The following is a 72,089-nucleotide window of genomic DNA, read 5'->3' on the forward strand; positions in this document are numbered from 1 at the left end:
GCAATTCCTATTTAGCAAGTCACAATTTATTTGCGACTCGCCTAATAGGAATTGAGACTCGATATTATGAAGGGACGTTTCAAGGGCGTCCCTTTCTAATAGCGACTCTCTACCCCATGTATGAATGTTTTGCGACTGCAATTGTGGTCACAAAACACTTGCAATTTACCACCCTCTTCAAGAGGGTCGTAATGCACTCCTGGGGACCCCTTCCACTTTGCAGATGCAGGGGGAAATATTTTATAGTGGCAGGCAGTGGTCCCAGGGACCACTACCTGCCATTAAAAAATGAAACGAAACTTTTTCATTTTAAAGGAAAACAAGCTGCATTTTACAAACAACTGCTTTATTTAAAAGCAGTCCCAGACATGGAGGTCTGCTGAGCCCAGCAGGCCACCATCCCTGGGAAAGCCTGCCATTCCCAATGGGCTCACAAATTGCAAGTGCCTCATGAATATTCAGACACTGTTGTATATGGCATTTTGTGCCTCGCATTCGAGCGCGATTTGCGACTCGCAAATTGTCATGGTCCTACATCTGGCCCTTGGAGAGATATACTAATGCGTGCCAGGAAGGAGAACAATGAGGGATTGCAAGCCAGGTGTCACCTCACTCCTGTAGGGAGGCACTTGGGTGTTAGCCCCAAAAAGAAGGCTTCAAAGGTGAAGCTGCCTTTTCGAATGGCTGATGTGCAACACCAAGGTGGGGTGCAGCCCCATTGTGGAGCTAGACAGGCTGGCATGAGAGGCAGAGAAGGGAAACCAGTTGTCAAAGTAGTTTACCTAGGGTTGAGTAGCCCTGAGGTAGCCACACCCTGGCATAGGCTAGTGAGGTTTGGACACTGAGAGAGGGGTCTCAGCATCCTGTGAGTGGGCAGAAGTGTGCATCCTGGGATAGCCAGATGCCACACTCCTCAGGAAGGGGTCACCAGGCAGGAGGCAATCTGGTAGCCCATTGGCTTCCAACTGCATCCCGCCCTGAGGGCACGTTCAGATCATAAAGGGGCACCCCTGGCACCCAAACCTCAGATCTTGTTCGACTTGGAAATATGACTGATGGAGGACTGCCCAGCTGCACAGAGGGACTGTGCCTGCTGAGTCCTGCTTAAGGAAAAGCTGTCTCCAGAGCCAAGAGAACTCCAGGGGCCAGCTGGCTGGCCTTCTGTTCACAGCACAGGGGCACAACAGCTAAAGAAGCTTGCTGGGGCAAGTTAGTAGCCCAAAGTCTTTAAGCCGCTGCCACTGTGCAGCACTGAGGACCAAGACCTGACGCATCCGAGTACGCTAAGCCGGGGAGTGCTGTTAGAGAGTTGCTGGGACCCTCAGAAGGTAAGTGATCATCACAGGGAGGATTGGCCTGTGACTGAGACAATGGGTGACTGGTAGTCCAGTGACAACTGGACTCCGGCCAGACCAGATAGGACTTTGTGGGATGTCAACCCTGCAACCAGGATCCCCTCACCATTTTCTTGGACCAAGGAATCCCTGCTAGATGACCCCCATGGACTGCATCTCATGCACAGCATCCTTAGAGCATCTTCATCATCCTTCATCCCTATCATCAGGACTACTCCATAGGAATCCACTGCAATGCAGATAAAGTGCATTCAACTGCCAAAGAAGTACGTCTCTTCTAAAGATAACTGTGCTTGAGGACCTTGGCCCCCGACTAGCTCCCTGCCAGAGAGGGCCACCCCAAGCACTTGTGACTGACTGCATTGACACCAATGTTTTCTTTCAAAACGTTTCTAAGAGCCTGATTACAATCTCGGTGGACCGGTTACTCCGTCAGAATGGTTACGGATATCCCATCCACCGAAACCTAAATCCTATAGGATATAATAGCATTGTTCAAACGCTCCGTCCATCATCCCCTTTTGTATCGCTTTGTTCACCCTAAGTGTGGCAGGGTATGCTCAGACGTGAGTCCCTTGCTCACTTGGCCACTGGATTCAAGATAGCCTGGCTGGTAAGGATTATGAATCCGAAACCGGTCCCAGGATGCTTGTTTCCGGTCCAGGGAAGACATGGCTTGGCAGTTCAGGCTGGACTGTTCCCATGAGGCACAGGGTCCGACTGATTTGCATATGGCCATGTCTGAACTGGGGTGGCTCAGTGGGCTAAAGAATGGTGATGGATTAAACCCAGATCAGTTGACTGGGGGTGAGTGTTTGATTTGCTCAAACGCTCCGTCCATCATCCCCTTTTGTATCGCTTTGTTCGCCCTAAGTGTGGCAGGGTATGCTCAGGTGTGAGTCCCTTGCTCACTTGGCCACTGGATTCAAGATAGCCTGGCTGATGAGGATTATGAATCCGAAACAGGTCCCACAATGCTTGTTTCCGGTCCAGGGAAAACATGGCTTGGCAGTTCGGGCTGGACTGTTCCCATGAGGCACAGGGTCAGACTGATTTGCATATGGCCATGTCTGAACTGGGGTGGCTGAGTGGGCTAAAGAATGGTGATGGATTAAACCCAGATCAGTTGACTGGGGGTGAGTGTTTGATTTGCTCAAACGCTCCGTCCATCATCCCCTTTTGTATCGCTTTGTTCGCCCTAAGTGTGGCAGGGTATGCTCAGACGTGAGTCCCTTGCTCACTTGGCCACTGGATTCAAGATAGCCTGGCTGATGAGGATTATGAATCCGAAACCGGTCCCAGGATGCTTGTTTCCGGTCCAGGGAAGACATGGCTTGGCAGTTCGGGCTGGACTGTTCCCATGAGGCACAGGGTCAGACTGATTTGCATATGGCCATGTCTGAACTGGGGTGGCTGAGTGGGCTAAAGAATGGTGATGGATTAAACCCAGATCAGTTGACTGGGGGTGAGTGTTTGATTTGCTCAAACGCTCCGTCCATCATCCCCTTTTGTATCGCTTTGTTCGCCCTAAGTGTGGCAGGGTATGCTCAGACATGAGTCCCTTGCTCACTTGGCCACTGGATTCAAGATAGCCTGGCTGATGAGGATTATGAATCCGAAACCGGTCCCAGGATGCTTGTTTCCGGTCCAGGGAAGACATGGCTTGGCAGTTCGGGCTGGACTGTTCCCATGAGGCACAGGGTCAGACTGATTTGCATATGGCCATGTCTGAACTGGGGTGGCTGAGTGGGCTAAATAATGGTGATGGATTAAACCCAGATCAGTTGACTGGGGGTGAGTGTTTGATTTGCTCAACCGCTCCATCCATCATCCCCTTTTGTATCGCTTTGTTCGCCCTAAGTGTGGCTGGGTATGCTCAGACGTGAGTCCCTTGCTCACTTGGCCACTGGATTCAAGATAGCCTGGCTGATGAGGATTATGAATCCGAAACCGGTCCCAGGATGCTTGTTTCCGGTCCAGGGAAGACATGGCTTGGCAGTTCGGGCTGGACTGTTCCCATAAGGCACAGGGTCAGACTGGTTTGCATATGGCCATGTCTCAACTGGGGTGGCTGAGTGGGCTAAAGAATGGTGATGGATTAAACCCAGATCAGTTGACTGGGGGTGAGTGTTTGATTTGCTCAAACGCTCCGTCCATCATCCCCTTTTGTATCGCTTTGTTCGCCCTAAGTGTGGCAGGGTATGCTCAGACGTGAGTCCCTTGCTCACTTGCCCACTGGATTCAAGATAGCCTGGCTGATGAGGATTATGAGTCCGAAACCGGTCCCAGGATGCTTGTTTCTGGTCCAGGGAAGACATGGCTTGGCAGTTCAGGCTGACTGTTCACATGAGGCACAGGGTCAGACTGATTTGCATATGGCCATGTCTGAACTGGGGTGGCTGAGTGGGCTAAAGAATGGTGATGGATTAAATCCAGATCAGTTGACTGGGGGTGAGTGTTTGATTTGCTCAAACGCTCCGTCCATCATCCCCTTTTGTATCCCCTTTTGTATCGCATTGAGATTTCGACAGACAGAATATTTGCCACCGTTTTGACGGAGTAACCCACTGGCCGAGATTGTAATCAGATCCTAAGTGTCCAATTTGTTGACTTTGCCATATCTTGTTCATGGTTGAATGAAATTACTTTGATTTATTATTGCTTACAAAATCTTTATTTCTGGAACCGTATGACCTATCTTTTTCATTCTGGTGTCTAAATTCTTACAAAAATACAGTCTATTATTATAAATTGGTGTCAGGTTTATTGAGCGTAGTGTTGATACCTCCATCAATTGTTTTGGTGCTGTTTAAATGGTTGCCACTTGTTCCTCTATGCAAGCCCTGCTGCTCAGTGCAACAGCTACCCTGCATATAATACACTGAATTTCCTCACAATCATCGTATGAGAGCATCATTAAATACATCAGTTTGGGGTGTGCACTGCACAAAAGCAAAAGAATATAATGTTACTCCATTTAAAGTAACAACCTGGACCACAGATAGGGGACAAAAGACAGATTTCCTTGTGGTTCACTAATACCATCGTCATCAGGGCAGAGGTGGTAGGCTCGCGGAATTGAAGGAATTTGGCAAGTCTGCGTTGCTTTTTAATGCAGAGTTCTGGCCAAATTCGGCAAATCATTACATGGCGGAATGTTTTTCTCATAAGAGCAACAGGATGACAATAGGAACAATGCCATGCTCCAACAAGCGAGATTTAGAGTCCTCTGGCATGATTCCCATTTGCTAGTAAGCCGTCCGGCTCATTTTGATCGCAAGCAGTCACCATCAGAAGGCTAGATTTTCCACTTGAGAAGCAGCAAAATCAACTCAAAATTGTTTTTCAAGTAGGTATTCTACCAGAATAGATGGTTCATGTCATTTTTTAGCACAAAGCACATTTTTTTATTTATTTTTTCAACAGGAATTAAGTGCCACTGAGACTCCAACTTCTTCCTAACCAGAATGCTCCTCCCACTGCTTTGTCCTTCCCTTGATAACTTTTTATTTGGATTTTAGGGGAAAGACTCACTCTCTTTGTCTTCAATTACTGTTGCATATACCATTGGATTTTAAGATTTTTTTTGTGAGAAATCAAGAGGCTTAGCGGTGTAAATAAGGCCCCCTTTCATGCTATGCTTAGCTTGAAAATGGTGGGCACTGGATGTATCGGTAGGCGTTCCATTGCAACACCCATTGATTTTGATGCTGCTCCCCATGTACAAGGGCAGCATACATAGGAGGCAGCCCCAAAATTCAAACCAGGGAAACCTGGCATTAAGTTAGTGAAACGAGGAGAAATGCATTATTTCTCTTCATTTTTGCTTTTTCAATGTGTGCTGCTTTGTGGAGCACACATGGAAAAAGCAAACTGCCATGGATTGTTTATGTACAGGAAGACACCCCTTCCTGTACATAAACAATCCATGTTGTGACTTTCATGTCTGCTGCATGAAGCAGCACACATAAAAGTTTAAAAATTGCATTTTAGAATTGTTTATGTGCAGAAAGGGGGACCTTCCTACACATAAACAATCCTCCCCTGCACACAGACACCCTTTCACTATGGTGTAAGGGTGCCTGTGATAGCGCTACACTGCGAAGTGTAGCGCCAGCACAGGGGGAAATGCAAGGCTGCACCATATCCTTGTAAATATGGTGCAGCCTTGCATTTCTGAAGTGGCGGAGTGAGCGGTTAATGCCTCACTCCACCAGTTCCTCATACATATGCCCTCAAGTCTTACATTTTTTTATTTGAAGTGTGGGTGCCCTGGCTGAAGTTGCATTAGGGACCTTATTTGTAAAAAAAAATAGTTTTTTTCTTAGGGAATAAGTTTGCACATTTTTCGGAGGGCTGGGTGCTTGTTTTAAAGTACCTTTTCTTTATTTTCGTGTGTGTTTGTGAATGTTGCCCTACTTTCTTATTTCATTGTCTGTAGCCCAGTCTGCCCATGGGCCACAGCCAGCCAGCAATAGGCATTAGGTGTATATTAAAAAAACTTTCTCTGTGCTTTATGTTTTTTTAAACATCTATTGATTTATGGACGGCCTTGGATTAAATACTATTTTTTTGTAAAGTATGTAAGTGTATTTTTATGGGATAGTTTTTGATGCCTTGAAGTTTGTGGTTGGTGAATTAAAAAAATTACTTTATTTTTGTTTTTTGGCATTGCTGAATTAGTGTTAGTGTTTTCTTCCTTTTTTTATGATGCCTTCTTCCTTTGGTGGTCAAATGGACATTTTTGGGTAGCCAGTGTGTGTGTGTGTGCTTGCCATAGGCTACCATTTTTTCTTTGTTCTAGGCCTACTTTCTTCTCCATACCATGTGGAAAGTTGGCCATTGGGTGTAGCTAGTGTGCTTTTGCCATGGGCTGCTAAGTGTTCTTTGAAGTCCATGCCTTATTCCTTGATGGCCATGTGGCAGGGCGGCCATTTTGTGTAGCTAGTGTGCTTTCCTTTAGCCATAAGCCTGCATGTGTGCTTTGCTGTCCATGACTTTGCCCTTTGTGGCCATGGAGCAGGGCGTTTCTTTTTGTGTGTAGCCAGTGTGATTTTGCCATATGCTTCTAATGTGTCCTTTGTTGTCCATGCCTTCTTGATTGTTGTTCTGAACATGAGGCCGGTGGCCATTTTGTGTAGCCTGTGTGTAAATCCTTTTCTTCTACTTTTGAAAAACATTATCTTGGGACATTAGGAGGAAAGCTCCCTGCCTTTTTTGTTTTTGTCAATATTTATTTTTTCCTTAATATGAGTTTAATGAGCATGAGGATGACTGAGTACAGTGTTTAATTTTTTTATTCATTTTTTCCATTTTCTCATGTGCCTCACTGCCTCCCAAAGGATTTCTCATAGTCCCTAGGGAGATACCAGCAATTCTTTTTTTCAATTATTTAATTTTTTCCTGCACCCCCTGCTTGCCATATGTGTATCATATGCCATAGGCATAGACCAGCAATATTTTTACAAGAATTATTCCTTTTTCTCCTGCCTCCCATAGGTGTCTCATAGGCCATAGAGGCCCACCAGCAAGATTCTTTTAAGGAATATTCCATGTTCCTCTGCACCCCTGGCCTCTCAAAGGTGTCTCATAGGCACACACCAGCAATAATCTTTTAAGGATTATTCAATTTTCCCCTGCACCCCTTGCCTGCCATAAGTGTCTCACAGGCACACACCAGCAATCATTTCTTTAAGGATAATTTCATTTTCACTGAATCCCCTGCCTGCCATAGGTGTGTAATAGGCTATAAACGCACACCAGCAATAATTGTTTTAAGAATCATTACATTTTTCCCTGTCTGCCATATGTGTCTCATAAGCCACAGGGGGACACCAGCAATCCTTTTTTAAGGATTCTTCCTTCTTCCATTTACCTACCTGACTGCCATATGTGTCTAGTCTCATTGGCCCACACCAGCAAAACTTATGCAATACTTATTACATTTTCTCCTTCATAGCCTGCCTGCCAAATGTGTCTCATAGTCCATAAACACACACCAGCAACAATCTTTTAAACAATTATTTAATTTTCTCACCCCCTGCCTACCACAAGCATCTCATAGGCCTTAGAGGCACATAAAATAACCTTTTTAATCTCTGTGTTATTGAAATATTATGTTTATGCATGGTTTGAATGGACGTATAATTGTTAATTATTTGTGATGATCTCAATAAATTATATTGTCCGTAGATCTAAACTGTAAATGCCATGTTTCACAGAATTGTTTTCTTTTTTGTTTGCTTTTAGATGCACAAGAGACTTCACACCCAGTAGTGCCAGACAGAAGACGGGCAGTGATACCTCCTGAGTCCTCCTTTTCTTCTGCTTGTGCAGCTAAGTTGCAACTGCCAGAGCTAAGAAAGAAGTCAGAACATGAAGATGGCCCCAAAAAAGCGTGTTCCTGCCAAAAAAGTGGCCAGTGAAGAGGAGAAGAAGAAGATTGCCATCACTGGTGTGCCGTTCTCCACCTGTCTCAGGTAATATGGTGTACCTCCTGTACCCTCCTCTAGGCAGCAAAAGGCTGGGAGCAGCACTCCTGCATCAATGCCCCACCCCTACCTAAGGCTACAACGCCATGTCTCTCAGCAATGCAGCCACTTCGGTTATGAGAACCAACATTGAATCTATACTGGATTTGTCTCAGCCACAAAGTACCCAATCGTCTCAGTAAAGTGTTCAACAGGATCGCAGCCAGCAACATTTCTTTCTGAAGTATGAGCAGAACAGGAGGTTGAGCTTCCAGCTGAGTACGATGTTGCTCTTCATATAATTAGCTTCACTATCTCCAGCAAAAAAAAGAAAGAGTACACCACCTTCTTTTCCAAGCCCCCCCTTCTGTTGATCTGGACATGAATTGGACCCCAGCCGAGTCCAAGTTCCTCCCCGAGAGACAAGGGAAAAGGAAAGTTCTTGAAAACTGTAGAATTATGGAAAGTGACAGTAATGACTACAAGCCAGCGATTGGCAGTATGGAGGGACATTCGGAGGACATCGACATCACCCTTCCCATTCAACCTGATCAGACGGATTTGGAACCACTACCACCACCGCTGGTTTTCATATTCGTAAGACCCCGGCTGAAACCTGCATCCACCTTAACCACAGTTAAAGCATGTCATGAAAAGAAGCAAACGACACAGCTACCTACCTCAAATTCTCCAAGCATTGGCACATTGCAAAAGTTACCCTCCCCAGTTTGAGACTTCTTTACAATTAGCAAGCCGGAAGATAACTTTGCAATATGCTCCATTTGTGTCAGAACCCAACACAATTCTGATCGTCAGGCTCCTGGTCCTTCCTTCAAGGTCAGAGCATTGCGAACGCTGTCACTCCCTTTATGGAGTTGGAGACAGCGTTTGGCATCAATGTGGTCGAATTGATGCATTTCCTGATTGCGCCATTCTTGCAGTTGGGTTAGCGCTCTAGTTTAATTTTAGGTCGGCCATTTCGTGCGCTCGCGTTCTATACGCGGCGCACTTCAACTGATGTATTCCAGCGTACGGAGGTGTCTTCCCGTTACGCGTTAGTTTTTTTCCTAGTTTATTCTTGTTCTGAGAGGACATTGTCGTCCTCCTTCATAGTTTGCCCTAGTACTTCCCCGCTCAGCATTTAGGGTCCCGTTTTCCCTCCCAACGCCAGAGACGCTTTGCCTGTCAGAGTCCCGTAAGCCGGCACTGAGGTGATATTTCCAGTCAGCTGTTCAGCGCGTATCCCGTCAGCAGTTCAGCGCGCCTTCAGACAGCTGTTCAGCGCGCATTGGGACTGGTATGAACATTACCGTTTGCCTGTGAAGCGGTAAGAGAAACTTTCCTTGTGCCTTACGAACTCCCAGAACTTTGTTTTAAAATTCGAGTTCAAGGTAATTCCGAAGTTCCAGAGACATTACTTACAGGTGTGCTTGAACTGTCTTGGCATCTGAGAGAGAGTCGGACTAAACTCAACTACTGGAGAGACTTAATTCAGAGTTGCCTGTGTCATCACCTTTCTACAGCCAGTTCGAGGATAGAGACAGCCAGCTGCTAGTATACAGGGGTATTGTTATATGCATATAATAGATACGTTTGTTTACCGACTAGTGTCAACATCTACCAGCGATATCTACTGTGAGGACTATCTCAAACTCCTACTATGCTGACGTCTTATCCACGCAGTTAGATCTACAGAGAGAGGCCAAGCTTCACACATGTACAGGTACATAACGTCTGAGAGGGGATTCTTAGTTAGGAGAGTTACATAAGGATCAGAATTAAGTGTGCTCATTATTATTCCAGGTGATCGCAGACCAGCCTAGCTGAGTTGTAAGAAGACACCAGTGTGACAGCCTCTCTATCTCCACTTCCCCTTTCCCCGTCATTCCTGGTCTTGGAGAGATTCGGGTCCAGGGGTGTGGGGGAGTTGGGAATTCAGCATCTGGGTTTTAGCTTCACGTCATCCACTCCCACGGAATCACTGGAGTTCAGGTACGATTCTTGACAGATTGAAGTGCCAGATCTTCCTTCCGTCTGAGTAGGATGGCTGAAGGTTTGGACGTCAAGGCGTTGGCGTCCGTTTTGGAAGGGTTGCAGAAACAACTTAGTGAAACCAGGGAGGAGGTTCGCAAGTCCAATCGGGAGGCTAGTTTTTTAAGACAAAGAATAGATGAGCTCTCTGCCAGTCCTAGTCCAAACTTTGGGGGGCTTAAATCTCCCTCCTCGTCCTCATCTTCTGCCCTTACTACGCAGGTAGTGCATGCTATGTCCCCAACCATTCCTTTGGCCCCACCAGAAAGATTTCATGGGGATCCACATAAGGCTCAGATCTTTTTGACGCAATGTTCTTTGCATTTCCTTTGCAAGCCAATTCTGTTTAAAGAAGACCAGTCCAAGGTGGCGTTCGTGCTGTCTTATCTTAGTGGAGACGCCGCTGCTTGGTCCCTGCCTTTGGTATCCTCTAATGATCCCGTCTTGTATAAGTTTGAAGATTTCAAGGCCGAATTCCTGCGCATCTTTGACCGTCGTACTGTTTCCCAGACCACAGATAATGAGCTGCTGGACTTGAAGCAAGGAAACAGGGATTTAGTGGCATATCTGGCTCAATTTAACAAGTTAATCGTTGAAACCAACTGGCCAGCTGAAAAAAGGGCGGCAATTTTTTATCGTGGACTCAAGGATGAGCTCAAGGATGGTTTGGCTCAAATCCCGAAGAGACCAACCGAAGTATCCGCATTGATTGATCTAGTCCTGCAAATTGATCAAAGACTGTCTGAACGTCGGAGTGAGAGGCGCAGGGACGTAAGACCTATTCCGCCTCGATTTGATCGGGTTCGCTCGGATCCTCCAAAAATCAGTGAGGGAAATTCCAGTGAGGAGCCAATGCAGATCGGAACAGTAAGAGGTCCTCTCTCTCAAGAAGAGAGGGAGAAGAGACGTCAAGGCAAACTTTGTATGTACTGTGGCCAGTCCGGTCACTTTGTGAAGGAATGCCCAAGAAGACCCAAATCCAATCCTTCGGTAAAAGACAGGCTCCACCAGTAGACGGAGTTGCTCTGGTGGAAGCGGTACATGAGTCAACTCCCAAATCTCAACAGTTGGCAAATACGCTGCAATTGGAGGCCCCGCATTTGATTTTGTCTTGTGTCATCAGATTTGGAGGAAGTCGTGAGGAAAGGGTATCAGTAATGTTAGATTCCGGGGCAACGGGGAATTTTTGTGACCTACAGTTTGCCAAGAAGTTGCAGATTAAGTTTGAGAAGAAATTGAAGCCTGAACCTGTGCGCGCAGTTGATGGCACAGAACTATCATCCGGTCCTATTGTCTTTGACACAGAAGTGATGACCGTTGTGGGCCCTGGAGAGCATCGGAGTCATCTGAGTTTCAATTTAATTGATGCTCCACAGTTTCAAATGATATTAGGATTGCCGTGGCTCACGGAACATAACCCACAGATAGATTGGGCCAAGCGATCTGTGGAGATGAATTCCTCGTTTTGTTCTGAACACTGTTTTCATGATCGTTTTGACCTTCCTCAACCAACGGTCTCTGCTAGCTTAGCCGAACAAGTGCAGATGATTTGTACCATAGAAGTTCCTGAAATTCCAGAGGAATATTTGGATTTGAAAGAAGTCTTCGATGAAAAGGAAGCTAGTAAATTACCCCCTCATAGAGATTATGATTGTCGGATAGAGCTTGAATCTGGAGCCTCTCTACCCTGTAGTCGCATTTACGCTCTCTCAGAACCAGAAAATCTACATTTGAAGGAATATATCGAGGAAAATTTGGCTAGAGGTTTCATCCGACCTTCTCAGTCTCCAGTGTCTTCCCCTCTCTTCTTTATTCCAAAGAAGGATGGGTCTTTGAGAACTTGTATTGACTACAGGGCCTTAAATCAGGTCACCAAGAAGAACCGCTATCCATTACCCCTCATCTCAGAGCTACTTGATCAAGTCAAGAATGCAAATATATATACAAAATTGGATTTGAGGGGGGCTTATCATCTGGTGCGGATGGCAGAAGGAGAGGAATGGAAGACGGCTTTCCGAACTCGGCTGGGGCTGTTTGAATATCAAGTAATGCCCTTTGGCCTCTGTAACGCCCCAGCCGCTTTTCAACATTTTGTCAACGATGTACTTCGAGAATGTTTAGATCGTTTTGCAGTTGTTTATATCGACGACATCCTCATTTTTTCTGAGAATCTCGAGGAACATGTTCATCATGTGCGAACCATTCTGGAGCGTCTGCTAAAGTATCAATTGTACGTCAAATTGGAAAAATGTGTTTTTCACACTTCTGAAGTGGAATTTTTGGGGTTCATCCTCTCCCCAAAGGGTGTCTTTATGGATGATACCAAATTACAGGCAATAAAATCTTGGCCAGCTCCAAGATCAGTCAAAGAGATACAAAGTTTTTTGGGATTTGCCAATTTTTATCGGCGGTTCATTCAGAACTTCTCAGAGAAAGTAAGTCCAATCACCCGCTTGTTGAAAAAGAATGAGCGATTCATTTGGAGCAAAGAGTCAGAAGAAGCCTTCCAATTGTTGAAGAATGCGTTTGTTTCGGCACCAGTTTTGCAGCATCCAGACTTGAGTGAGCCATTCTTTGTGGAAGCGGATGCTTCCAATTTGGCAATTGGAGGAATTTTGTCCCAGCGGCAGAAACAGACTGGTCAGTTGCATCCTGTGGCATATCATTCTCGGAAGCTATCCCCTGCGGAAATCAATTACTCCATTGCAGATAAGGAACTATTGGCGGTAAAGGAAGCTTTTAAAGTCTGGAGGCATTACCTGCTGGGAGCAAGACATGTGATCACTGTGTTCACTGATCATCGCAATTTGCAGTTTCTTAAGTCGGCTAGAACTTTGACTCCACGTCAATTAAGGTGGTCCCTTTTCTTTGCAGATTTTGATTTTGTCTTGACTTACAAGCCTGGATCCGCAAATGGGAAAGCAGATGCCCTCTCTCGTCTCAGTCTCGGAGATGATACAGAAAAGTTAGAAGAAAGCTTCATCATCCCACAGGAGAAAATCGTTGCCACAGTTGCGGAGGATGACTTGGAGAATCAGGTCAGAAAAGTATTTCAAGGAAGAGAATTCTCTAATTGGGAAAAAAAAGGCAAAGATCGTGAAGTCAAGGATGGGAAACCTTATTGTCAAGGGAAGTTGTTTATTCCAAGTGGAGAGTTACAGAACAAGATCCTCCAGCAGTTTCATGAACACCCGTTGGCAGGTCATAAAGGTGCAGTGAAGACTTTAGAACTGGTGAAGAGGACCTTTTTCTGGCCTGGGATGGAAGCGCAGGTGAGACAGCACGTCGCCACTTGTGAGCAGTGTCTTAAGGGCAAGAGTTCCAGACAGTCCCCGCAGGGTTTGCTTCAGCCATTGCCCGTAGCCCCATCCCCTTGGCATACTATCTCAATGGATTTTATAGTGGACTTACCTTCGAGTGAAGGATTCTCAGTCATTTGGGTGGTGGTGGATCAGTTCTCTAAGATGAGCCATTTCATTCCATTGAAAGGGTTGCCCACTGCTCCTCAATTAGCTACACTTTTCTTCCAACACATAGTCAGGTTGCATGGGGTTCCAAAGATTGTAATCTCTGATCGAGGTTCACAGTTTGTTTCTCGTTTTTGGAGGTCCTTTTTAAAGGGGCTAGGAGTGGATTCCCGTCTGTCGACCAGTTTTCATCCGGAAACGGATGGACAGACGGAAAGAGTAAACCAGGATCTAGAGCAGTATCTCCGCATGTACTTAATGGAACAGGCAGGAGAGTGGCCTTCTCTATTGAGTACTGCGGAGTTCGCCTACAACAATGCAGTTCATTCGGCCACTGGATATTCTCCTTTCTTCCTCAATTCAGGTAGACATCCAAATATGCTAGTGGGTAAATCGGAGGTTGAGGTCCCCGCAGCTGAGGAGGTGATTCAAGATTTACAGAAAGCCTATCAGTCCGCTTCACTAAATCTCTCCAAGGCAAAAGCAAGTTATAAAAGGCAAGCTGATAAGAAACGCAGGGAGGCTCCTACATATCTGGCTGGGGATTTGGTTTGGGTATCCACCCGTCATATGCGACTGGTAGGAAATAGAAAGTTTCAGCCTAGATTTGTGGGTCCTTATCCAGTGGTGAAGATGGTTAATCCAGTCAGTGTCAGGTTGGCTCTTCCCAAGTCCATGAAGATTCATCCCACCTTTCATGTATCTTTGATAAAACGAAGTCCACCAAATCTTAGGAGAGATCTCCCACCAGCCCCAGTACAGGTCCAATCTGCAGAAGAGTTTGAGGTAAAGAGAATTCTAGATTCTAAATGGAGAAAAGGCAGTTTATTCTATTTGGTGGATTGGAAGGGTTTCGGCCCTGAGGACCGGTCTTGGGAGCCAAGTAAAAATGTTCATGCTCCCATATTGGTTTCTGAGTTTCACAAGACGCACCCACAAAAGCCTAGAGAGGGGACTTTAGTGGGGGGTACTGTCAGAACCCAACACAATTCTGATCGTCAGGCTCCTGGTCCTTCCTTCAAGGTCAGAGCATTGCGAACGCTGTCACTCCCTTTATGGAGTTGGAGACAGCGTTTGGCATCAATCTGGTCGAATTGATGCATTTCCTGATTGCGCCATTCTTGCAGTTGGGTTAGCGCTCTAGTTTAATTTTAGGTCGGCCATTTCGTGCGCTCGCGTTCTATACGCGGCGCACTTCAACTGATGTATTCCAGCGTACGGAGGTGTCTTCCCGTTACGCGTTAGTTTTTTTCCTAGTTTATTCTTGTTCTGAGAGGACATTGTCGTCCTCCTTCATAGTTTGCCCTAGTACTTCCCCGCTCAGCATTTAGGGTCCCGTTTTCCCTCCCAACGCCAGAGACGCTTTGCCTGTCAGAGTCCCGTAAGCCGGCACTGAGGTGATATTTCCAGTCAGCTGTTCAGCGCGTATCCCGTCAGCAGTTCAGCGCGCCTTCAGACAGCTGTTCAGCGCGCATTGGGACTGGTATGAACATTACCGTTTGCCTGTGAAGCGGTAAGAGAAACTTTCCTTGTGCCTTACGAACTCCCAGAACTTTGTTTTAAAATTCGAGGTCAAGGTAATTCCGAAGTTCCAGAGACATTACTTACAGGTGTGCTTGAACTGTCTTGGCATCTGAGAGAGAGTCGGACTAAACTCAACTACTGGAGAGACTTAATTCAGAGTTGCCTGTGTCATCACCTTTCTACAGCCAGTTCGAGGATAGAGACAGCCAGCTGCTAGTATACAGGGGTATTGTTATATGCATATAATAGATACGTTTGTTTACCGACTAGTGTCAACATCTACCAGCGATATCTACTGTGAGGACTATCTCAAACTCCTACTATGCTGACGTCTTATCCACGCAGTTAGATCTACAGAGAGAGGCCAAGCTTCACACATGTACAGGTACATAACGTCTGAGAGGGGATTCTTAGTTAGGAGAGTTACATAAGGATCAGAATTAAGTGTGCTCATTATTATTCCAGGTGATCGCAGACCAGCCTAGCTGAGTTGTAAGAAGACACCAGTGTGACAGCCTCTCTATCTCCACTTCCCCTTTCCCCGTCATTCCTGGTCTTGGAGAGATTCGGGTCCAGGGGTGTGGGGGAGTTGGGAATTCAGCATCTGGGTTTTAGCTTCACGTCATCCACTCCCACGGAATCACTGGAGTTCAGGTACGATTCTTGACAATTTGCCCTGGAAGTGTTAAATGAGGTAAGCCAGGTTTGTACGACAATACTAGAGGCTAAACATCTCATCTGAGAAACAATTATGCCATCTGGTGGAAAGAGCACCTTAAAAAGATAGATGGTGGTAGTAGTAAAGAGAGAGGGGAAGCAGCTCAGTTCACAGCTGAAGAAAAAGTGGATGACGGCATTGCACAGAGCATCTCTATTCCCTTCAATGTGTCAGTACCACCTGGACCAGCAACCTCCAAAGCGCTCTCTCAGGCCAAGTTCTGCTGGCCATGCCTGATGACAGTCAGCTCACATAGGATGCAGTGGTGCAGGTGGTCAGATCATGACAACGAGGAGTGGGGCTTCTGGTGTTCTGGACCGCGTGGCAGTTGCTCCAGCTGCAGGCACTGGCACTGCCTGGTTGGAGGCGGGCCTGTCTGTTGGCCCAAATAAGTGGATGCTTTAGCCTCCTCCAAGACCACCAGCTGGCAGTATTCTGTAGCCACAGTCTGCAACTTGTGGTGCAACCAGGCGGCAATCTCCCACTGGGAGCAGGAGTAGCTATATAAAGAAAAATATATATATGAATTGTTATGCTCAGCGCAACACTTGTTTATACTATAGTGGCACAGTAGCAGAACATTGCTGGTCTCCCTTAACAAGGATAGTGTTGTCAATAAGAAAGCAAGGTGACTTACCACCTGTCCCTGTCACCCCCATGAACTGGCCCTCCTCCATCCCTGGCTGACTGCTGGAGGCAGGCTCACTGTTACATATATATATATATATCAAAGCTCCACTTCTCCCCTTATGGTAAACAGAAGCCAGCACTCACAGTGTAGTTGCAGAAAGTTGTATTCCCTCAAAGAAACAAACAAACGAGTTTTGGCGTAGCGCCTTCAGCGTCAGAGGGTGCGTTTGCAGAGTGGTGGAGAAAGGGTGCATGACCTGCGTCCACCTCTCAGCAATCCCACTGTGTGGGGTTTACTAGAGTTTAGAGGTAGGCTAGTTGGTCCCTAAAGGACCCCAAGCAGTGAAGGGGACTTCAATCCCCATCCAAGAGCGTGCCAGGGAGCACGTTTGTAGAGTGGTGGGAGGAGGGAGCGTGGCCTGCTCTTCCAACTTAGCAATGCTGCTGTGTGGGACTTACTTCAGGTAATAGGAGGGGTAGTTGTCCCCCAATAATGTCCTTGGGTGCCAACTGCCCCTCTTGTTACCTCCAGTAAGCCCTGCACAGTGGGATTGCTAAGACGTCTTCAGAGACCATGCCCCCCTTTCTCCACCATTCTGCAAACGCACCTGCTGTCAGACTACGGGATGGGCAATGAAGTCCAATTTACTCGTGAGGGACATTGGGGGCCAAGAAGCCCTAGGCACCGGAATTCCTGAGCGCTGGTCGGAGGCCTAGCACCCTTTTTCCACCACTCTGCAAACGCGACTACTAGTGAAAAAAGTGTTAGCAATGTAATAGGTTTCGCATTTGTGAGAGTTAGAGCTATTGGCGTTGTAAATGCAAAAGTTGTTTACTAATGTTCTGTGGAGTGGATGTTCGTTCGTTGTGTGTAGTGGAATTATGTGATATGTTGTGTAGTGAAATTATGTGGATAGAAAGTATGCGAAATTTAGTGTATAGGAATTATGTAGAGTGGGATTATGTGTTATGGAGAGTAATTATGTGGTATGGTAGAATGTGTTGTGGAGTGGTAACCTCAGGTTTAATCTTCTTCGTAGCCATAGAAGCTCAACTATGAACTCAGTGAGACAAGAAAATATGGAATCACTGAGGAGCCTCTCTCTCGCGATGTGGACTTCTTCCTAAAACCCCTTGTCCAATCGACCAGTACATACCTAAAGGACACCAAGAGTCTTCTTGCTCTGTTGCATGACATGGAACTAGAGGATGAACCAACTTACCTCGTTACACTGGACATCGAGAGCCTCTATATGTGTATTCCTCAAGATGAGACCATCAGAGTTATAGAGGCTACCCTTGATGAAACATCATGGGATTATGTCACCCCTAAGGAATTCGTCACTGCCTGTGCAACCCTGGCCCTCAAAGAAAACTTCTTTGAGTATAAAGGCAAACTCTATTTACAATCAAAGGGGACGTCTATGGGCAGTGTTTTTGCCCCTAGCGTGGCCGGGCTGTACGTTTTCAATTTCGAGAAACGGCACATCCTCTCGGAACAGAACCCATATCTCCCCTTTTTGAATTTCTGGAGGAGATATATAGACAATGTGATAGTCATCTGGCAGGGACCGGAGTGTGAATTATTGGACTTCTTCACCTGGATCAACACCTGCGACCCACATCTAAAATTCACGTATGCCTATGACAAGACAGAAATGGTCTTCCTGGACGTCGTGATCACGAAAGAAGGGAACACTTTCCAGACCCGGACTCACCATAAGCCGACTGCAAAAAACAACCTGTTGCACTTTTCGAGTTACCACCCTCGTCCTTTACGGGAAAATCTCCCTTTTGGACAGTTTCTGCGGTTGCCAAGAAACTGCAGCGACGTTGGGGTTTTCAAAAAACAGGCCAATGAGTTAACTGGAAAACTCAAGCAGCGTGGTTACCCTGAGAGAATCCTCAAAAAAAGCTACAAGAGGGCACGGAACCAGAACAGAGAAGCCCTCCTAGAAGAAACAACTAAGGCCACAGGAGATGTTCCTCTCACATGTGTAACTACCTACAGCAATGCCTCCTATGCTGTCAGCAAATCGATTCGAAAACATTGGAAGATACTGGTAAGCAATAACCATCAGTGGGAACTGCCTCTTTTTTCGTACAAGAGAGCGAGGAGTCTGAAGGACACCCTGGTACACACCCGTCCCAGGGCACAGAACACAGTTACCACCCAAACGCTCACCAATGCATGGGGTTTGCCACCAGTGACGGGTCATTTCCCATGCGGCACATGCAGCGTGTGTCACCTGACGACTGCTACGAAACAACTGAATTTGGAACCGGATAAGGTTTGGCGTCAGACCTCCCACACCAACTGCAATTCCACCAACGTGGTCTAGCTGATTACCTGCCCCTGTAATCTGAGATATGTGGGCATGACAACTAGGAAGGTGAAGCAGCGTGTATGTGAGCATCGGAGCAACATTAGATGCCGCAAGCTAAGTACGAAACTCACTGACCATTTCCTGGCCGTGAATCACACTCCCAATGATCTCACTTGGACTGTTATTGAGCAGATCAAGCCAGGTCCGAATACACAACGAACATTATTTGAAAAGGAGCAGCGATGGATATATCGACTTTCCACCCACATTGAAGGAATGAATGATAGTATTCCATGAGGGACAGTTCTTAAATAGCCAGTTCCTGATTGAGTGGCTCTGTATTGGTATCTCCTTTACCCCTCTCTAACTGTTATTGCAATGGGCACAAAAACATCTTACATTTAAGGCAACTATAGGGTTAGGTGGATAGGGTCCCTTGCTGACCACGAATGCAAATCACTTTACTCACTACCCCAATCCGAAGTGCTTTTCAAAGAAGCCTGCTTGCTCAAAATGTGATTCTACCTACTGAGTTGAAACATAACAGATGATTGGGACTTGTGAGCATGGGTATCAATCTAGAATTACGTGAGGATGGGGGGCGGAGCTAGCCGGCGTCCATGTAAGACGCTTGAGCGCGGAGCTCCTTGCCGATATCCCGCAAAACTCCTGCAAACGCATCCTGAATCGGCCCTGCCGGCATTAAAACCTGTGGGGGACCTTCGTACGAGCCCTCGGTGAGACGGCGGCCCCTTTGTCCGGCGGAGAACAGACGCGGTGCGACTTGGTGCTGCAGTGCACGGAGCGTCGAAGACCCAGGCCGCGATCCCCGGCCTGACCTAGAGGGCTGCCCGGGTTGCGTCGCAGTGCGTGCGGCGTGAGTGCCCGTGGCGGTCCCGATCATCCGCAGAGACTCCTGGTCGGCGGTCGCGCTCGCGCCCAGCGCTGAGAAGCAGCGGAGGGGACTGTCCCCTGTCTGGTGGCGACGAGCGGAGGAGGCTGCCAGTGGGTGCACTGAGCCCGCATTGCCTGTGGGGAGGCCCTGAGGAGAATTGCTGAGCTGAAGGCGGGAAGCACTGTTCGCTGACTCCCAGCGCCTAACACCACGCAGAGGAAGGCCCTCGGAGGGGCGGTGAGTGCCCTGTTCCCAGACACTGGGGCACTTTGGCTGTCCACCGGGCGTCCAGACAACGTGGGGTACTGCCCAAGGGCACGTTCTGCGGATCGATTGAATCGGCGTTCTGGTGCGGGAGGCCGCCATCTTGGGCAACGGTCCCGCGACGTGCCGCCCTTTGACGAGGGAAGACTACAAACCTGTGCCCTCCGCTAAGCCGGACAGCAAATCGCAAGTGGTGGTTTCCACTCCTCTGTCCCTGTCGCCTGTATGTCCACTAGAACTGCCATGGGGAAAGGGGACAGGTCGCAACCTAAGCTGTCTTTCGACCAGAGGAAGGCAAAGGGGGCCGAGGGGGCACCTCAAACTTCCCCTCCACGCCCTACGACGTCCGAGACCTCCCTATGTTCTGAAATACGGGACATGCTGGGGACGATGGAAAAAGGTCTACAAGTCAGCATGACGGAGATTAGCACCAAAATCGACGCGCTGACGTATCGGATGGACCGCATGTCCGAGAGGGTGGACAAACATGCGGAGAGGCTGGACATGGCAGAGAGACGGCTCACAGAGGCGGAAGAGGCTCAAACGGAGTGGGATAAGGACCGCAGACAGTTTAGTCGACTGCTCCAGGTCATCCAGGATAAGACAGAGGATTTGGAGGCACGCTCCAGGCGCTCCAACCTACGCATTACGGGTGTGGCGGAATCCACTAGCACCGGCAAAATGGAGCTGTTTGTGGAGAAACTCCTTCAGACCCTGTTAGGGGAAGATGTCTTCTCCCCTATGTTTATTGTTGAACGGGCCCACCGCACTCTGGGGCCGAAACCACAACCTGGCCTCCCGCCGCGACCGATCATAGCAAAGCTGCTTAATTATCGGGACAGAGACTTGGCACTGCGACTAGCCAGAGAAAAGGGGAAACTACAGTTCGAGGGCATGAACATCTCCCTATTCCCGGACTTCACGGCGAGAGTACAGGAGGAAAGGAAGCGCTTTGCCCCCTACAAGAAACAGCTGAAAGACCTGGGGCTCGACTACGCCATGCTGTACCCGGCGAGGCTTCGCATCAACAGGCAAGGTCACTCACACTTTTTTACCGACCCAGCGGAACTTAAGAAATCCTTGAGGGCATGGGGGAAGGACAACCGCAACAATCAGGGAAGTGGGCGGGAGGACCTGGACGCCTCCTCCCACTTGAGTGACCAGGAGTAGCCGGACGCATGAGGGACGCTGCTGAACTGTTGGCGCTGGGCGGCGCAAAGACTTACACACGGTCAGTGTGGACCCACCGAGTCATGTCTTTTGGGTGAGATCTACCTGTTAACTCCCGGTTTGGTTGGTTGGCACTGTGGATTGGGCGGGGGGCCGCTCCACTTGCCGGGGGGGGTCAAGGGGTAGGCCCCTCTGCATAAGGGACTGGTATTGAGGACATGTGAAGACTAGAGCCGGCAGGGCTCACTACTTCTGGGCGGGGGGCGGGACGGGAGCACGCGAGAGGTTACTGGCTCTGGTTTCCCAGCTGTGCCGTTTGCTGGCTAGATCCCTCTGCCCCTGCGCTTTTGGCTTCTGGCTCCCTCGGGAGCTATTTGGGGTTCTGTAGAGTTCATAGTTGAGTATGGGGGGGATGCTGGGTGGTGATGATTCCTGTCTGACCGGGTTGGGGATGGTCGGCTGTGGGTGGGTGGGAGACAGTTCTTTGATGGTTTGTGTATTATTGCAGTCATGCTGTCTGGGGTTCGGGGTTTGCCGGGTGGGGGGTTTGTTTTTGCCGACTACCGCACTGTGTCTGTCACACTGTCTGCTCTGCGACATTTTACTTTCTAATCTGCTATGTCGACTGCTGACTCACTAAGTGCGGAGAGCTCTCTGGGCTCTTTGCGATTGCTGTCCTGGAACGTAAGGGGGCTTAACGATTTCCGCAAACTCAGGAAGGTCTTGGCCTATTTGCAACGCCATAATATCGACATTGCTTTATTACAGGAGACACACTTACCGCTTTCCAGCCCTATGTTGCAGGTGAGGGGCCTTGGCCCTGCTTGTGTCGCTGCGGGGTTCACAACGCATGCTAGAGGGGTGCTCATATGGGCTAATCCCAAGTCCCGACTGTCGTTGACCCGGGTGGCGGTGGACCCAGAGGGGAGGTTTGTGGTTGCACGTTGTGTTGGGAAAGATCATGATCTCCTGCTGGTGAATGTGTATGGCCCCAACTACGACTCCCCGGAGTTTTACTCTTCGCTTGCTGACAGCTGTGGGCAGTTTGTGGGCTCTAGAATGCTGTGGGGGGGGGATTTTAATTTGGTGCTGAACCCGGCCCTGGACAGATCTGCGGGCCCCCCTAGGTCCCCTGCAGCCTCCGCGTCCCTCCTTTTGTCGGAATGTGTGAAACTTGATTTACTGGATGTGTGGCGGCATAGACACTCGGGGCGGGGTGGGTTCACTCACTACTCGGCCTACCACAACATCCATACACGCATAGATTATTGGTTTGTTTCCCGCGTTTTGTTGGATATCGTTAAGGGTTGCGCGGTTCTCCCGCGCACGCTGTCTGATCACTCCCCCTTGCTCCTGTTGCTGGTGGCTCCTCCCAGGAGGATTCCCCCCTTCACGTGGCGGTTCCCCCCGTACTCCCTCTTAGATGAAGTCTTCAGAGGGGAACTCGCTGAAGACATAGAGACCTATTTCGCAACCAATGTGGGCTCAGTGGACAGCGTTCAGGTTCTCTGGGACGCATTTAAGGTTTACATCAGAGGGATGACTATGGCGAAGCACTCAGGGGTACTTAAGGCTATTAGGCGACGCCTACAGTTGCTCGAGACGCAGCTAAAGGGCCTGGAAGGTCGGGCGGTGGACTCGGGGGACACAGCTGATGCGATCGCACTCAAATCCTTGCTAGATGAATTTCATGAGGAAGCGGACAGGGAAATTAAACATATGGGCAAATACGCGACGGCGCGTGCGTATGGGGAACGGGAGCGGCCTGGTGCACTCCTAACTAAACTTATGCGCAACAGTAGGCCCCCAATGGTTATCGAGGAGTTGGTGACGGCTACTGGGGCGGTGGTTACGGAGGAGCAGGATATCTTGGCGGAATTTCATGCCTACTACACTGCCCTCTACTCCTCGAGAGACGCACATCTCGAGGAAGAAATCGACGATTATTTGAGCTATCTTCAGATGCCCTTCCTGACCGACTGGCAGAGGGAGTTTCTTATGGCCCCCATCCAGAAGGAGGAGATTACGGAAGCCCTGGTGGGCATGAAGTCCGGTAGCGCTCCTGGTGCGGATGGTCTCACGGTTTCCTTCTACAAAGCCTTTCAGGCGCAACTGGTCCCCTACCTGATGCTCTTGTTCGATGATATTTGCCAGCAGGGCAGCATGTCAAAGTCCATGAGAGAGGCGCTCCTTATCACCATCCCTAAACCTGGCAAACCCCTTAATCACTGTGGCTCCTACCGGCCGCTGTCGCTGATAAATGTGGACGCGAAACTGTATGCTAAAGTTCTTGCGACTCGTCTGTCGCTGCTGGTCCCGGACCTGGTTGCCCCGGAGCAGGCTGGATTTGTTCCCTCACGCAATCTCACTTATAATATCCGCACGGTCTTAGGCACGATCCAGCATGTCAAACAGGACAACAAAGCTGTGGCCATCTTCTTAGATATGGAGAAGGCCTTCGACTCTGTTGAGTGGTCGTTCATGCTGAGGGTCCTTCGTAAATTTGGCCTCGGGGAACCGTTTTTGCAAATGTTGGGAGCCCTATACTACAAACCTACTGCGAGACTGAAGATAGGTAACCTAGTCACTGCTCCCATCGAAATTGGGAGGGGCACGCGTCAAGGCTGCCCCCTCTCTCCGTTGCTGTATGCCATGGTAGCGGAGCCTCTCGCTTGCGCTATACGAGAGTATCATCGGCTTGAGGGGATCAACTTTCCGACGTACCAAATCGGTATCTCCACATATGCGGATGACACTCTGCTATATGTCCGGGACCCGGAGATTAACCTCTCTGCGGTGCTGCGGGAGGTGGTGAGGTTCGGGGCTCTTTCGGGCCTCCGTGTCAACTGGTCTAAATCGGTAGCTTTGCCCCTGACTCCGGTGACGCTCCCTTTTGACTCGGAGTACCCCTTGCAATGGACCACAGACTCTATCCGCTACTTAGGGATACGCATTCATACAGACCCGGAGGTCCTGATCCGCGAGAATTATGGAGTGGCCTACTCCAAACTGGTGGATGATGTCGAGGTGTGGTCTAGGCTCCCGCTTTCACTTATGGGCAGGATTGCGCTCATGAAGATGGTGGTGCTCCCCAGGTTCCTATTTCTATTCGTGAACATACCGGTAGTCCTTTCCCGAGCCTTTTTCCGGCAACTTACCCAGACCCTTGTCCGCCTGGCGTGGGGGGGCAAACAACCGCGGGTGCAGTGGCAAACGCTCACCCTTCCGTACGAACAGGGAGGCCTTGGGGCTCCAGACCTGGAGCGATACTATAGGCTTGCTCAGGGTGCCCACCTCCATACGTGGATTCATGGGGATCCAGGCATCCCTCATGTGAAATTGGAGCGGCTCTTTGCAGACCCCGTCCCGCTTCCGGCGACTGTATGTTATCCGCCCGATAGAAGGGTCGGCAATCTGGACTCCATAGCTGCCACGAATCATGCCTGGCATGCTCTGCTCGGCTCCCGTGAGGGCACGCTGCTGTATTCACCTTTGCTCCGTGTAGAATGGGCGACCTGGTTGGCTCCGCTAACGGAGAAGGGCGTCCTGAAGGCGCTGCGTGACCTAGGCATTGTTACCGTGGGGGACCTCTTTTCAAAGGGCACTCTGAAAACGCTGCAGCACGTCCTTCAATCCTGTCCCGGGGCAACGCTGCTTCATAGTTTTCAATATCACAGGGTCCGTAAGGCGGCTCTTGCCGTTCTAGGCCCGGACCTTGCTGAACCACCGGAAGTGCCGGAACTCACCTATGTCATCAAAACCCCCTCAGCTCGCAAACTGATCACAGCTCTTAGGTCACTGGGTGATAGTCAACGGCGATGTCCCCCCTCCAAGGCCCGTTTGGCCTGGCAGGCTGACCTCCGCTTTCCCATCTCAGACGACATGTGGCGTTATTGTGCTACTAATACTAGGAAAATCTCGCTCAATGGTAGGCACCGTCTGGTGCATTTTAAGTTCCTGCAGCGTGTCTACTACACGCCTGAGAGGTTGCACAGGTATGGCCTTAGAGAATCAGCGGAGTGCGAGCGTTGCCACTTTCACACAGCGGACTTTCTCCATATGGCCTGGTCTTGTCCTGCCATACATAAATACTGGACGGAGGTCTTTGCGGAGCTCAGCGCTATCCTTGGTGAGGTGATCCTGCCCGACCCGGCGCTCGCCTTACTTGGTTTCTCAAAACCCCTTCCTGTTGCTCTGCGACGACTTGCAGACATGGCATTACTTACGGCGAAGCGGCTGTTAGCGGTGTGTTGGATGCGGGGGCCAGTCCCTACTAAAAAACGATGGGAAACAGACCTGCTTTACTGTTGCACGCAGTCGGAGGTGTATAGTGAACTCCTGCCGCCGCAGAGTAGACCCAAAAACTTTTGGGGTCTGTTTCGGGCGTTTCAGAGTGCGAAAGAGGATGGTGAGTCGGATCCGGAGAGTGTGGAACTTGATGTGCTACAGGAGGAGGGGGCTGCATCAGTTGTGGATGAGGAGTGTGTCAGTTGAAGGCCTTCATGTTGTACCAGTGTGGTGTTCCTCGTCTGACTTTTGAGTTGTTTTGAGTTGGGGGTGGCTTGTGACGGCTGTTCTGGTTTGTGGCGTCCGCTGTCCCCTTCCCAGAGCGTTATCCCGCCTTAGTGGGCGTTTGTTTATCTCCCTTAGCTTGGCTGAGAGGTTCATGGTGATGGTGTAGGGTGGGAGGTGGGTGGTGGACACGGGTTTAGGTAGTCTGGCTTGTTCTTTTTTGGGGGTGGGTGGGTTTGTTATGATCTGGGTCTGGGTTTCTGCGCAGTCCTTCCCGGATGGCTATTTCGATCCTGCCAATCTGGCACGCCATGTTGCACCTGAGTCTGACTCTGTTGGCGTTGCGGGGCGTGCATCCTGCTTATATGTTCTGGTCCTCCGATGGTAGCTACTATGTTCCATTGCCTCTGCACGCTTGTCCCATACCGGCAGTCTCGCCACCAGGCCCTCGGGCTGTTGGACTTTACGGCTGTGTAACCTACCTTTACCCAGGGATTGGAGGGTGTTTTTTTTTTTTTTTTTTTTTCTCTTCCTGATGCCGCCGGCCTCCGGGTTGTAGGCGATGTTGGCTGTGTATGTGACATGTTGTTGCAATAAAGTATAAATTTAAAAAAAAAAAAAAAAAAAAAAAAAAAAAAAAAAAAAAAAAAAATTACGTGAGGATAGATTGCTCTCGCAATATTGGGGCATACAATCATTTAAGTCCTTCTTTGAATGCCCCTCACGGACATAGGGACGTTTTCGCTAACGCTCTAGCCTTTTTGGACCTACGCGATGACGACATACGCTATCCGGCGTTGAGTTAGTCATAAGCGCATTACATCCCGGCCGCTCCTCGAGCTGCTCAATACTTCCTCTCCTGTGTGTTTCTTCTTTAGAAATTCCGAGCAGCTCCCCCGCCTTGAACCCATGATGCAAGATGCATCAATTTTAAAAGTAAGCCTTTCTCCTTCATGCCTCTGGGTTTTCTCGTATCTGGCATGATTGTTGCATGCTATTCAATGTGCTGCCGTACTATCTTAGCCATAGTTAACGGGGTTTTAGTTTACGCTGTGCCTGTCACAGCATGGGACTCGTTCGTATTATCGAACATGGCTGGCATTGTTTTACCCTTACTTGTAGGGTGTTTGCAGGGGACAACATTAATACGTTGTGTGCCCTCGATATGTAGGAAAGTCGGACTATGTACTTTCTCCTACACTAAAAGGGTGTTTGTTGAGGGCAACTTTAATATGATGTGTACCCTCGACATTTATGAAGGTCGGATTATGTACTTTCACCCACACTAAATAGCATGGTGTAACTGTTGTAATGTACCGACTCACAATTGCATGTCAGGTGTTGTTTGTTCATTTAAGAGAGTCATAAGGGAACACACTAAGTTATCCTAAAAAAAGTCACAAATTTGGAAAGATGCAACCATAAGAACCAGTTGAAATGTATATACATATGGCTTGTTTTCTATTTTACAGACTATCACGATCTGGAAAAGTCTTGATGATCACAGTGGTAAACCGTGAGTTTTGCCATCACTGAGTGACCAGAGGTTAGGATACGCCTTAGCGTGCGTATACCGCCATGGTCTTCTTTTTATTGGTCCTGATGAAAGCTTTGCAGACAATGCACCTATAAGCAGAAACATGTTGACCGTCTTTTCACGTTCTTATTGAATAGGATCCTCCTGGCTACATTTACTAGCGGGTAAAGATCCGCCACCAGTTTTTAGTAGTAACCAAATCGCCTGGAATAAATAATTTTATAGGTAGTATTTGGTAACTTTTTAAATTCACACACCTTCACCTCCACACAAATTAACCAGCTCCGCTGCAGTCGCAGGCGTCGTAGCACACCAGGGAAGCATTCGGCTTCCGTGGTGGGGACCCCGTGATGAAGCATGTCACCACCAGGTTGGTGAGTGAGGGTCCTTAAAACAACATTTGTGTGTGTCCCTTGTACCCTAGCTGCTACATGTAGCCACTCTTTCGTTGTTTTGCGTAGATATACCTTGGGGGGTTAAGAGTGCTACTTTTCCCTCGTTCTCTTGTTGTTTTGAAGAATACTTGTGGACCTAGTCAGAGGTATTAGCAGGGCCACTGGAATTATGTGACTGTTTGGCTGCACCGACTTCCGCACAATTATACATGCTGCATTTACTACATAATTAATCATCTGCACCCTAATCTGCAGATTTGAACAAAAAAAGCCTTGTTTCTAGCTGAAACAGGTCAAACGTTAACAAAAATGCAGCGACAAGTGTTACAGCATGGTGAAAGGCCCTTGCAAACCTAAAATGGTCACCTGTTACTTTTTGCTAGATGTGGGTGTTAAATTGTTACTAATGGTGTGCAAGCCACTCTTGCTTCCCTCTTGCCTCTCTTGCCTCTTTCTGCATTTCTGTGGCTTCTTTCTACACATTTCTTTCTTTTTCTGCACTTCCCTTGACCTCATTCTGCAATTCTCTTGTACTTTCACACATCTCTTCCCTCTTTCTGCACGTCTGTTGCCTCTTTCTGCACTTCATTTGCTTTTTTCTGCACCTCTGTTGTCTCTTTCTGTACTTGTCTTCCCTCTTTCTGTACCTTTCCTGCCTGTTTTTGCATCACACTTGCCTCTTTCTGCACTTTTCTAGCTTCTTTCTACACCTCTATTGCTTCTTTCAGCAATTCTCTTGCCTCTTTGTGCACTTCTGTTGGCTCTTTCGGCACCTCACTTGCTCCTTTCTATACTTCTCTAGCCACTTTCTGCACCCCTGTAGCTTCATTCTGGACTTTCCATGCTTCTTTCTACCCCTGTCTTGCTTCTTTCTGCACCCTGTTGTCTCTTTATGTACCTCTGTTGCCTCTTTCTTTACTTTTCTTGCCTTTTCTGCACTTCTCTTGTCTGTTTCTGTACTTGTCTTGCATCTTTCTGCACCCCTGTTGCTTCATTCTGCACTTTCCATGCTTCTTTCTACACCTGTCTTCCTTCTTTCTACACCCCTCCTGCCTCTTTCTGTACCTCTCTTGCCTCATTTTGCACCATCCTACCTTTTTCCGCACCCCTCTTGCCTCTCTCTCCACCCCTCTTCCCTCTTTCTGCGCCTCTTTTGGTTCTTTCTGCACTGCTCTTGCTTCTATCTGCACCTTACGTCCTCTTTCTGCACTTTTCTTGTTTCTTTCTACACCTCGGTTGCTTCTTTCAGCAATTCCCTTGCATCTTTCCGCACTTCTCTTGCCTGTTTCTGTACTTCTCTTGCCTCTTTCTGAACCCCTGTTGCTTCATTCTGCACTTTCCATGCTTCTTTCTGCACCTGTCTTGCTCCTTTCTGCACCCGCTCCTGCCTCGTTCTGTACCTCTCTTGCCTCTATGTGCACCCATCCTACCTTTTTTTGCACCCCTCTTGCCTTTCTCTCCATCCCTCTTCCCTCTTTATGTACCTCTGTTGGTTCTTTCTGCACTGCTCTTGCTTCTATCTGCACCTTACTTGCCTCTTTCTGCACTTCTCTTGCTTCTTTTTACGCCTCTGTTGCTTCTTTCAGCAATTCTCTTTCCTCTTTCTGTACTTCTCTTCTTCTTTCTGCACCCCTCCTGCCTCTTTCTGTAGCACTCTTGTCTCTTTGTACACCTCACCTACCTCTTTCTGCATCCCTTTTGCCTCTTTTTACACCCCTGTTGGTTCTTTCTGCACTGCTCTTGCTTCTTTCTGCACCTCGCGTGCCTCTTTCTGCACCTCATTTGCTTTTTTCTGCACCTCTGTTGTCTCTTTCTGCACTTGTCTTCCCTCTTTCTGTACCTTTCCTGCCTGTTCTTGCATCACACTTGCCTCTTTCTGCACTTTTCTAGCTTCTTTCTACACCTCTATTGCTTCTTTCAGCAATTCTCTTCCCTCTTTGTGCACTTCTCTTGCCTGTTTCTGCATCTCTCTTGCCTATTTTTGCACCTCTGTTGGCTCTTTCGGCACCTCACTTGCTCCTTCCTATACTTCTCTTGCCACTTTCTGCACCCCTGTTGCTTCATTCTGCACTTTCCATGCTTCTTTCTACACCTGTCTTGCTTCTTTCTGCACCCTGTTGTCTCTTTCTCTACATCTTTTGCCTCTTTCTGTACTTTTCTTGCCTTTTCTGCACTTCTCTTGCCTGTTTCTGTTCTTGTCTTGCATCTTTCTGTACCCCTGTTACTTCATTCTGCACTTTCCATGCTTCTTTCTACCCCTGTCTTGCTTCTTTCTGCACCCTGTTGTCTCTTGACCTCATTCTGCAAATCTCTTGTACTTTCGCACATCTCTTCCCTCTTTCTGCACGTCTGTTGCCTCTTTCTGCACCTCATTTGCTTTTTTCTGCACCTCTGTTGTCTCTTTCTGTACTTGTCTTCCCTCTTTCTGTACCTTTCCTGCCTGTTTTTGTATCACACTTGCCTCTTTCTGCATTTTTCTAGCTTCTTTCTACACCTCTATTGCTCCTTTCAGCAATTCTCTTGCCTCTTTGTGCACTTCTGTTGGCTCTTTCGGCACCTCACTTGCTCCTTTCTATACTTCTCTAGCCACTTTCTGCACCCCTGTTGCTTCATTCTGGACTTTCCATGCTTCTTTCTACCCCTGTCTTGCTTCTTTCTGCACCCTGTTGTCTCTTTATGTACCTCTGTTGCCTCTTTCTTTACTTTTCTTGCCTTTTCTGCACTTCTCTTGTCTGTTTCTGTACTTGTCTTGCATCTTTCTGCACCCCTGTTGCTTCATTCTGCACTTTCCATGCTTCTTTCTACACCTGTCTTGCTTCTTTCTACACCCCTCCTGCCTCTTTCTGTACCTCTCTTGCCTCATTTTGCACCATCCTACCTTTTTCCGCACCCCTCTTGCCTCTCTCTCCACCCCTCTTCCCTCTTTCTGCGCCTCTTTTGGTTCTTTCTGCACTGCTCTTGCTTCTATCTGCACCTTACGTCCTCTTTCTGCACTTTTCTTGTTTCTTACTACACCTCGGTTGCTTCTTTCAGCAATTCTCTTGCCTCTTTCCGCACTTCTCTTGCCTGTTTCTGTACTTCTCTTGCCTCTTTCTGAACCCCTGTTGCTTCATTCTGCACTTTCCATGCTTCTTTCTGCACCTGTCTTGCTCCTTTCTGCACCCGCTCCTGCCTCGTTCTGTACCTCTCTTGCCTCTATGTGCACCCATCCTACCTTTTTTTGCACCCCTCTTGCCTTTCTCTCCATCCCTCTTCCCTCTTTATGTACCTCTGTTGCTTCTTTCAGCAATTCTCTTTCCTCTTTCTGCACTTCTCTTCTTCTTTCTGCACCCCTCCTGCCTCTTTCTGTAGCACTCTTGTCTCTTTGCACACCTCACCTACCTCTTTCTGCATCCCTTTTGCCTCTTTTTACACCCCTGTTGGTTCTTTCTGCACTGCTCTTGCTTCTTTCTGCACCTCGCGTGCCTCTTTCTGCACCTCATTTGCTTTTTTCTGCACCTCTGTTGTCTCTTTCTGCACTTGTCTTCCCTCTTTCTGTACCTTTCCTGCCTGTTCTTGCATCACACTTGCCTCTTTCTGCACTTTTCTAGCTTCTTTCTACACCTCTATTGCTTCTTTCAGCAATTCTCTTCCCTCTTTGTGCACTTCTCTTGCCTGTTTCTGCATCTCTCTTGCCTATTTTTGCACCTCTGTTGGCTCTTTCGGCACCTCACTTGCTCCTTCCTATACTTCTCTTGCCACTTTCTGCACCCCTGTTGCTTCATTCTGCACTTTCCATGCTTCATTCTACACCTGTCTTGCTTCTTTCTGCACCCTGTTGTCTCTTTCTCTACATCTTTTGCCTCTTTCTGTACTTTTCTTGCCTTTTCTGCACTTCTCTTGCCTGTTTCTGTACTTGTCTTGCATCTTTCTGTACCCCTGTTACTTCATTCTGCACTTTCCATGCTTCTTTCTGCACCTGTCTTGCTTCTTTCTATACCCCTTCTGCCTCTTTATCTACCTCTCTTGCCTCATTTTGCAACATCCTACCTTTTTCCGCACCCCTCTTGCCTCTCTCTCCACCCCTCTTCCCTCTTTCTGCGCCTCTTTTGGTTCTTTTTGCACTTCTCTTGCTTCTATCTGCACCTTACTTCCTCATTCTGCATTTTTCATGTTTCTTTCTACACCTCAGTTGCTTCTTTCAGCAATTATCTTTCTGCACTTTTCTTCTCTGTTTCTGTACTTCTCTTGTCTCTTTCTGAACCCCTGTTGATTCATTCTGCACTTTCCATGCTTCTTTCTGCACCTGTCATGCTTCTTTCTGCACCCGCTCCTGCCTCGTTCTGTACCTCTCTTGCCTCTATGTGCACCCATACTACCTTTTCTGCACCCCTCTTACCTCTCTCTCCACCCCCTTCCCTTTTTATGTACCTCTGTTGTTTCTTTCTGTACTGCTCTTGCTTCTATCTGCACCTTGCCTCTTTCTGCACTTCTCTTGCTTCTTTTTACACCTCTGTTGCTTCTTTCAGCAATTCTCTTTCCTCTTTCTGCACTTCTCTTCTTCTTTCTGTACCCCTCCTGCCTCTTTCTGTAGCACTTGCCTCTTTGTACACCTCTCCTACCCCTTTCTGCACCCCTTTTGCCTCTTTTTACACCTCAGTTGGTTCATTCTGCACTGCTCTTGCTTCTTTCTGCACTTCATGTGCCTCTTTCTGCACTTCACTTGCTTTGTTCTGTACTTCTCTTGCCTCTTTAAGTACATGTGTTGCTTCGTTCTGAACTTCTCTTGCCTCCTTCTACACCTTTTAGTTAGAGGTAGGTTTAACCCCCCTGCCCTATTATGTACTAGGGCCATAGAGGGGAGGTCATGCCAATCACAGGGGTACCCTAACCCATAGTGTACCTAGTGTATGTAAGTGGTTTCACTGTATTCTAACTGGCATATGCATCAACGAAAACACCTCCCGGTAAAATAGCGAATCGGAAAAACAGGCCGATACCGAACGCAAAACCATAAATTGCAATGCATCAAACAAAAAATCGGAAAAAAATAAAGAACCGCTAAATACCCCCGCGGTAAATTACCGATTCGTTAAACAGACAATCGGAAATACCGAACCCCAAAGCATACTTCGGAAATACCGATTAGGCAATAACGAATCGAAATGGTATGCATGAACAGTCGCTAATACCGGAAATCCACAAAATCGCTATTTAGCATGAGCAAAATAAGGGGAATCACAATCAGGAGGTAAAGTTAACAGAAGGACAGAAAAAAAAAATTATCACCATCAGCAGGTGCTGACAATCAGTAACCCTTCATAAATGCCCTGGGAAACCCCACATGTACACCAAAATGGCTGCCCTCTACGTGCTTGCTAGGAGGTGGAGGATCAACGCCCAGGCCCAGAGCAGGAGGATGATACAGGACAGGATCTTCAGGGTGGGCATCACTTTGCTGGGGCAGACCGAGGAACAGGTGTACGCCAAGTACAGACTGAACCGTGCCATGATAATGGACCTAATAGCAGACCTGACACCATTACTGCAGCACGAGACCCGTCGGACCAACGCCATACCTGCCCATGTGCAGGTGCTATGCTGCCTGCACCTGCTTGCATCTGGAAGCTTCCAGGGGGTAATAGCTGAGACAGGAGGCGTGTCGCAAAGTGCCTTATCACGCTTTTTCCACCGGTTCCTAGAGGCCATGCTGACATTTCTCAATCGCCACATCACCTTCCCCAGAACCCCCCAGCAGCTTACCCGCACCAAACGGGAATTCTACCAGGTGGCACAATTCCCCCATGTCATCGGGTGTGTTGACTGCACGCATGTCCCCATCTGTCCTCCATCAGCCACCGAATACATTTACCGCAACCGGAAATCGTATCATTCAATAAATGTTCAGGTGGTGTGCAATGCCAAGTTGATCATAACGGACCTTGTAGCCCAATTCCCCGGGAGCACACACGACGCCTACATTTTCCGTCACTGTGGCCTCCACAGGCGCCTGATCAACGCTGAATTCGGAGAGGGACACCTACTAGGAACATATAGCTGCATCATCGTACTCCCCATCCACTCCTTCCCCACATGTATAATTTCATTAATGCTGATTACCATTCTCTCCCCATCCTGCAGGTGACAGCGCATACGCATTGCGTGAATATCTCCTCACGCCCTATCTCAACCCAGCTACCCCGCAAGAGCAGCGCTACAACAGGGCACACATCAGTACTAGGAATGTGGTTGAGCGAACATTCGGCATCCTGAAGAGCCGCTTCCGGATACTGCACAAGACTGGAGGTGCCTTGCAGTACGACCCAGTGACCTGCTGCCAGATAATTGCTGTGTGTGCCATCCTGCACAACATCGCCACGCGCAGGGGGATACACATAGAGGTGGAGGGAGAGGAAGAACTGCGTGCCCAGCAACCCCCCCCCACAACACCAACAGGCACATGTGCCCAACACAGCTGAAGGGCAAAGGAGACGGGCATACATCACACGGAATCATTTCTGAGACAGGTAAGAGAGTGACTTGACAACAGGAACAGTTTTGCAAGGGTTTAATGGGCATGGACACCTGACTGGTGCAGAAAAACGTAACACAAACAAGCTGCTGCCGCAGCGAAATATAAACTAGCAATGTCCCATCTCAGAACAGGTGGCACGTGAGGCACTTTGGTCTGTCCATGGTTACCTCACCAAGGACAGTGTGACTTTGCCACATGTTCACTTCCGTTTGCCGCGTACCCCCAGTCTCTTGTCCTGTGACTCCTCGGGTTCTACACGATGGGAGTCAGTGGCTGTAGCACTGCGGCCACTGCGCCTCCTCACGCTGGTGTCCGGCAGGGAGACGCTGCTGACACTGGAGGCTGCCTCACTCCCCTCTTCCGCCCCCAGACTGCTGACACTGGCTGACCCTGGCTGCAGTTGCTCCACTGCAGTGGTCACCCTCTCAAGGGCCTTTGCCACATCCCCACAAAAATGACCTAGATCCACTTGCAGGGACACGGACCTGCGTGACAGCACAGCCGTGCTGTTACACAGCTTATTGATGGCCTTGTTTGTAGTATTCACTGCCAGCATGACCTGCCTGTGACGCCGGCGCTCACTCTGTTGGCCTGCGACTATGACACGTGTCAGTTCTTGCAGGCACAGCTTGATGTCTTTGTTGCCGGCAGATACGGCAGTGGTGTGCTCACGCACTGCGTCAGTCATGTTGCCAAGTTTGTTGCAAAGTTTTGTCATGGTGAGTTTCATGGCACCCATGTGTCTCCCCTGCAGGCGCTGGACACGCAGCATCCGGGTCTCCACTACTCCGTACCCTCCGGACAGATCAACCGGTCTTGCAGCAGCCCGACCCGGGGACACAACCCTCTGCCTGATGCGCTGTCGGCCTGCAGTGTGGCTGGTTGGAGTGACGACAGCCTGGCGTGGAACATTTGGGTGTGATGAACATTGATCTGACTCCATCACGGACAGGGCGGCAACATCTGCTCTGTGGCTCTGCGGAGTGGGCCGCACTGGTGGTGGTGGTGTCTTGGTCCGCGAGGATGGTGGTGGTGGTGGTGGTGTCTTGGACTGCGAGGATGGTGGTGGTGGTGGTGGTGTTTGCTTGGTCCGCGAGGATGGTGGTGGTGGTGGTGCTGCCTTGGACCGCGAGGACGGTGGAGGTGTTGTCCGGCGTGGTGGTGAAGGGGAGGACATGACTTCAGCTCCCTGTGAGCACTCCGCATCTGACAACACTGGCGTCTCCGAGATGACAAGGCGGCCACTGTCGTCTGAATCGATGGGGGATGCATCTGTGTGTGAAACAGTGCATAGTTATTATCATGGTATGGTATGTGACAATAGCTGTGGCATCTCACAATAAATTACTTTTGGTGACTGACATTTGACCCTTGGCAGCTGTATTCATCTCTGGGCTCAGGCATGCACCCATTCATGTATTGACTACATCTCCCATGGTGCAACACAGTGGTGAGGGTGTGTGTGTAGGGCAACGCTACATGTGCACTGGGTCTGGCATGGGGGAGTGGGCAGGGACTTAGTACACGCTGCATCGTTACGCTGGCATGCCTCTTACCTTGTCCTCCTTCCGCAGCACCTGAGGTGTCCAGACTTGTGACCCCCACAACAGCTTCCCGTTCTATGGTGGCCTCCACTAGATCCTCCAGGTCAGTGTTAGGCGTCACATTGGATGGGCCCCCTCCTGTGCAAGCAGCATCCCTGACCCTCTGCGCAATCTTCTCCTTGGCCCTCTTACGCAGGTCGTACCACCGTTTTTTGAGGTCGTCGATGCTGCGGTGGGTGACTCCGCAGGCATTCACCTTGTCCTTGATGCGCAGCCACATCTTCCTTTTTTCTGCCTCTGGCACCTTAAGCGACAACTTTCCAAATAGTCGATCATGGTTGCTGCTCACACTCTGTATTAGGATTTCCAGCTCCTTATCTGAAAACTTCCGTTTTCGCTTTCGGGGTGTGTCCTTTCCATGCTGGGGGGCCTCCTTCTCCATCCTGTCCAGCGACCTTTCTCCTGGTTGCTTCTGGTTCAGTGTGGGACCTCAGCTCCTGAGCTCTGCCTCCTCCTCTGTGCAACTCCGGACACTGAATGCAGCGTGGGTGTCCTACTTCCTGGTTGTGATGTCATCGGCCTGCTTCCGAAGCGTCGCGTAATTTTCCCGTTTTCGGTATTACCGAATCAGCAAATACCGGATCCGGTAATACCGACTCGGTATTTCCGATTTCGTTTTTTTTTACTCTCGCTGGCGTATAATCGTTATTTAATAGCGATTATTACCGACTCGGTAATTTTTTCCGATTACTTTGATGCATCGCGGTTTGCATGTTCATATTAGCGGTTCGTTATTTTTCGGTATTACCGACTGGTATTTACGGACGTTGATGCATATGCCCGTAAGTCTTTCAGCATAGCACTGGCTCCAGGCCTGGTTAGTCAGAGTCAGTTACCACCAGTACCCATCAGCAAAAAGTTGGTGGCACAGGATGACTTTGCAACACGGCCTCTTTTTGATCCTCTGTTGGTTCTTTGTGCAGATCTCTTGCTTCTTTCTGCACCTTCTTTGTCTTTCTAGACTTCTGTTGCCTCGTTCTGCATTTCTGTTGCTTCTTTCTGCACCTTTCTTCCTCTTTCTGCGCATGTCCTACCTTTGTAGACATAGTTAGAAATTAGCATTTAAAAAACCTTTGATATTCACTGAAAAAACCACAGGTTGCAGGGACGATATAGTTAGACATTAGCATTTAAAAAACCTTTGAAATTCACTGAAAAAACCACAGGTTTCAGGGACGTTATAGTTAGTTGGACATTTCACTTGTACAAAATCAGAGAAATTCGGCCATTATAGTTAGTTCTGCTAACTATAACTCTCGCCCCCGCAATGCATTGCCGATGACGTCACATATTACATCATTCAAGACATGGTTAGTGACATCACTGATGACATCACTGATGACATCTCAAATGACATCACTGATAACATCATCCACGTGATAATTAGATGCACATCCTCATACCCTAATATAACCTTTGATACACCCACTCTAAAATACAGACTACTATTTTCGAAACCATTGACACACCAATTCCATTTAGTACATACCCACTCACTAATTCATAGGTCTACACACAAATCCACTCATTCACCCACACAGTCACTCATACATGCAGTCAACCATCAATATGGCACTATCATATGCACTCACATATCTATACAGACACTCACACACCACCACTCATCCATAGAGTTACTCACACACCTAGTCAGTCATGCAAAGAATCAATCACACTCCCATTTACTCATCTATACAGTTATACACACTCCACCTCACTTATTCAAACATATCCTAACACATACCTTCTCTCTTATACAATAACTAATACAAGCACACACTCATCCATGTAGCTATTCTCACAATCACTCACTATCACATATAGTCATTTATATAATCCAACACTCACATATACTGCCTCACACATATGCAGTTACACACACATGTACTACTGAGGCATAAATTCACTCACCAACACACCCATACACACACTCAACCACCCATACAGCCCTTCATAGATGCATTCTTGAACCCATATAACCAGTGAATCACCCACTCACACATCTATGCACAGAGTCACAACCCCAGACACTCAGGCACCCATACAGATACTCAGACAACCAATTAATAACCCATATAGACACTCATTTAGCTACTCACCAACCCATTCAACTGCTAACACACCAACTGACAAACTAAACTGTTGTAGTGTAGTTCCTATTATCCCAATAGGCTCTGCGCATTGGAAGAATACCTTCAATAGTATAGACCTAGGACGGAGGTTAACTAGGTCTTCTACTGACGATATTAGACTTAAAGTTTTGGGTTTGCCAGCTAGCTCAGAGTTCACTAGAAACTGTCTCGAATAGGCAAGGAGGAGTTGAACCTCCCTGGATAGACAAGAAGGGATTTAGTTTCTGACAACCATAGAACATGACAACTTTGCTCTCCCCTAATCAAGAGTGTATCTCTAGAGTCGTGTGAAAACAAAAGACAACTTATTTTACTCAGTCAGTTCAGTGCATTCTTAGTTTCACCAGATTGTAGAGAAAAGGAAGAGACGGGCGTGTTCAATAAAAGATGTTATTTATTGATCAGTCTCTTTTCTCGTACAAGAGAAATGAATCAATATTATTGCAATACTTATGGTTAAGTAAAGTGCATACAATAAAAGCAGAAGTATAAAATAATACTGTAAAAACATTGATATGGTTTCTAAGCCATATGGTGGTTTAAAATGGATAAAATAGATACATACATATATACATTTGACTAATCGTACCCAACTGGTGCTTCTAACTACGCCTACCCCAGTGTACCTGACCTAAGCCTAATACGTGGGCGGGAGTAGATAAGTAGCAGTTTAAGTTAAGTTGGTTTTGCCAAGTGACTGACTCAAGAATTCTCTGTAAGGGGTTATTCAGTTCTGTACCTGAGATCTAGAATGGTTGAGGGCTGGTATCTCTCGTCTTTGGTCTCGATATTCCAGGCTGCCTGCAAGGGCTGCTTGGAAGCGCCGGAGCTGGATTTCTCCGCAGGAGAAAGCAGCGTCTCGTTCTCAGCGCGTCAGGAAGGCGGGGCAGCACCAGCGGGGTCCGCTCTGTGCTGGCCTCTTCGGCAAGTCTCGCTGCTCCGATCTCGTCACCACCGCGTGTGTTTGCTTAAGGCAATATCGGTAATATTTATACCTGTAAGGTGCCGAGATTGACGTAAGCATGGACATAGATACGTCAATAAGGATGTCATACGAACTAGTTGTTAGCACATTCTTTACTGAAGTTCTTGGTGAAATCAAAACAATGGCCGCAGGGATTTTCCCAGGTTGTCATAGGTTTGATTTGTTTTGAGAACTCCGTATGCCTTATCAGGGGCTGAAGGAATAGTGCTTGCCTAATTAGATGGCAAGCGTTATGACCTAATCAGATAACGCGTTCCTGTGCCGTGGTGTGGCTTAATCAGATAACGGTTTTTGCATCATCGGATGGCTGCTAGTTAATTGTTAACCAGAACAGGGTCAGGAATAGGGGGATCGATACAGAACCTATAGGAATACATCACACCCACTCCACGCTAACTATGTCCATGTTTACAAATCTAGGCATAGTAAATATACAGTGACGTATGTGTATACCGTACCACCCCAAAATACATCCATATGCATTTCGAAATTATGTAATACACGAGAAAAATATAATCATATGCACTATATGCACATAAGCAGTAGAGGAATGCTAAATTAATCACGCATATTCATATATCATTATTAATAAGATATGAAAATAACACATGAAATGGCTCTTAATACAGAAGAAAAAATTGCGAGACCATTTCATCACAAAATAAAATATCCATGAACATGCCAGAGGGCAGCTAATGTCTCTAAAGTTCCTAAAATAGAAATTTAGTTCTCTAAGAATAGTTTCTACTTTAAGCAGAAGATAAGTGTCCCGAAAAACTATAAAAATATTTTGGGGATTTGTGAAAAAATCTGCTGTCCGTAGACTGGAGAAAAATTGTTCACGTTACTTTATCACTAAAGTTGAAGGCCAAATTCACGGTGGTTGGAACGCCGCGTGCTAGCTTGCTCAAAAGTCATTATTTCTGCTCTGGTGAGAACATCATATCATTTAGACTGTCGAAAAAGCTGTCAACAGCTTCCTGTGAAAGTTCCACTAACTCGGAAAAAGTGGTCACCATGCATTCATGAGCATGATTGCCTCCATTGATGTTTTGATCAGCATAGCTGACAGAAGGTCGTACCTGATCGATGCTGCTTTCATCTTGAACCTCACTACCCCTCAATCGTAGTGGTTAAGTTTCCACGAATGCCGTCATCAGGATTGGTAGCCGCTGGGGACAGCACAATGCATGAGCCGTGACCGGACCCAACAAAGTTTCTGCATCCATTGGCGCATCCGATTGTAGCGTCAGACAGGTGTCCAACACGCATTCTTCTCCGCATAGCAAGCACCTTAATACAGGTAAAACACATCTTTGCCACATTGGTCGAAATGAAAGAAACCAAGTCATGTTCAGGTCTCTAAGCCGGGATAGTCCAAGGATCTTAGATATCCGGTCCCGGTATCCAATGGCTAGGATTGTTTCTTCCCTTGTCGCAGGTGTTTTGTCTGTGACACGGTCTGCCATAGCGAAATAACAGGATCAAAAATAGGATTCCTGCCACTAGTCCCAAAAGGAGAGGAAGTCCACCAAAGATGGAATGGACAAAGTCCGGAAAAATACCCAGAATGGCTTTAAATGGTGTTAAAGCCCCCGAAAACACTGTCTTAAATACATTTGAGACTCCACTGGTATCAGAAATATTTAAGATTTCGTTCAGGATTTCTGGGAAATGTATGGGGGAATTAGTTGATAACAATGAATGAATCTCTGCCGTTGTCCTTGCAACTTGGAGATCATACGTTTCTTTTGATGACGTGAGCCTGGTCGGCGTCTGAAGGAGCACTGTTTTCATTCTGCTTAAAGTATCAATTCGAATAGAAGCAATTTTCAAGTTCGGCCATAACCTTGCCTCCCTGTCTGGCATTGCGCTGGGGAACAATACTTCTTCACAGCACATGACCTTCGCAGTCGTAGTTACGAGATAAGGTACTCCGGGCACCAAACTACAACATCTGCGGTCTACAATTACAATGTAACTCCCGTTCGATAGTCTCCTAAAGAATGGTTCTATTTGTGCTGCAGGTGTGCCTAGCTTGTGGCATGAAAGGTTATTTGAGGACCCTTCACAGGCGCCGTGTAAACTAATTCCATTACACAGAAGTGTACCGCTTAGTGACATCGCACAATTATTGCCACTAAGAAACACTTTCTGGCCTTTATTACTGACACATGCATGTGAATAGGGCAAGTTCCATGTTGACTTAATGTACCCTTTACCCAATTTTTCGTACATGCCAGCCTGTATATATTTTTGGCAGTATTGAAACCTGAAAGTAGATATTGGAATAATAATTATCCCGTGTATTATCCATTCACTGACAGGTCGTTCTGACATTGTCACTGGTAATCTCTCGAGTTTCTCAATGCTCAGGATTGTATAATCAGCACCCTTCTGTGCCATACTGATTTGTTTATCAGTAAGGTTAAAGATATTGAATAGTGACGTTGTGTTGATTAAACGCCAAGGCACATAGCCTGAACGCAGATTTTGTAACGTCCAGCCAAGCTGTACAATAGAACGCAATTGGGACTGACCGTGTTGTAACAACAGTAAGTCTTGCGATATTATGTCGATTGCTGAAGACACAATGCTGTCCAAAGAGTATATTCTGGAGGACAGTCATTAACCCATTGTCCACTACAGAAAGTGATTTTTCCAAATGAATACGGTCAATTTCCCGTATTCTCTCTGATGTTTCAATTTGAGTTATTTTCCAGGCTTCGTTATAAGATGCATATACAGAGGCTGCTATGAAGCGTTTCTGATGCTGTTTGCGCGGTCCCATAATGAAATCACGCAAGTCAGCACCATCAGTAAGTAAAGTTAGGTGTTGCTTAATTTCTGCCAGTGTGGATGTTTGTAGCCATTGAAGGCAGGGCTTGCCCACACTCTAGGTGGTATTTATCCCTGGGTGTTGTCTTTGGGAATATCTAGGGTCTGGCCTGGTCAATGTGAACCCCTGTATTTTGTTCAGGAATCTGTCTTGACAGTTATTAGTATCTGTGGGCCAGATCAACCACTGTTTCCAATCAGGATGTGTTCTGTTTTGGCTTAATATATGGTTTACGTCTATCTCCTCATCTATAGAGCTATTACTTTTCATTGTTGGCTTTGGAATAGACGGTTTGTTTAAGTCTTTGATTTTGGCTAGGCCAAGACAGGTAGTTTGTTGAACAGTGTCATTCAAAAATATAATTTGTTCTGGGATCATGCAGGCTCTAAACAATGATTCTATACCTTGTACTTGCCATTCTTTTGTACCCCAAACACTTTTCACTTCAACATTTTTGTCCCAGTAATCAAAACCAAATGTACTCATTTGCTCAAAAAATGAGTCTGAATATATCAATTTAGTGTTTGTAAGCATGGTCTTCGTACCTGTCTTATTTGACAATTTGAAATAAAATGTTTCTGCATTACTCATGTTGAACCCTGAAAAATATGAATATTTGTCATAAAAAGTTCTTGAGCTACCTTTTGGAGGGGTTGCACAGTGTTCCCATTGATTATAATTTAAAACATTTCTAGGTTGTGCAGATTTATGCAGATAATGGTTACCAAAGTGATTATAGCAGAACATCTTATCATAATTAGACGAACCCTGCAAATAATCATGTTTTGTAAATTTAGCAGACATTACTAGGTCAGACATCATATCATTAATACTTTCAAAGTCCCAATCATCAGCAAATGAGCTTGGTTTTACAAAGTCACTCAATGAGATCTTGATTTGATGTGGATACTTCAGGATTTCAACCGGACCATAGGTTTCATAATCAGTATTGTCCCATGCTACCCCACCGGGTATAGGATTGGCTGTGAAGTTGACTGAAGAAAGTTCTCTTTTCTCGACGTGTGAAGACGTGTGTGGTTTGAGGACCAAGTTGATTTTCTGGCTTGCTGTGTCCATTTTAGCATATTTTCCCTCAATGAAATGTCCCAAACATAGTACCATGATGAGCCAAAGTATGAGGATAAGTGCACCTAAGGCAACCCAGAATTCAATCCATGGAGAAATCAGATAGGTTTTTTCAGATGTTGAAACAGTTCCTTAGCTTTATCTTTAAAGGTTTTTGTTGATGTCTGTTTCTTTGATTCTTCAGATCTTCAGATGAATCATCGAAGTTGATGAAGTAGCCGGATGCCGTTCTGTCTAATGTTCCAATTGCTTCAGGATTACTGTTTGCTTTATTAGTGTGTTTCGTTGCAGTAGCATAGTCATTTGTTACTTCATTGTAGATTGGTGTGTCTTTGCTAAATGTTTTTATTTGGGTTTTTAGGTTTTTAGAGGTTTAAGTTCCATAGCATTGTTGCATAGTCCTTGTTGTTGTTCCGTAGGCATTTCAAATGTGAGTAGCCTCTTAGATTGAACCTCTGTGTTTGTAGCAAACCTTGGTGTTCTACTACTTATCGGGAGTCCACTCGGCCTACTGTTTGTTATCGGCCACATGATTGTGGTTTTACCAGGTCGATTGATACAACTCTACTCTCCTTTTTACCAGCAAGGGGCGGTAGTACTACTGATCTTGTCCCGTTGATAGACAAGACAGGAACTGCTTTTCTGTAAGAAGGCCCAAATTCCTTCTTTACCGCGATCTTTTCTCTGACTAGATCCCCGACTTTTGGAATCCAGACAGGTCTTGCTGGGACAGGTGGTTTTTCTTCAGTGGTCGTTGGCTGTTGTTTCAACTTTATGTTGCTCAGGTCTTTCCTTGTTTCATTTAAGTCCTGCAAAATAGCCAAACGATCTTTGATATCAAAGCTTTTTTCTTTAACCACTGAAGTCTGACTGTCAAGATCTAAGACCATCATTCTAGTCCCAAACAATAATTCGTACGGACTGAATCCCCTCAGAGAATTTCTTGGCAGGTTGTTTAGACTACGTTGGACACTTATTAGATGTTTGACCCACCCAGCTCCCGAACCTAATACCTTCGTTGTTATAGATTACTTTATGCCTTTGGTTTTTTCTTTACACCATCCCGTTCCCTCAGGTAGGAAGTGAGAAGAGTCCCGCTATGCTATGCTCATTTGACCATGTTTTTCACACGCTTTAGGGCAAGGGGAAAAAAAAATCATTAGCCAAACGTAGCATGCTTCTAGCGTATATGCCATTATAGACTCGCAAATCTTTTTATAACAGTTCAGACGTCAGCCGAGTGCTGGGGATCTACATTACAAGTGGAAACTAGTCTTTATATGTTAATTAGACGCATTAATTTTTATTGTTGATCCATTCTGGAGTGAAACGCCATGGTAATATACCGTTTCTCTCGCCACTGCGTTCTCTGTTGCAGTCAGGGCATTTCTTTACAAAAATGTGATGCTGCAGGCTCATGCCTGGCCACCAGTATTTTGATTGTAATTCTTCCAGAGAATCTTTTAGTTTGAGGTGTCTGAGACCCTCACCCATATGTGCGTCTGCTATTAACAAGCCTCTCCTGTCCGTGTTTGGAATTACTCTGTCCCCCACTCCAGGGATTCGAGCAAAAGGAATGGAGTTTGCATCAATCATGTATGTATATTTGAGTGGATAGTTGATCGGTAGCGCTGAGCAGTCGCCTTTTGATGACGTTTTCACCGCCAGCACTGTTTCACCGTCAATGTATTTTACTGCACGCTTTTTTCTAACTACGGAAGCCGATTCAGTTGCTACCGTTGTGGCCTTCTCAGCCAATGAATTCCCTGCAACGTGAACGCCATCACGCTGATGACTCAGTGAGTGTATCACGTGAGTCTTTGGTAGTTCTTTCTGTAAAAGAACTATTTGTTTCCAAAGCACTTTTTGCTTTATTGTTGCACCTGTGTCATCTTTGTAACCATTTTGAATCCAATTCTGCAAATCGTTGTTATATGATTTGACGCAGTAATATGAATCGGACACTATAAGTGTCGGGAATTCGCGATCTGCATTATCTAGCGCCATTTTCAATGCTATTATTTCAGTTTGTTCTTCTGAATTAGTTTCTACTGAATGTGTTTTTATTAGCAGAGGTCTCAGTTTCCCTCCGTGCCACACTTCTTTTGTGATTTCACATGTGGGGTTATATGCTTGTTTTCCCCACCCTGGTGGGTGAGCATGGCCGTATAGATTACACAGGCGTACTGTCGTAAGGGCAGAATGTCGATTGGCAGAGGGTATGTCATTTCATATTCTAGATATTTTAATTCTTTTAATTCTGGATCAAAGTAGTATTTTACTCTGTCCGTTGTAATTGAATTCACCCATTGTATCCATTCAGGATTCAACGCTGTTGTTGGTAAATTACATGGGGTTGGTAATGCCTCAAAGGCTGATTCTGCTGTTCTGACTGTGATACGTCTACCGTCAGCGTTGTCTTTTTCTCTTGCTATAGCCGTTTGAACTGCATGAACAATGTTTTCTTTAATACTCGCGTTTCTAATTTTGTTTTAATTAACATGTCTGTTTGTAAAGATCTCAAAATTTCGGTGTGTATTTGAGTCCAATTGATTCTTTTAAAATCTGGTTTTATTAGATCATAAAGGGGTTTTACCCTTTCTGCGTAATTTGCAATGTATGTTCTTCCGAAATTTAGGAAGCCTAGAATTGATTGTAGGTTTTTTAGTGTTCTAGGTGCTTGGAGTACAGCACATTTCTCTAGGAAATTGTCAGCCAGGCTTTTGCCTTCACTTGATAATTCATATCCTAAAAACAGGACTGTTAGATGGGCAATTCTAGACTTTTTAAAGTTGAATTTGTAACCCTCTGATGCGAACCCAAGTATTATGGTGTTCACTCTCTTCAAGTGAGTATCCAAGTCATCATCTGTTAGGTAAATGTCGTCGACATAGGATAATGCCTCGTCATCATATGTTTGTAGTAATTCTGTTACTCTCGCTGAGAATAATCCTGGGCTGTTCTTGTGCCCCTGGGGTAAACGGCAGAAACTTTTTTGCGAGACATTTACCGAGAACGCAGTCAAATATCTGCTCTCTGGTGCTATATTTTGACAAAAGAATCCATTAGAGATGTCTAATGTTGTTTTGTATTTTTTGCGCACTATGTTGTTCATTAGTGCAGCACTATGCGAGTTTTGCACTGCAAAAGTTTTGCAACATGAGTTAAGATGTCTGTAATCCAAAACTAGACGATATGAGTTGTCTGGTTTGGAGACAGGAAACAAAGGGTTGTTCATTTGTGAGGTGCAAGTTTCAATCACCCCCTGGTATTCAAGTTGATCTAGGATCTCTTTTACCTGTTTTTTAGCTTCTTGCTTCATTGGGTACTGCCTTTGTGCAGTAGGTTGTGATTTTAACTGGATTTTATGAGGAGGAGAGTCCTTATCCCATCCTACATGATTTTTATATAAAGCAGGAGCTAGAGCTACTGCCCACTTTCTTGCAAGTGTATATTTTTTATGAATTGGAATATGATTTGAGAAGGCAGGCATAATTATTTCTTCGCCATGAGGGCACTCCCTGACAAACTCGGGTGGCCAGTCTCGTTCAGCTAGAAGGATGTTATAGCCCTGGGAGAGATTATCCCAAAATAGTCCCCTTATTTTTCTTGTCTTATCCCCCTCTATACGTAATGTTATTTCATATATTTTGTGAGGTTTGCGAACTCTGGTGTCTGCAGTTTCCACTTGAATATATTCATTCGTGTCCACTGTCTCCAGATGATTCATAAGGACTTTGCGAGCTATGCTCACTTCTGCTGCGCTGTCTAGCATTGTCTGAGCCCATTCTCCGTTTTTCAGTTGTGTCCTCAGTATTCTCGGCATTATTGATTACTTTAATGCTGGCTACCTTCTTTTTGGGAAATTGTAATTTGTTATTTGGATGAGCAGGTTCCTTGTCTTTGGACTTGACGTGCTCTTCCCTGTGTTCTGATCGTCCTCTTCTTTCCGATTTCTGCGAGGAAGTCTGAAAAGATTGAGAGGGACGTGTATCATTATCTTGATATCTATCAGGTTTCTTTATATTATCCCTATTTCTAAGGTTGTATTTTTTCACAGAGGGCTCCCTTTGAGGAGACTTGCGTCCTTGGTCAGGAGATCTTTCTCTCCGCCGAGGAGACCTTCCTCTGGTCTGGAATCTTTTTTCTTTAGGATAGGATTGTTTATTTCCTTCCCAGCTCTTTTTTTGTGTTGTTAAATTATTTTTAATAAATATTTTTTCAGGACTTTCAATCAGTTGGGGTTTCACCGGTATTCCACCCAGACTATCTCTTCCTAGTTCTTCATAGGATTTTTCTATGATTCTGGCAATTTCAGCTGGTTGGTCTGCTATATCTGTTTCTTTTAACCTTTGGCGGATCGCCACGTTTGCTGCTTCTCCCTTTATGTTGGCTAGTAATATAGCCGAGACCTGCTTGAAGTCTTTCAGTAATTTCATACCAAGAGTTAAAGCGGGTTCTGGACCATATTCATCTTGAATTTGTTTTAGCACATCTGGTATTACTGACATGGATGGTACACCATGTGTTTTTGTGTAGATGGAAGCAAAGACTGTACCCCAAGTGTCACAGTCCTCTATGTGTGGTGCGACTCCCATTGGAAGACAGATAGTCAGAATCCTGTGTTTCTCAAGAGGAGTGGTGTCTGGAAACACCGCCTCTATTTGAGTGATTTTTTGTGCTAGCCAGAAAGGTATTTGTTCCCGTTTTGCGGGTACTTTACCTAGACAGGACTGTATGTTCTGTGGAGTAATTTTATTTGTGTTCCCCTGATGAGGGGTCAGCTGTGGAATTTTGATTGCCGGTTGGATTGTTGAAGTCCGCATTACATATTGGACTAATTGTCTATGTAATTTTATTAATTGTTTTAGTTGTACTAAAAGAGCTGCTGCAGACATCCCGTCGATGTCTGGATGTGGTGTGTATCCGACTAGGAGCGGCCACGTTGCTCCTGGTCTACCTAGTGGACCGAGCCGGGTGATGTGATTATTATGTTTTAGGGCGCCATTAAACAAGAGCAGGTGCTCTTGGAATTTGAGTGGTACTTCCACCTCCTCGAAAGGAGTGTACTCATTAGGAGGTTCCTCTGTTTTGTAATAGTGGAAGTCCTTTGTTACAGCGTTTGCTGCTGGAAAGTTTATCCATGAATAGAATACCTCTGTCTGCCGATATTCGTGTGCCTCAATTACGAATATGACTGTGCCACCTCTCGGTGTCAGTCCATTTTCTATAAGTTTTAGAGTTACAGATCTCCTTTTGTTGACCGGGATGAGTATTATATCCGGGTCCGCTTCTTGCATAGTATTATCAGCTGCTACGAGTTCAGCTGCTATTCTAGCTGTCTCTCTTTCTTCTTCACTGTCTACCATTTTACCGACAGGAAGGTTATTCCGTTTATTTGCAGATCAGGTTTCTTATGGAAACAAAGATTAGATGCACAATATTTTGGAACAGTGTATCCTTCAACGTTGACTAAACCAAGAACCATACATAGGAGTCTCCTCCTGCGAGGTTTGGCGGATATGACCTTTCACCCACTCCAGACGTCTTTGGAGTATTATGGGAAAAAAGGGTTCTGTGTGAAAAAGCACGACTGAGTTACTCTAATGTCTTGCGTTAGTTTTATCGCCTTTCCAAACATTTGGGCGCCATGTAGTGTAGTTCCTATTATCCCAATAGGCTCTGCGCATTGGAATAATACCTTCAATAGTATAGACCTAGGACGGAGGTTAACTAGGTCTTCTACTGACGATATTAGACTTAAAGTTTTGGGTTTGCCAGCTAGCTCAGAGTTCACTAGAAACTTTCTCGAATAGGCAAGGAGGAGTTGAACCTCCCTGGATAGACAAGAAGGGATTTAGTTTCTGACAACCATAGAACATGACAACTTTGCTCTCCCCTAATCAAGAGTGTATCTCTAGAGTCGTGTGAAAACAAAAGACAACTTATTTTACTCAGTCAGTTCAGTGCATTCTTAGTTTCACCAGATTGTAGAGAAAAGGAAGAGACGGGCGTGTTCAATAAAAGATGTTATTTATTGATCAGTCTCTTTTCTCGCACAAGAGAAATGAATCGATATTATTGCAATACTTATGGTTAAGTAAAGTGCATACAATAAAAGCAGAAGTATAAAATAATACTGTAAAAACATTGATATGGTTTCTAAGCCATATGGTGGTTTAAAATGGATAAAATAGATACATACATATATACATTTGACTAATCGTACTCAACTGGTGCTTCTAACTACGCCTACCCCAGTGTACCTGACCTAAGCCTAATACGTGGGCGGGAGTAGATAAGTAGCAGTTTAAGTTAAGTTGGTTTTGCCAAGTGACTGACTCAAGAATTCTCTGTAAGGGGTTATTCAGTTCTGTACCTGAGATCTAGAATGGTTGAGGGCTGGTATCTCTCGTCTTTGGTCTCGATATTCCAGGCTGCCTGCAAGGGCTGCTTGGAAGCGCCGGAGCTGGATTTCTCGGCAGGAGAAAGCAGCGTCTCGTTCTCAGCGCGTCAGGAAGGCGGGGCAGGGCCAGCGGGGTCCGCTCTGTGCTGGCCTCTTCGGCAAGTCTCGCTGCTCCCATCTCGTCACGACCGCGTGTGTTTGCTTAAGGCAATATCGGTAATATTTATACCTGTAAGGTGCCGAGATTGACGTAAGGATGGACATAGATACGTCAATAAGGATGTCATACGAACTAGTCGTTAGCACATTCTTTACTGAAGTTCTTGGTGAAATCAAAACAATGGCCGCAGGGATTTTCCCAGGTTGTCATAGGTTTGATTTGTTTTGAGAACTCCGTATGCCTTATCAGGGGCTGAAGGAATAGTGCTTGCCTAATTAGATGGCAAGCGTTATGACCTAATCAGATAACGCGTTCCTGTGCCGTGGTGTGGCTTAATCAGATAACGCTTTTTGCATCATCGGATGGCTGCTAGTTAATTGTTAACCAGAACAGGGTCAGGAATAGGGGGATCGATACAGAACCTATAGGAATACATCACACTGTGTGAATGTCTGTATACTCAAATTTGGACGATGTTGGGTCATCTACCTAGGTGCACCTAAGAGCAATTCTTTAATTCGTACCTTACGCTCAACCACCCTCAGAAGCACCGCCCTACCTCCGTATACTATAAAGATAAATCAAATAAGGAAGTAGCCTACTTATTAAACAATCTATGATAAAATAACACACATTTTCAATAACAATTCTCAAAATGATTCTTCTGTGCTGAATATTCCTTTTATTTTTTCTGTTTTGTATCAGTGGTCACAGTACAATCAACAGCCGACGCGTTTCGTCCCCTTCTGGGACGTCATCAGGGCTGTGAAAAAGAATACAAACAATAATCACTAATACATTCTCGACTAAACACAAAGCTGTAAGCAAGCACAATATGATCCAAACAATGCTCACTAGTATAACTTTTCTTATTGTGTCCCATTGTACCACAAGCGTCTTGTGTCCCATTGTACCACAAGCGTCTATGTACATGTTGATCTGCCAGTATAATCTTACTCAACAAATCCTACGGCCCGGGTGCCATCGCGCGAACCTGGTCGAGAATAATTCTCGTCTGGTCTCTGCCACCTCCGTGACATAATTCTCACTAATAATACACTAGGTGTATGGATTTCAATCAGCTCCCATTATTACACCCAGCCACCTCCTTCTATCTGCACAAACGATTTCCAAGTCAACCGCTTATGCCATTCCAACACTCATTACCGAAAGTTCCAAACTCAATCCGCTATCTATTGCTCTTCTTTCATTTTGTCAAATGATGTCGACATCAAGCAAACAGTATTCCGATTTGAAGGCAGTAGCCCATCACATTGTTCATTCTCCATCGATGAACCAACCCCACTTTTTTTTGGGTGGGGGAAAAAAAATAAAGTAAGATTATACCAGCAGATCAACAGGCACTAACAAGTGATTTGAGTTTTCCCTGAATTTGCGAGGGAATTATACATATAATACTCTTCGGCTACTCGTAGGTGAGAGTCCGACAGGGTAAACAAAATGGTTCGGTAAACATTGACAGAGATGATCATAGGTCAAAGGTTTGACGAATAGGATGGTCAGTTTCGAGTCGTTCGCCAATCAGGAACGGTGGATCAACACACTAGGAATCATTAACGTAGGACAGGAAGTGGAGGTACGCTCCACCGGATATAAAACGATCGGCGGACCAGGCAGAAAGCCCCCGGCACACGCACACATGGTAGGCATTGGAGGATAATCAGGTAGGGAATTGGTTGTAATGGATTGGAAGAGCGACGTATAAAAAGTGGTTAGAATGGGGTACACTCGCACACTGGATTTATCGGACCAGAGATGCGGATTCGAAGGCCACTCACGAATGAATATTAAGGTGAGAATTTGAGAGAATGCAGGGAGTGTAGGAAACGTGGCAGACTTATTTTCTTGTGGGTGAAATTTTGTGCATGTCTGTTTGGTTTAGCGTATCATATGGCAACATGAGGCGTGGAGCGGCGTTCAGAAAGGTAGTAGAAAAAGGGCACACTCGCATTCTGGATCTATTGGAACAAGGATGCAGGAGAGGAGGCTGCTCGCCAATAAGAATTAAGGTGAGAATATGAGCATGTTAGGAGTACAGCAAATTCGGGCGTATCATTGTCCTGTAGGGTTAAAAATATTTCTGTTTCTGCTTTGGTTTAGCGCATCACACCGCATCATAAGGCTGATTACAATGCGCCAAGATTTGGGCGTAGAAGAGGACTAGGGAGACATCGTGACGAAGGGAAAGTACGAATATAATGATATAGGTAATTACACTTAGCACGAAAGTTAGTAATAAGGAAGGATTCTATGGATAGCGGAATACAGGTGGCGAGGTTGACAGTGATGTTCTTTATTTATAGATTGAATCGAATGAATAAGAGGGGCTATCTTAGCCAAAAAGTGAACATTCATCAAGGATTGGTTAATACCGAATGTTCACAAGGAATGGAATTGGTACATCTTTTGGTACCAACAAAATGGAGATTGTGGATCAAGGGTGGGAAGTTGCAGGCGGGCTACCCTTTATTAAGTTTGGATACGTTTAGTTTTTAGAATATAAATTACCCTATTAGTGGGATCATTGACATTATGGATTTACTAACAGTTAGATAGATACATATTGAAATTGTATATATTGTTACTTTTTAGATTGAGCAGTAAGAATGTTGGGTCGCCTTCTGGATATTCGCAGATGGAAAGGAATCTCTATCCTATATGTTCAAGTTATTTCTGTTGCTAAAGGTGAGTAATTGTTTCTTTATCAGGCTATGTTTTTCTGACGACAATGGCCGAGTTAGTGTGATGCTCCTTGGTGAACATATGATTTCCCCACTAATGATGGTTACGTTCGATGTTGCCCAACTGTGGGGTTTAGAATGTTCAATAGGCAGCGAATAATCTGTTGTTACAAGATAGAAAGCATTGAAATTGTTGTGGTGTAATGATGCATCATGTACATAGACGATTGTGGTACAATGGGACACAAGAAGAAACGTTAAACTAGTGAGCATTGTTTGGATCATATTGTGCTTGCTTACAGCTTTGTGTTTAGTCGAGAATGTATTAGTGATTATTGTTTGTAATCTTTTTCACAGCCCTGATGACGTCCCAGAAGGGGACGAAATGCGTCGGCTGTTGATTGTACTGTGACCACTGATACAAAACAGAAAAAATAAAAAGAATATTCAGCACAGAAGAATCATTTGGAAAATTGTTATAGAAAATTTGTGTTATTGTATCATAGATTGTTTAATAAGTACGCTCCTTCCTTATTTGATTTATGTGAATGTCTGTATGACTGTATCAGTCACTATCCCATGCATTCAGTAAGGCACATTTAATCACTCACTTATACAGTCAGTCACCGCCTGTCGCCGTTTCCCACAGGGGAGGCAGATGGCTTGTGCTTCTTCACCAGCAGGGTTGCGGGTTGCTGCTGGTGCTGCCTGCTTTGACCATAGAGGCAGAGAGGGCCTGGGATGGTAAGTAGGTAGAAGTACTACAAAAGTAACTATCAATATACACAGAAACTTAATATAAATTAAATAATAAACACACAGGGAAAGTAATGAGAAAAGAAAAAAGGAGAGATTGCGATGAGATTGGTATGGATTGGCTTATATGGAAGGAGGGCTAGAGAGGAGAAACAGGATAAAAGCTAGGCAGAGCATGCTGGACAAACATTTTAAATAAAATAGCCCCGCACTTGGGCAGTGCGTGGTGCCATTTGCACTGATTTTTCAGCAGAGAACACACTACAGGCACTAAATTCTAGCGCGAGCAGCATGAAATGCATTTTCTGCCTGTTCACGGAACTCCACAGAATCTCGCATAGTTGATATGCAATGTTGCTGAATTTCACTGAGTGAAATACCAATAGTTCCACCCAGACCTAATGGTGGAGGCATGAATGTTTCTAAGTTTATGTGTATAATCTGTCGCTTCTAACAATTGCTACTTTCTGCAATGGTATAATTCAATATACAAAACTGAAACGTTATGCAAAGATCACATTATACAGAATTTTGCAGTTTAGAATTTTGAAGAGCCTTTAACATATTTATACCGGATGGTGTGAGCCAAGCAACATCAGGCCCCTCAAACCCTCCCATTCTCCAAGCTGTGAATGTCAGTCCTGCTGTGGCGACCCTGCAGGAGACAGGAATATCCCAATGCAAAAAACAAATGACTTTGAAGCACACATAATGTATTTGTTTTGCATTGTTTATTTTTGAAGCACCAAGGTGCTGCAGGCAAGAAATGCAGTGAGCCAGTCTTCAGCAACAAAAGTAGCTCCACCAGCAGTGAAACCATCCCCACACCCTAACTGCGCACTGGGAAAATGCATGGTGCCCAGTAGCTCCAGTCTGGGCTTGCTCCCTTTCTTTACTCTCTCATGTTGAGGCCTGGCCAAAAGGCAGCTTTAACTGTCTTGCCAGCCTCATATTTTCCAAAACATATGATGCAAAATTACATACATATGTAGTATTTCTCGTTCAATACTCTTTCACCATTGATCTGTCCAAATGTCACTCATTTCAGGCTCTCTCCCACCACAGCATGATATACTGGTCAATGGATTTGCCCTCTTCAGCCATTGAACATGTACACATATCATCTAAATACACCTAAAAGTGCTAAAATTCAATGTATTACATCTTCAACAAGCCAACAATGTTATCCTACTGCATGTTCCTGGATGTTTTTTTATACACAAAGAAAATTATCACATATAATGTTAGCCCATTTGACAGCAGTGTATGTGCATTTTTGTGAGAAATTGTGTTACTGGTTGAGGGAGGAGGGTGAAAACCTTCTCATGCAGTGGTAGAAATGGGGGTGTCTAGTTGGCAGAGGTTGGTAGCTTTGTCCAAGTAGGGACCCTTCTTATTAGTCAGGGTAAGGGGGATACACTTCTAAAATAACCCTTACTCACCCGGTTGGTAGCTTGGCACAAGCAGACAGGCTTATCTCAGAGGCAGTGTGTAAAGCATTTGTGAACACACACAGTAATACAGTGAAAACACTACAAATGGAAACACACCAGTTTAGAAAAAGAAGTAATCTGTATCTGAACCTAACAAGACCAAAACAACAAAAATCCATGATAAAGTAATACAAATATGACTTTTGAATGGTAGAAATAGTTCTTTTCAAAGAAAAATGCAGATGCAACACTTTTCACACAAAATACCTTGGATGCTTCGCGCACACAAACAAAAAGGGTCGTAGAGTAGTCGATGCGTCAGTTCCTTCCACTCAGGGAAGGTGATGCAATGGTTCCTTGCTCTGGGCGAGGTGATACATCAGTTCCTTAGTGCTGCGTAGTAGAGGTGATGTGTCGGTTCCTTTCTGCATGGGGAGGTGATGCGTCGGTTTCTTCCGGCCTCCCCGAAAGATGCGACAGACCTGGTGCCTCGATGCGATAATCCGGGGCGATGCATGGGTTCTTGCAGCCGCACAACAGGGCTTGCATCGGAATCTGTGTGGTAATCTCGGATTTCGGAGCACTTGATGCAGTGATTTCTAGAGCCGCTGGCAGGCACTGCGACAGTTTCTTCAGTGATGCGTCAGAAACAGGCACAGATGCGTAACGCTTCTCATTGTTGTGCTGCTTTTCCAGCTCCCAACAGCCAGTACAAACTCCAGAGGCCCAGAACAGCTATAGGCACCTCTTGGCAGGTCAGAACTCCCAGCAAGGAGCTGGGGTGAAGTCTTTGTGTCCCTGAAACTTCAGAACAGGAGGCAAGGTCTTCTTCAAGCCCTTGGAGCTCTTCCTCAAGTAGGGGACACAGCAAACAGCAAAGTCCTTTTCCATTTCCTTGGCAGAAGGTAGCCACTACAGGTCAATCCCAGACAGCAAACAGCACAGGGGCAGAATTCCTCCTCAGCTCTTCTCCTTGGTAAAGGTTTCTCTTGATTTCCCAGAATTGATCTAAAAGTCTGGGTTCTGTGCCCCTCTTTTTATACAGTCAGATCCTTTGTTCTCTGGGGCAGAGAAGCTCTTTGCCCAGCCAAAAACAGTTCTGCCCTCTCTGGTGCAGCTTTCTGACAGGAGTTGGAGACAGCATTGTTCTTGGGAGACCAGGCACATTCCGTTGTGAAAGAAATCTCCTCCCCCTACTCTGAATGGAGCCCAGGTTTATTCAGCCTAGCCCTGACTCACCCTGGAAAGACAGAACACACATCAACCCCCCAAGTGGCTGTCTGGACAGAAGGCACATCCCCAGCCCCTGTCACTCCAAAGCCAGACAGTCAATACACAACCTAGCAGAGGTGCACTGGATGGTTAGGCAAGAAAATACCTACTTTCTAAAAGTGGTATTTTCAAACCCAGAATGTAAAAATCGCCCTCAGTAAAAGATGCATCTTAACATTCTGAGTTCAGGCATATCACACTTTATATTCCTATCTTGTTCTCATGGGCAGTAATAACTCATAAGATGTTATGAGAAAACTCCCCATTCTATCCTATGGGGACATATAGCCTTACAATAGTGGCAGTGTTTGACTATCAGGACATGCCACACACCAGGACATGTCCTACCTTTCACATACACTGCCCCCTGCCCACAGGGGTACCTTGGGCCTACCTTAGGGGTGACTAACATCTAAGAAAAGGAAGGTTAGGAACTGGCAAGTGGGTGCACTTGCTAAGTCGACATGGCAGTACCAGACTGCGTACCGGCTCTGCAATGGCAGGCCTGAGACCTTGTTGCAAGGTAGCTTGTGTAGGGGCACAATCAGTGCTGCAAACCTACTAGCAGCATTTGATTTAGAGGCCCTGGGCACCCACAGTGCACTGTACTAGGGACCGACTAGTAAATCGAATATGCTAATCATGGAATCACCAACCCATAACAACAATTTACAAAGGGAGCACTTGCACGTTGGCACTGAAGAGCAGTGGCAAACTTCTCAAACTGTCTAGACCAGCAAAAACAAAGTCCAAACACACAGCAAAATAACAGGAGGCAAAGGCATAAATACAGGGGAACCCCACATCCAGCATGCAAGGTCTAACAAGCAGCAATCACAATTTCTCACATTGGTGATCAGCGGTGAGAATTAGGACTTGTGTTTGTGAAGTTTCATGCTGTAAATTTGTGTAATCCTAAAGACCCCAGCTAAATAAATGGAGACCAATTCACATTCTAAATTCTCACTGAATGGCCTTTTTGCGTTTTTCAAATCCACCCTTACTCTACCTGACTGTTTGTGCCTGGGACTTCACCTGTAAATATGGAATTTGAGCTCTAGAATCCAGAGAGCTACACAGTGAATGAGCTCAAGGAATTTCATAAGGAGAGAAGGCTGCCCATCAAAAGAAGCACCAAGAAGGGAGAGTTCTAAAAGGCTCTGAGGGCATGGGTAGAGGCCCACCAGTTGCCAGTCACAGCAGAGGACAATGTTGGGAAGGATGATGTGGAGGAGCCAGAGCAGGTCTTGAATAACACCCCTGACATGCAGCAGTCAGCTGAGGTGGATGACTTGACCCCTTGAGTTAGATCTTCCTGCCAGAGCAAAGAGCAGTGTTTCTTCTTGAGGCCCGTCCCCAGAAGAGCTAGTAGACAGTAATGCAGAGATGGAGTTTAGCCTGCGATGGCCCAGTTGAGAATGGAGGAGTAAAAAGCAGCCATGGAGAAAAGAAACTGTCCAGGAAGGAAAGAATTCCATTGGAGTGGTTGGCTCATGAGAGGAGCCTTAAGGATTTGGACATCAAGGCTGGGCAGGCAGGGTCCAGCATTGATGGTGGCAGTGCACCCACAGTGCCCTCTGGAGACAAGAGGGTCCATATTCCTAAAGGTCTTGTGCCTGACTGTGTTGTGGGGGATGACTTTGACAAGAGGTTTAAACCTTATGAGGTGGCCTTTTATAGATGCATAGGATTGAGGGGCTGGCCTCTGGAAGCATATTCCTAGCGAGGTAAGGAGTGCCCTACTGGCCTTTGAGAAGAGGGAAAGGATGAGTATTCCCCCATGAAGGAAACCCTTGTAAGGAGATATGGCCTCACCCCTGAGAAGTACGGACATAAGTTTAGGGACCGCCAGAAGCTACCCCAGCAGTCCTGGTTGTTCTCCCATAGGATAACTTTGGAGTTACCTTGTTACCTTGTTACATTTATTAATTGATCATTTCCAAATATGGCACTTATGGAAAGTTAACATTTTTCTGCCTTAGCTACCAAGTACCTGTAACTTGTCTCTGTTTCATATGACTGGGTGTAGCTGACAACTAGGCTGTGTGTATTGCTCCTAGACAACCACACAAAATAGAGAGATTAGGTGTGCCTTAATGCGCCATCACTGGCAGGATGGAAGGGTGAGGTTTGGCATAGCCCTACTTACACTTGAATAGGCTGTGCCCTGCCTCCACACAAAGGACTGTGCAGCCCCTGTGGTTAGTTGGAGCAATGATAGGGAAGGCGGGATGCCAGTGGCTTCAAAGGGAAACCTGTAGATGCTTCCCCCTCTTCAAAGGAAGGCTCAGGGATACACATTGGACCCCAGACACCAACTCCTCAGTACACTTCTGGACCTGTAGACTCTGCCAGGAAGAAGGACTCTTGTGCTGCGGGATGGACAGCCACTCTGCTGGACTGCTGCTCTAAAGTACTGTTGCCTACTGACCTCTTGCCTGGGTGAGAAGGTCTGGACAGTGTTAAATAGCTTCTGCTGAACACAGGGCCCCACAGTGACTCCAATGGCTAGATGGCTGGCTTCCTAACTAGAGCCTCAGGTACAGAAGGCTCCAACAACTTTCAGCCCAGCACCTGGACCTGAACTCTGCCATCTGTGAGTCTGACCCTGCCAACCTCAGGTCAGGACCCTTGGAAGTGGACATGAAGGTGCTCTGCCCATCTGTGGAGCCAGCAGAACTGGTGCATCACCACTGCTGCAAGGGTTCTCCCAGCACAAGGACTCTGCATCTATCTCGCTGCCCACATCAGAATGACTGCAGTATGAAGCTTCACAGACACAGGCCCTCATAATGCAAATCTCTCATTGACGACAGCCTTGATGGTGATGCATGTTCTCGCGTTACATCCTCCTAGTTCTTCGGCACTGATGCATCCCTTCCACTGCACGACACATCCTTGGCGCCAGACTCACATTGCAAGCCCTCATCGACTGGATCCCCGATGATGACGCATGCCCCCGCATTGCAGCTCTGTAGCTCCTCGAAACCAACGCATTGCCTCAGCTGTGCGACACATTCTTGTCACGGGTCCCCACAACACTCCGCAACCAGGACTCAAGGTACTCATGTTCAGTGGCCTTCCTGGGTCCCTGTAGCCAACATGTGCTCCATCGTGGTTGTCCTAATCGTATGACTTTGTCGGGGTCCAGCGAGACCAGATATCCACGGTTGGCGCTTTGTGCCTTTTGGTGCTATTTTTATTGAAACTTTAAAACTGCATATGTCTGGGTTTACTGACTGGAGTTTTGTTGCTTTGGTCTTGATTTATTTATTAAAACTTACTTTGTTGTTCTAAATTTGTGTGGACATTTTTTGGCATTGTGTTTAGACTTTATTACTGAAGAGCTGCGTAAATACTTTTCACATTGCCTCTAAGTTAAGCCTAACTGCTGTGTGCCAAGCTGCCAGAGGGTTGAACAGAGAGCTAGCTCAGAGTGGTGTCAAAGGCAGTTTTTCAAAGTGCAGGGTTTGAGACCAGCAGTGGAGTCTTAAACGGTTTAACCACAAATCTCAAGACATTCAGACCGAAAATATGCAATTCAAAGACAATTTATTGTTATATTTTATTGGAATCCAAACCAGTACAGATAGAGATTTAAACAATGTTGAGTTCTTTGATCAGGAAATTAAAAATCTACAGTTGAAAGCCAGCTTGTTTTGGGGCAAGAGGTTATCCAGAGACCTCATGACGTAAGGGCCATGGCAGCAGGACTTGGATTTAGTGGGACTCCATGCTAGCCCTACCCAGGAAATCCAAACACTTTTCTTCTTTCCTGGAAGTGAACGAGGTCCTGCTTAGATACATATGAATTTCAGCAGAAAGTGAAACAAATTCTGCTGCAGAATATCTCTGACACGATCAATGAGGGGCACGGAATATAAAGCTCCGCTAGGAAAGCAACATTTTAATCGATTAGCATGTGTGCAATGTACACACTTTAGAATGTATTGGTTTACTAAATAAAAACATTATAAGGTGCTCTCCTCACACAAATGAATTAAAAAATGTGCAATTATTTTAAGCAACAGAAAGCTTACGGGGTCATCAGAACCCTTCATTGCCATGGTATTGACACTGTTGATGTGATCGATGAGGCTAGGAGATGCAAGGAAAGTGTTGGTGGTTGCAAGGAACAAACTATGGGCTTCATTTATGAGAATTGACGCATCGCTGCCGGAAAGCAGCGATGCGTCACTTCTCAGTGCGCACTCCTTGCGACATACCTGATGCGTCATATTTACTGTATGACGCATCATGTCACAAGGAGTTACAGATACATCAGTCTGTATGGCGCAAAAGTGATGCATTGCTGGAGCGTGCCAGAAAAGTGACGCAACTCCAGCAATGCATCCTTTCACATGGGACAAGCTCCATGTGAAACGGCCTGCGTCAGTCTTACCCCTGCTGTGAGGCAGGCGTAAGATTTTGGCGGAACGGCATCCTAGAAGTGACGCAGTGAAATCTTATAGATTTCACTACGTCACTTCTACGAGACTTTTTGAGGGGGAATATCCCCCCTGCATACATTATACCTGACACAGGTATAATGTAGCTCAGCGGTTTACAAAGTGACAACATCTGCTTAGATGCGTCACTTTGTAAATAGTGCGCAACAGGAGGCATGTTTTACGCCGCTGATGCGTCACAAAAGGTGACGCATCGGAAGCGCAAAACTGACGCAAGGCCTCATAAATGAGGCCCTTTGGGTCTCAACTGACCCTGGCACCCTTAAATCACGTCCATTCGTCCAGTCCCTTATAGTCATGTTTGTCACTTCCAGGGGCGGCTCCTACTTTGGAGCGGAAGAGCGTTGTCCCACTTAATTACCCCCAAAGATGAAAAATAAATGGTAATTCATTACCATTTTATTTTTCATACTCCTTTACTGAACAGAGCATCAGGACGGGGGCGGGGTTGCTGTTGAATGACAGTAGCAGGGAGGAGGATCGGCTCATTATGCACTGCGGAAGCTCTAACCCAGCTGTCTTAAGACAGCTGCATTAGGGTAACTGCAGGGATTCAGTGTCCTCGGGAGCGGCGATTGAAGCTGCTCCCTCCAATTAGGACGCTGCTCTCACAGCATGAGAACAGCTCCAAGATTGGTGCCTGCACTGTATCCAGTACCTGAGGCGAGTGCCAGAGTGGAGGTCGTCGTTTCAGATAAGTGTTGGTTTTTAAATACATTTTTGCACAGGGCCTACCCGGCCTCTCCCCATAGATGCCAGTCGCCACTGGTCACTAATGTGGTCTGGAGAAAGGAAACTAAAAACAGTACAGTTTGGAACATTAGAGGTATTCCTGTGATCATACGAGAAATGGTAATTACGAGTCGCATAAAGCAATTGTATTAAACACACAAAGCTATAGGATGAAAAACATGCTATAACAGTGTGACTGGAAGAATGAATTCATTTTAAATACGTCTATGTTATCAATATCGTAGGGTAGTTTTCATCACTAGCTGATAAATTAAGATGACCAAAAACACTGCCATGAGATACACTGTACTACTATAGCGTGGAATCATAACTGCCCTATGTTAAATGTGTTACGTTTCATTATGTTAAAGGATTATATCCTGTTGAGGTAAATAGTCTCCTAATTTGGCTTGTCAAAACAATTTCATAATGATTACAGTTATGCAAAGATTCACCCTTTATGATGATTTAATCCAACATTGGCAATTATGTATGGGTGACCTGGTGCTACAGGGCTTACACTTTCTCATTAACATGTGAAAGGTATTATCTATCTCCATACGGAATGAAGTGAGCAGTAAGTATCTAAACCCTCAGCTGGAATGGTATTTTCGTTAGATTTTATGTTTTACAGAAGGCATTTCGGTCATAACAGATTGATTGCATTTCAGCGTACTTATTTTTTATCTATTTACCAGTGGTATATTTTTTCAGGAATGCCATCGCAGGCATGGGCTACTAGGCTCAGACTGTAACAGGGGCATATTTATTATAGGTTTTGCATCACCCCGCGCCACACAAGGTGATGCAGGGCGACGCAAAACCTACAATGGGATTTATCAAGCCACACAAGGCCACCCTGCGTGGTTTGGTAAATCTAGTGTAACGCAAGGCAGCGCAAGTCGCTGCCCTGCATTACACTACGTAGTGAGGGCGTTAGATGGGTGGAGGGTGGGGGTTCCCATGCATCCACCCATGTATTCTGTCAAATTCCCAGATTTACCAAGAGTGGTAGTCCTGGGAATGTGTCTGAATTGTATGCCTCTCCACCAGAGGTGCAAAAAGGAGAAATATCTTTATTTCTCCTCATTGTTTCCTCTTTCTATGTGTGCTGCATTATGCAACACACATAGAAAGAGGAAAAGCCTCTTAGAATAGTTTTTGTCCAGGAAGGTGTCCCTTCTTGCAATAAAACAATACTGCATGCAACACAGGCACCCTTGCACCATAGTGCAAGGGTGTCTGCTTTGGTGCTAGGCAGCATACTGTGCGCAAGTGCAGGGAAAAGGCAGGAATGTGCTGTACAATGTTAAGTACGGCACATTCCTGCCCTTTTCCTATCACGCAGCAAGGTAACTTGCTGCACTGAATGATTTTTTATTAAATATGCCTTCAACAATCTAAGTGGGCCGGAGCAGCAGTGCACTGCTATCTCAAGAGCCGTTGGAAGTTCTGCTGACTCGTTCCCTACTCCCGATTTCAGAATTCTTGCTCTCCATCTTCAATTCAAAACTATATAGGATCCTTTGACCCCTTATGCTGATATTCTTTTGGAGATTGCTTGACACTAGCAATTTCAATCTTGTTATGATTACATTTATAGTCCTGATGATGACCTGCAGATGACCTTGAAACATATGTAACAAGGCTGAGATGCCTTTATGAATATGCCAGAGATAGTCCATAAATTAACCGGAGTGTTATGTAGTATAGATTTAATTTCTGCTACCTTCTAACTAAGAGCCTGCCAGAGTCATTCGTCAATGTACATGCGTACTACTTACAACACAATATCTTAGTAAAGTGGTTAAAGATTTTTCTCCATTAGTCATAGGGATTTTTGCTGGTTGACGTGAAGCACTGTAAGGGAGAAGATATCAACAATGGTAAACAACGTTTACCACAAAACTTTTTCCTCGCAGGGAATTATAACGCGTTGTTACAACAACCGCGTTATAATTCCGCATACCATTACTCCGCAAGTCGGAACAACGACTTGCGGAGGGGGGAGAAGGTGTTGGATTTAAAATCCAACACCTTCCCTAATGTCCGCACAGACTGGAGTGGGAATAGTAAATTAGACTATTCCATCATCCAGCGCCCCCCCCTCCGCAAGTCGTTGTTCAGACTTGCGGAGTAATGGTATGCGGAGTTACAACGCGGTCGTTGTAATGACCGCGTTGTAATTACCTGCGGGGAAAAAGACTGCGGGATAATAAGGCATATTCATCAACAATATATGTCTACTTTGTGAAGCCAATGTGACTCCACAGTAAGGACCAAGAATCACCAAATATGGTTAAGGGGGTTTATTTTGAATTACCAATTAAACCAGTGTATAATCAAACCAAAAATAAGTTCAAAAGATACAGGATTACATCAGATAAGCTGAAATATCTCAGTAGGTTGAATGCAGGTAGAAATGTGACAGCCACAACAATAAAGAAACAAATTAAGGCAAACAGGTGCTGCATGAAGACACATCCTTTCTCTCTTCTAAACGTAAGTCAAATATAAGATCATCTACCACGGGTCTCTCTTTAGGGAGCATAGACAGGACAGGACTGGGAATACAAACCAGCCCTGGAAATTCTGTTGGACCAGCCCCTGGGGGTGCAAGTGAGAAGCACTGCTCCTGCTTTTGTTGCAGGGGTCTATAATTGCAGCTCTGCTGCAAAACTGGACCCTAGTAACAAAAATGGCCCCCACTCAAAATTGGCTCTCCATCCTTCCAGTACACTGGGGAAACACCTGGTGCCTGCTATGGCCAGTCCGGCCCCGAACATAGAAGGTGTCAGCTTGATTAAACTTCAGTAGAAGTCTTGGAAAATAAAATAAAGGCCTCATTTACAAGGTCCCTGCACTGCTGGAATATCACTTTTAATGACGCTGCGGCAGCGCATATTGCAGTGCCATATCTAAAAGGCCACGTAAAGCCACCCTGCATGGCTTTTCACGGTCTTGTAGATATGGTGTGAGGCAATGCAGCAGAAGTCGCTGCATTGACTCACGCTGCGATGGGGAGGCACACCATGGTTGTTAATAGTGGTTTTTCCCACATAACACCCATGGCGTTTGACACATTCTCAGATTTACAACATTCCGTAAACCTGGAAATGTGTCAAAAGCCTATGCCTCCTAGGGGAAACGTAGGAGAGACGTAATGAGGAGAAATAACTTTATTTCTCCTCCTTTTTAATTGTTTCCTCATTTTTTCCACTGTCTATGTGTGCTGCATTCAGAAGGAGGAAATCACCTCCATTGATTAATTTGTTTGTTCCTGTACAAAAATAATCATTCCCTTTGCAGCCAATTGAGTGCTGGCAGCCAATTGAGCACCAGTGCAGGGAAAGAGAACTGAAATGCATCGCATCTGATAGACACAGGACAATCCTGCCTTTTTCTTTTGCAGTAGAGCAGCGCAGTAGGAAGGCTTGCCGTGCCGCTCTAAGGTAAAATATGGTAATTAAGGCCCTAAGTGTTTAGCATTAAGCTTCACACTTGCAAGAATAAGACAAGCACACAGGTGTGTACCTCTCAAAGTCCAAAAGGGAATCTCCTTCTATAATTGTGAGTAAAACAATTAAAAGTAACAGGAGATTCAGAAAAGTCCTTACCTCCTTTCACGCCACAAGGAACCAACCAAAACAACACTGGAGAGAGCCAGGCCTCACTATCAGCAGTTTAATACAAACAATAAGCCTTTCATCAACTAACAAGAATCATGATAATACAACTGCAAGGAAGGAAAGAATATGCTTGCAAAGCAAAATGTATTTCACTTAAGGCTTGTAGTCAGGCTATGTTTAACTGTGCAAAAACCAAAAGCACACAGCAGCAGACCAAGGTTTAGCACATCCACTTCTTCTGTTTCATGAATTATTATGGTGTACTATACTTTGTGACCTTGCTCAGCTTTTGGCTTTGGGTGCCTTTTTCCCCTTATGGCACCCTGGTGAAAACAGATTTGGTTAGATATAACATATAGGTGTGTACAATTGGGATACACACTTTTTTATAATTTGAGGCAATGCACGGGTGAGGGCGTGCTTGCTCTCAGGAAAATTATGCATGTGCCAATTGGCATGTTTTTATATTGTTATGTCTATTGGTGTACTTTTTTAGTCACTTTTAATCTATTTGTTATATATGTTAATGTCTGTTTCTACATATGAGGCAAATATGTTTATGTATATTAAAAAAAATTTGCAGCCCTGACGAAATTCCCACGGCACGAAAGGGAATGAAACGCGTTGGCTGTGCCTTTGTATCCTAAAAAAAAGAAAAAAAGAATTCAATAAAGAAAGAACAGAAGATTTACAAACTTCACAAACTTTTTCTTGCTATCTACACCATCGAGTGCACCTCTCAAATTTCTTGTAAACTTTATGTTTGACTGTGCATTTAACATGAATTTCAACTTCATGGTTAGACATGCACACATGTAACATTAAGGACAAATGTAAAATGTGCCCAAAAGTGTACATGAATTATGTTGCAACTGAACACTAGTGTGTACATGTGTAAATTAAATTGTGGTACTTCAATACCTCAAGTTTTTCTTCACAATGTGCATGCTGTATTCAACAAAGAGTACTCCATGTTTGTTTATGTTGAAATGAAAGCGTGCTGCTGCATGGAGAATAGTTAGGGGCATATTTACAAGCCCTTGCACCATCGGTGTGTCACTTTTATTGACTCACCAGCGGCGCAGGGTGCTGCTCCATATTTACAAGACCACGTAAAGCCACCATGCATTGCGTTTTGTGGCCTTTCTAAATACAGTCCCTTTTCATGCAGCACGTTGCGTGAAAGGGGTGTGGCATTGGTGTTGTTGTGGATGTTCCCATGCATCACCAATGGATTCTGCCTTATTCCAAGATTTACAACATTTCGTAAACCTAGGAATGTGTCAGAATCCTACGCCTGGCAAGGGGAGGCAAAAGGAGGCACAAAGAGGAGAAATACATCTATTTCTCCTTGTGTTTTCCTCTTTCTAAGTGTGCTGCATCCTACAGCACACATAGACAGAGGAAAATAACTCATATGATTGCTTTTGTGCAGGAAGGTGTCCCTTCATGTGCAAAAACAATGTCTCCTAAAATGCAGACACCCTTGCACCATGGCGCAAGGGTGCCAACAGTGGTGCATGGCAGTCAATTGTGCACCAGTGTAGGGTAAAGCACAGGTCTCCATAAGGCTCATAGCGCTCCTAAATCAAAAACGGGACGCCCCATTTTTGAGTTAGGAGCGCTATGAGCCTTATGGAGACTTGTACCTTTGCTTGGAGAACGGAATTAGACACGATCAGGAGACCCTCGCACCACCAGTGTTCTATACTGCCTTCGGGGCTTCTTTATAAAGTTATACTGACCCGCTTATGGAATTATTTCCTTTGTTGGATGCACCTCGTCATTGATAGACTAAGGACAGTTAATACGTTTATATTCATTTTGATGGTGGAGTACATCATTCATTGGTGGCTCACCAATGTGGGGCGTTGCTTTCCCTCAATTTAGGTTCCTTACCCTATTCCCTGTCCTGATGAAGACCCGCAGCTGAGGTGTTAATCCTCCCACCAATGTGCTAGGGTCGAAATGTCGACTTTTTCCCTTTTTGTGAAACCTGAACCCCTTTTCCTTTACCCTGTCCCCCTGCTGTGATATTCTGAACAATAATTGTTTTGACAAAGCTTGTAGGTCAGGTTCCCGTTTGTAAGGAATTGTACCTTATTGTTGCTGTTTGTAACTATTTGACTCTTCTTTCATAATTATTTTTCCCTTTTCACATGAGCACAACTTTCTGCACTCTGTATTGCACCTGGCAATATTTCTTTCTTTGGTCTGTGTACATAGTCTTTTATGAATTTGTAAATATTAAAATAAATGAATATGTTCCTAGTGAACATTATCATCTGAACTACTGATGGGTATGTATTATTTGTGTGTATAGACAAACGCATTGGGCCTTTTCTTGTTTTGATGTGTTTTGCTAAGGATTAATTCCTATGAAATACTACTATTTGACTTATTTGTTTGAATATAAAATATAGTTCTAGGACGCTCTTTCAAACAAAATGAGGTCAGATGACCCCTCAAATTGGGCCCATCAGGAGTCTGAAATAAGAACGCCCTGTCCCCGTCTGCACGTTGTTGTTTATCGAAAGCAAACAACAACGTGCAGGCGCTGCTGAATGTGTCCCTGTGTTAGAACATTACACCGGGATGAATTAGGCACATTATTCAGTGGGGTCCAGCTTCATGGCAGGGTGTACGGTGTCCAGCCTGTGAAAAATAGTGGATGAACGCCGTCCACCCGCATGTACCCCAACTCGTGCCCTCGGTATGAGTGATTTTCCCCCTCTGTGTGGCAGGAATATCTTTGCAAAAAGCATTGTCAGAGGGCTGGTTTCATGAAAACGCACTTCAAGTTTGTGGGTGGAGCTATGCATCTGCTTTGCTGCCTGTTTTCTACACCAAGGGGTGGAGCACACTCCTTAGTTTGACCTGCTGTCTTGTTATAGGTTGTGCGCTGCAGCACAGTTACCCTTCTCTGGCATGGTACGGCCTCTCACTTAAAACGGTCAAAGACCGGTCTTAACAAATTATCACTCATGCAAAATGGTTGCTTCAGTGGGGTTGGGCATGAGTCCCACTCTATGTGGTGGCTTGACAGTTGTATGTGCCATTTTACTAATTTTCTATACTGCCTATGACACTTCCAACCAGTTCTCTGCAGTATAGATGAAGGACATAACACCAAGGGGCCACTTCCAGCAAGTGCTATATTAAAACCATATCATGTAATATTATAGTATAACCTAGCATAGGAAATCTTAGCATGAAATAATGACAGGACAACATAAAATCACTTGGCAGGATAAAGAAATAGTAATTAACAAATGAGGTTTTGCTGTTTCTAAGTGCTGAAAATAATACAAGTTACTGTCACCTAATTGAATGGCACTCAACATATTGGCCGTAGAAGAATACAATGCTGAGTTCGTCCTCCTCAATTTTAAACGTTTGATCTGCAGGTCACACAGATTTCAACAGTAAGCATGAGGTTAGACATCCGGTGCACTGCATAGGAGAGAAACAGTGCAAAGGAGGATGGTGACAGTCAAGTGTACACACAAGAGAGAGACAGCCAGCCCAAAGGTTGGTGACAGACAACAAAGCTGGAGCGAGAGGGCATAAAGAAGGAGAGACAACAATCTGCGGTCCATGCAGGTAACAGGGGTGGGGCGGTGTGGCAGTGTAAGGGGGTATTCAGAGGGACGATGAAGAGGGAAAATCTATTATATATTTAATTTTCCCTCAGCATCGTCCCTCTAAATCCCCCCTTACACGGCCCCAACCCTTCACTCCTGAACCCTGCTTCCACCATTAACTCTCTCCTCAAAAATCAACCCTCACAATCTCTTTTCCTATCGCAATACTTTTCTACAGGAAACCCTCTCAGTTTATGCTTGTCTCTGATACTTATAATTTGTAGTTAGGTTCAAAAGGTGTGTGACCTTAGTTGTGTTTCAAAAATACTGATTCACACAAATGGTGTGTCAAAAATATTGTCATGTTAATAATATCAGGGGAGAGAACACTGCAGATAAGAATATCGTTTTGTAAAGAATTTGATATCTTTTGTAAATATTGTTGTAGATATTGCAGCTTTTTAAATAGTTTTTGTTTTTCATTAATTTTACTTTTGAGAGCATGTAATTATTATTCAGTATAGTTTATTTTTTGAATTGTAATATGCTGCAAAATATTTTTATTTGATTTGAATTTATTAATCGGCAGATTGCTGTGTTTGTAGGGGAATAAGGTGGGAAGTTGTTTTAAATTTTTTTTTTTCAAATGTTTATAAATGGTTTATTTAGTTTATGCTTTTTAATTGTGAATTTGATTATTAATTATAGACATTATTTTACCATCAAAATATTTATTAGATCATTTTTAAAAAGGTGGAATGGGAGTAGTGAATTTGCCCCTCCAAATCCTTTTCTTAATGAGAATCTTTTACTTGTTTTACATAGGTTTTGGGATTTAATTTTAAAAGTCACTTTTAATTGAAATTACATTTTATTAAATATGTGTGGGTTAAGATTATTTTCAAAAATCTATTATTAATGGTAATACATTTATTTTTGTTTTATACATTTTAATTTTGTGTTATTATTATTAGTATTTATGATATAATTTATTTTTATTTAATAGTTGACTGTATTTTTTGCATTTATTTTAAAATATATTTCATTCATGTTTTAAGCCAAAAATGTTTAGATATTGGTATATCATATGTATATTGTTTCAACATAGTACTTGTTATAAAGTTAATAATCATGTTTCATGATCAGATTTTGCCTGCTCCAGATGCATTTTTTTCGTGAATCCTTTTACATTTTTTAACATATGTTTTGTAATTCAATTGAATTATATTCAATTCACTTTTAATTGAAATTACTATTTCTTATATATCTGTGGGTTAAGATTATTTTTTAACTATTTTTAATGTTAATACATTTATACGTGTTTAATATCATGTTATTATTAATAGTTTTTATGATATAATTTATGTTAATTTAATAGTTGTATGTATTTTTTGCATTTATTTTAAAATATATTTATTTTTGTTTTAATACACTCATTTCTTTTAGATTTTTTTCATCATATGTATTTTTGTGGTTACATACAAAGTATATAAGGTCGAATTTTGTGATATTTTTTAGCAAGATTTTGTATTACAGTAGTTTTTGTGGGCGTTATGCTGTCATACAATTGTTCACACTACATAAATTTACAAGTAAATAGCATGCATAAGAAACTAGGGTCAATTAACATGGTTGAGGCAAAGATTGCAATAGAATACGCCAGGGATGTCCATCATTGGCCCACAAGAGCCTTATCATATAAGATACAGTTGCATACATTTGCCTACAAATGTTCTCAATGACAATCAAGCATCGGTGTTCTAAAGTAAAGTCAATCTTTACGGCATGATTTTTAAAAACCTTTGAAATGTATTGCGTAATAAAACATCTAAGTAAAACACAATATGTGATACATTTCATGGCAGTGGAGTCAATTGACCCATTTTAAAATTATTTATAATGCTTTTTGCCTTAAGAGAATTAAAAAGTCGGATCTGTATCAATGCAGGCATTAATAGGCAGAGATGAGTTAAAATGCAAGACGTCAGTACATAAAATGTGTTTATCTAAAGGTTGGAACAATTGTGCAGGTTTCGAAGTCCAAATGGTAATTTTCTCTCATTCGAGGGTTGTGCTGTTAGTTTGGGCCTTATGACAGGCGGTTTGATGACGTTTAAAGAGATTACTGTGCATGTGATGGCTTCTGTTGTGGTTCCTGCTTCACCAGATTTGCTGACTCCTTGCTTGCAGAACTCTCTTCAAATTTTGGGAGAAATATGATCATGGCACAGTTGAGATTGATGTCCGTAGCATCAAAGCAGACCAGCACTGCCCTCCTGCATGACCTTACAACCCTTTTTCTCTACTTCCTACTCAAGAGTTTACAGCCTTCTTCCTTAATGGCACAGCACAGACATAGAACGTGGTTGATGTTCTTGCATGCATAGCAGGCTAGAATTGTGCCCGGGCCTTCTTTTCCCATAGAGGGAGATGCGTTAATAGTGGCAAAAGGGCAAGCCTATACCTCAGGAATTGCACTTTGACAAACTCAGCATATGTTTCACCTAGGTAGTCCTGTGGATTAGACCTGGTGCAGTTTTGGAGGGTCATCCACCCATGACTGCGTTTAGATAGTTTATCTTTATCCTCAAGCATTGATGCAAACTGTACACTGGATTTGGTTAGTCTTTTGAATTCCTGGGGACTTCTCCGTCCCTGGTTTGGCCAGGCGGTCCGTCTACCACCATGACCTGATACTCGCTACCATGCGTTCTTTGAACATACCCGGTGGGGTCCCTGTATGTGCTTTTCTCTTACAGGTACTTTACCACTTGAACTGCCCCACGTGAACAGACTGCGGGGCCCTTTAGGGTTGTTCCTAGGGTAAGCACCTTTCTAGTCATCAATATATATGTGATGTGGTATATGTTTAGCCTTCATCCTTTTTAACCTTTTAAACCTTCCTACCTTTGACTGAATGCATGGTCTGGGCAGTGTCAGCATGCGATTACACCTTTTGACTAACCATTGTGTGGTCGCACTACTGACCGATGTGCCCCATTTCTTGTGTGGTTGATGTGCAACACTGCATACCAAAGCTAGATGGTATATGGAGAATGTGTTTAGAACCTGGTAAATGAAGGGTCAATCATACTACTAGCTGAGATTACAACCCTTCCACTTATCTTTTCTAGGTTCCCCTCCAGAGCAAGACCTGCTGGCTTGCTTCCTGATTGACCCATTGAGGTTGTATTTAGATACTTTATTTATTTTTCACTTTTCACTGTGTAGTACCCACTTGAGGTCCTGAAGAATTGCCACATTGGCATGAAACATGTCGACCTTTTTAGAGGGTTGAGTAAGTTCACTGTAGCCTAAACAGTCCCTTTCTCCCCTCCCACCCTTTTAAACTAGGGAGTCAGCCACCCCAAATAAAGTTCATTGTGGACTGACTTACCTTCTTTTAAACCTCACCTTTTCACTCACGACTACACTTACACCAGACCCCTCACCCTCACGCAAAAACTGGCTGGAACAAAAGATCTGCATCAAAGAGCGCCTACGGCGCCCGTCAGACATTGCAGCGCCAGTCTGACGAGGAGCAGGAGACCGATGATGAAGCATGACACCTAGGCTCCCGTCTGGGTGTGTGAGGTCCCCTAGTTCCAACAAGGGAACACCTTGTTCCCTGACTGACTGACACGCTCCCTTAGCTCCATACACTCCGTTTTTGTTCTCTCACCTCTTTCTAGCCTGGGGAACTAAGTATCAAGTTGTTTATAAGACCATGATGTAAGTCCCAATCATTTGTTAGACCAAGTGAATTCCGAGCTTGGTTTAGATAGACGCGTACAGGGGATCTCGGCCTAACTCCCAGTTCTTGTAAAATGTGGTTGCCCAGGGTATCTGCTGTAACCATCCTAAACTTGTGGCAGCAGGTCACAAATGCTGCCTTCTGAGCCATGGACTGTTTGGAAATACCAAATTCTAGCCTTATTTGTGTTGGCGATGTATTCAGAGGATTTAGAAAAAGTGATCTGATTATTTTGAGAAACCTTATGTCTTGAGGGGTGATATCCTTGTCCCTGAGTGCCTCGGTCCCGTATGTCAGAGTGGGTCGGATGTTGGCTTGTGCTACCTACAGAATAGGGGTAAGCGTTGGCCCATTCAACTTTATATAAAGTGACCTCAGACCGAAGGATAACGCGATGCCCTGCTTCTGGATTTCATCCAGTTGGTCATTGACACTTCAGTTATAATTGAAGTAAACTCCAAGGTACTTGACACTTCTAACTGTTACAATTCTATCTTTCACCAGACGCCAGGTATGCCTCCATTCCAATTTTCCTTGTGCTGTTAGTGCTTTTCTTTTTTTCTCATTGATGGCCAATCTGTTTTTTTCAGAGTAAGCAAGAGTTTCGTTCAGCAGGTGCTTTAGACTAAGCTTAGATGTAATTGCTAGGACTAATTCATCTGCATACTGAAGGCTCGATAACTGGAGGCCTGCATTTTAGGCGAGTGAGAGTTCACTTCATTTAGTGAGGGGTTGAG

Source organism: Lissotriton helveticus, chromosome 2_1, assembly GCF_964261635.1.
Source record: "Lissotriton helveticus chromosome 2_1, aLisHel1.1, whole genome shotgun sequence".
Classification (NCBI taxonomy): Eukaryota; Metazoa; Chordata; class Amphibia; order Caudata; family Salamandridae; genus Lissotriton; species Lissotriton helveticus.